This window comes from Ranitomeya imitator, chromosome 2 (assembly GCF_032444005.1).
Source record: "Ranitomeya imitator isolate aRanImi1 chromosome 2, aRanImi1.pri, whole genome shotgun sequence".
NCBI classification, from domain to species: Eukaryota; Metazoa; Chordata; class Amphibia; order Anura; family Dendrobatidae; genus Ranitomeya; species Ranitomeya imitator.
The window spans coordinates 529,672,438-529,744,526 of record NC_091283.1 but is presented as its reverse complement, the minus strand read 5'-3'; positions in this window follow the sequence as shown (position 1 = coordinate 529,744,526).

Genomic DNA, 72,089 nt, shown 5'->3' with positions numbered 1-72,089 from the left:
ATGTGGTGGATTCAGGGTCCACAGGGGACAGCAAGTTTGGGACAGTTCTGCCTAGCCCACGGTCTAGTAAACAGTTGTCTGTAGCCGTTCGCACCCCCTCCTCCTCCTCCTCCTCCTCGTCCTCCTGCAGAAGCAAGAGCTCGTCCACAGACCGCAGTCGCACAAACACTCCATCCGCACCTGCCACTGTTGCACACCAGGTCTCCCATTATGGGGCAGCTACTGGCATACGTCAGCAGGCTGTATTGGCTATGAAGTGTTTGGGCGACAATAGACACACCGCGGAAGTTCTGTCCGAGTTCTTGCAGCAAGAAACGCAGTCGTGGCTGGGCACTGTAGATCTTGAGGCAGGCAAGGTAGTGAGTGATAACGGAAGGAATTTCATGGCTGCCATCTCCCTTTCCCAACTGAAACACATTCCTTGCCTGGCTCACACCTTAAACCTGGTGGTGCAGTGCTTCCTGAAAAGTTATCCGGGGTTATCCGACCTGCTCCTCAAAGTGCGTGGACTTTGCGCACATATCCGCCGTTCGCCTGTACACTCCAGCCGTATGCAGACCTATCAGCGTTCTTTGAACCTTCCCCAGCATCGCCTAATCATAGACGTTGCAACAAGGTGGAACTCAACACTGCACATGCTTCAGAGACTGTGCGAACAGAGGCGGGCTGTTATGTTTTTGTGGGAGGATACACATACACGGGCAGGCAGTAGGATGGCAGACATGGAGTTGTCAGGTGTGCAGTGGTCGAAGATTCAAGACATGTGTCAAGTCCTTCAGTGTTTTGAGGAATGCACACGGCTGGTTAGTGCAGACAACGCCATAATAAGCATGAGCATCCCCCTAATGCGTCTGCTGATGCAAAGTTTGACGCACATAAAGGATCAGGCGTCTGCACCAGAGGAAGAGGAAAGCCTTGATGACAGTCAGGGATTGTATGGTCAGGGCAGTGTACATGACGAGGTACCGGGCGAAGAGGAGGTGGAGGATGAGGAGGATGATGGGGATGAGTATATTTTTAATGAGGAAGCTTTCCCGGGGGCACGGGAAATTGGTGGCGTGGCAAGGCCGGGTTCTGGTTTTTTGAGGGACACAAGTGACGTAGATTTGCCTGCAACTGCCCCTCAACCAAGCACAACCGCAGATTTGACAACGGGAACTTTGGCCCACATGGCGGATTATGCCTTGCGTATCCTCAAAAGGGACACACGCATTACAAAAATGATGAACGATGACGATTACTGGTTGGCCTGCCTCCTTGATCCTCGCTATAAAGGCAAATTGCAAAATATTATGCCACATGAGAACTTGGAACTAATATTAGCAACAAAACAATCAACTAATTAAAGCTGCCAAAAAGGAAACAGAGAAGCACATTGCTAAGGAGAGTAAAACTAATCCCAAACTGTTCTTCAACTATATCAATAGTAAAAGAATAAAAACTGAAAATGTAGGCCCCTTAAAAAATAGTGAGGAAAGAATGGTTGTAGATGACGAGGAAAAAGCTAACATATTAAACACCTTCTTCTCCACGGTATTCACGGTGGAAAATGAAATGCTAGGTGAAATCCCAAGAAACAATGAAAACCCTATATTAAGGGTCACCAATCTAACCCAAGAAGAGGTGCGAAACCGGCTAAATAAGATTAAAATAGATAAATCTCCGGGTCCGGATGGCATACACCCACGAGTACTAAGAGAACTAAGTAATGTAATAGATAAACCATTATTTCTTATTTTTAGTGACTCTATAGCGACAGGGTCTGTTCCGCAGGACTGGCGCATAGCAAATGTGGTGCCAATATTCAAAAAGGGCTCTAAAAGTGAACCTGGAAATTATAGGCCAGTAAGTCTAACCTCTATTGTTGGTAAAATATTTGAAGGGTTTCTGAGGGATGTTATTCTGGATTATCTCAATGAGAATAACTGTTTAACTCCATATCAGCATGGGTTTATGAGAAATCGCTCCTGTCAAACCAATCTAATCAGTTTTTATGAAGAGGTAAGCTATAGGCTGGACCACGGTGAGTCATTGGACGTGGTATATCTCGATTTTTCCAAAGCGTTTGATACCGTGCCGCACAAGAGGTTGGTACACAAAATGAGAATGCTTGGTCTGGGGGAAAATGTGTGTAAATGGGTTAGTAACTGGCTTAGTGATAGAAAGCAGAGGGTGGTTATAAATGGTATAGTCTCTAACTGGGTCGCTGTGACCAGTGGGGTACCACAGGGGTCAGTATTGGGACCTGTTCTCTTCAACATATTCATTAATGATCTGGTAGAAGGTTTACACAGTAAAATATCGATATTTGCAGATGATACAAAACTATGTAAAGCAGTTAATACAAGAGAAGATAGTATTCTGCTACAGATGGATCTGGATAAGTTGGAAACTTGGGCTGAAAGGTGGCAGATGAGGTTTAACAATGATAAATGTAAGGTTATACACATGGGAAGAGGGAATCAATATCACCATTACACACTGAACGGGAAACCACTGGGTAAATCTGACAGGGAGAAGGACTTGGGGATCCTAGTTAATGATAAACTTACCTGGAGCAGCCAGTGCCAGGCAGCAGCTGCCAAGGCAAACAGGATCATGGGGTGCATTAAAAGAGGTCTGGATACACATGATGAGAGCATTATACTGCCTCTGTACAAATCCCTAGTTAGACCGCACATGGAGTACTGTGTCCAGTTTTGGGCACCGGTGCTCAGGAAGGATATAATGGAACTAGAGAGAGTACAAAGGAGGGCAACAAAATTAATAAAGGGGATGGGAGAACTACAATACCCAGATAGATTAGCGAAATTAGGATTATTTAGTCTAGAAAAAAGACGACTGAGGGGCGATCTAATAACCATGTATAAGTATATAAGGGGACAATACAAATATCTCGCTGAGGATCTGTTTATACCAAGGAAGGTGACGGGCACAAGAGGGCATTCTTTGCGTCTGGAGGAGAGAAGGTTTTTCCACCAACATAGAAGAGGATTCTTTACTGTTAGGGCAGTGAGAATCTGGAATTGCTTGCCTGAGGAGGTGGTGATGGCGAACTCAGTCGAGGGGTTCAAGAGAGGCCTGGATGTCTTCCTGGAGCAGAACAATATTGTATCATACAATTATTAGGTTCTGTAGAAGGACGTAGATCTGGGTATTTATTATAATGGAATATAGGCTGAACTGGATGGACAAATGTCTTTTTTCGGCCTTACTAACTATGTTACTATGTAACTCTTGTTGACCGTTTGCTTCTGGCATTCCCTGCACACAGCGCCCGTGATCGTTCTCACACGAGCTCCAGGGGCCAGCAGACCAGAGGTGTTAGAGGGGCAGAAATCAGAAGTGGCGTTGGCCAGAGGGGTTTTCTGACCAGGTTGTGGAGTGATTTTTCTATGACCGCAGACAGGACAGGTACTGCAGCATCAATTCAAAGTGACAGGAGACAACATTTGTCCAGTATGGTTACAAACTATTTTTCATCCCTTATCGACGTTCTCCCTCAACCGTCATTCCCATTTGATTACTGGGCATCCAAATTAGACACCTGGCCAGAATTGGCAGAATATGCATTGCAGGAGCTTGCTTGCCCGGCAGCTAGTGTCCTATCAGAAAGAGTATTCAGTGCTGCAGGTTCAATACTAACAGAAAAAAGGACTCGTCTGGCTACCCAAAATGTAGATGATCTAACCTTCATTAAAATGAACCACAACTGGATTTCAAAATCTTTTGCCCCACCCTGCCCGGCTGACACCTAGCTTTCCTATGAAAAGGTCTTGCCTGTGGACTATTCTGAATGACTTTTCCAATCTCGTAATTTTCTTCACCTGATTGTCCAGCATACGACATGTTTCCACCTCACGAAATGGCCAAACTCCCCACACGGGGCCGTGCTATCGCCACTTTGCGCTTGGACCCTTGAGAGTGCTGTTTGTCTGAAGAGGTGGGTGTGGCCGCTTTTGGTCGACGGCACTGCCACTGGGTCCCTCATAGTACAATAAAGTGTCTCTGGCGGTGGTGGTGCGCACCCAACGTCAGACACACCGTTGTAATATGAGGGGCCCTGTGCCTGTAACGCCGGCCACAAGACAGTTCCCCCCCCCAGCTCAAACAGTGCTCTACCACTAGCAAAATTATCTCTCACAGCTTCACCAATGTGTAGTCTAGGCGCTGACATCCTTCAATGCCTGGCACTGACAATACCATTGTTTTGACATTTTTGTTATGTTAGGCCTTCGAAGCCTGTCTGCGGTCCCTTCTTTCTACAACTACTACACTGACCAGGCCACTGCTGGCCGTGTTACCCTGGAACCAATTTAAAAGTGCCTACAGTCAGCCCAATTTTGTTATGTTAGGCCTTCGAAGACTGTCTGCCGTCACTCCTTCCACTAGACTTCCACTGACCATACACTGCTGCCCATGTACCCCTGGAACCAATTTAAAGTGCCTACAGCCAGCCCAATTTTGTTATGTTAGGCCTTGGAAGCCTGTCTGCGGTCACTCCTTCCACTAGACTTCCACTGACCAGACCACTGCTGCCCGTGTACCCCTGGAACCAATTTAAAAGTGCCTACAGCCAGCCCAAGTTTGTTATGTTAGGCCTTGGAAGCCTGTCTGCGGTCACTCCTTCCACTAGGCCTCCACTGACCACACCACTGCTGTCCGTGTACCCCTGGAACCAATTTAAAATTGCCTACAGCCATGTGTTATTATTTTAGGCCTTCGATGCCTGTCTGCGGTCACTCCTTCCACTAGGCCTCCACTGACCACACCACTGCTGTCCGTGTACCCCTGGAACCAATTTAAAATTGCCTACAGCCAGCCCAATTTTTTTATTTTAGGCCTTCGATGCCTGTCTGCGGTCCATTCTTTCAACTACTACTACACTGACCAGGTCACTGCTGCCCGTCTACCCCTGGAACCAATTTAAAATTGCCTACAGCCATGTGTTATTATTTTAGGCCTTCGATGCCTGTCTGCGGTCACTCCTTCCACTAGGCCTCCACTGACCACACCACTGCTGTCCGTGTACCCCTGGAACCAATTTAAAATTGCCTACAGCCATGTGTTATTATTTTAGGCCTTCGATGCCTGTCTGCGGTCACTCCTTCCACTAGGCCTCCACTGACCACACCACTGCTGTCCGTGTACCCCTGGAACCAATTTAAAATTGCCTACAGCCAGCCCAATTTTTTTATTTTAGGCCTTCGATGCCTGTCTGCGGTCCATTCTTTCAACTACTACTACACTGACCAGGTCACTGCTGCCCGTGTACCCCTGGAACCAATTTAAAATTGCCTACAGCCAGCCCAATTTTTTTATTTTAGGCCTTCGATGCCTGTCTGCGGTCCATTCTTTCAACTACTACTACACTGACCAGGTCACTGCTGCCCGTGTACCCCTGGAACCAATTTAAAATTGCCTACAGCCATGTGTTATTATTTTAGGCCTTCGATGCCTGTCTGCGGTCACTCCTTCCACTAGGCCTCCACTGACCACACCACTGCTGTCCGTGTACCCCTGGAACCAATTTAAAATTGCCTACAGCCATGTGTTATTATTTTAGGCCTTCGATGCCTGTCTGCGGTCACTCCTTCCACTAGGCCTCCACTGACCACACCACTGCTGCCCGTGTACCCCTGGAACCAATTTAAAATTGCCTACAGCCAGCCCAATTTTTTTATTTTAGGCCTTCGATGCCTGTCTGCGGTCCATTCTTTCAACTACTACTACACTGACCAGGTCACTGCTGCCCGTGTACCCCTGGAACCAATTTAAAATTGCCTACAGCCATGTGTTATTATTTTAGGCCTTCGATGCCTGTCTGCGGTCACTCCTTCCACTAGGCCTCCACTGACCACACCACTGCTGTCCGTGTACCCCTGGAACCAATTTAAAATTGCCTACAGCCATGTGTTTTTATTTTAGGCCTTCGATGCCTGTCTGCGGTCCATTCTTTCAACTACTACTACACTGACCAGGGCACTGCTGGCCGTGTACCCCTGGAACCAACATCAGAAAATATAAAAATAAGTATTTTGCTTATAAAAAAGAAAATACTGGTGAGATATCAAATGCAGACATTTTAACATTAAAAACAAACACACAACTAAAATCTGGTACAGTACTAAAAATGGCCACCAGCTACAATTACTTTCTCCTGCAAGTAGTTAACTGAAAGGTTTTTTAAATTGAAAACACACATATGGCATCCACCGAGTGTTGTCCTGTCGCGTCTTCTTTATATTATTGCCGAGAAGATGCAAAATAATGAAAATAATAAAATCATTAATTACCAAAATAATAGAGAAAGTCAACACCACATTGCAAATAAACATTCATTCCAAATAAAGAAGCAGGGCGCGTCCGAGGGTGAGTATATACCTAATAAGAATCTAATCACCCTCGGACGCGCAATGCTTATTTCCAACAGCCTTCCTTCCTAAGAATCAGCCCTTCCGTCGTGTAGAGAGACGTTGTGTTACACTCCAAGGTGTTCCCCAGGTTGCCTTTCCTGAGCTTCGATCTTCCGGCTCTCGTTTAGTAGTTCTTGGAAACTACACTGCATTAGGCCTTCAAATTGGGTATGGGGTGTAGAGAGAGGGTGTGTTACACTCCAAGGTGTTCCCCAGGTTGCCTTTCCTGAGCTTCGATATTCCGGCTCTCGTTTAGTAGTTGTTGGAAACTACACTGCATTAGGCCTTCAAATTGGGTATGGGGTGTAGAGAGAGGGTGTGTTACACTCCAAGGTGTTCCCCAGGTTGCCTTTCCTGAGCTTCGAAATTCCGGCTCTCGTTTAGTAGTTGTTGGAAACTACACTGCATTAGGCCTACAAATTTGGTATGGGGGAAACATTGGCGCATCTGCGGTCCCTCCTTCCTCTAGGCCTCCACTGACCTGTCTACTGCTCCCCGTGTTCCCCTGGAACCAATTTTAAATTGCCTACAGGCAGCCCAATTTATTATGTTAGGGCTTCGAAGCCTGTCTGCGGTCCCTCCTTCCACTAGGCCTCCACTGACCTGTCTACTGCTGCCCGTGTACCCCTTGAACCAACATCATAAAATAAAAAAAAAAGGATTTTGCTTATAAAAAAGAAAATACTGGTGAGATATCAAATGCAGACATTTTGACATTAAAAACAAACAAACAGCTAAAATCTGGTACAGTACTAAAAATGGCCACCAGCTACAATTACTTTCTCCTGCAAGTAGTTAACTGAAAGGTTTTTTAAATTGAAAACACACATATGGCATCCACCGAGTGTTGTCCTGTCGCGTCTTCTTTATATTATTGCCGAGAAGATGCAAAATAATGAAAATAATAAAATCATTAATTACCAAAATAATAGAGAAAGTCAACACCACATTGCAAATAAACATTCATTCCAAATAAAGAAGCAGGGCGCGTCCGAGGGTGAGTATATACCTAATAAGAATCTAATCACCCTCGGACGCGCAATGCTTATTTCCAACAGCCTTCCTTCCTAAGAATCATCCCTTCCGTGGTGTAGAGAGACGTTGTGTTACACTCCAAGGTGTTCCCCAGGTTGCCTTTCCTGAGCTTCGATCTACCGGCTCTCGTTTAGTAGTTGTTGGAAACTACGCTGCATTAGGCCTTCAAATTGGGTATGGGGTGTAGAGAGATGGTGTGTTCCACTCCAAGGTGTTCCCCAGGTTGCCTTTCCTGAGCTTCGATCTTCCGGCTCTCGTTTAGTAGTTCTTGGAAACTACACTGCATTAGGCCTTCAAATTGGGTATGGGGTGTAGAGAGAGGGTGTGTTACACTCCAAGGTGTTCCCCAGGTTGCCTTTCCTGAGCTTCGATATTCCGGCTCTCGTTTAGTAGTTGTCGGAAACTACGCTGCATTAGGCCTACAAATTGGGTATGGGGTGTAGAGAGAGGGTGTGTTACACTCCAAGGTGTTCCCCAGGTTGCCTTTCCTGAGCTTCGATATTCCGGCTCTCGTTTAGTAGTTGTCGGAAACTACGCTGCATTAGGCCTACAAATTGGGTATGGGGTGTAGAGAGAGGGTTTGTTACACTCCAAGGTGTTCCCCAGGTTGCCTTTCCTGAGCTTCGATCTTCCGGCTCTCGTTTAGTAGTTGTTGGAAACTACGCTGCATTAGGCCTTCAAATTGGGTATGGGGTGTAGCGAGAGGGTGTGTTACACTCCAAGGTGTTCCCCAGGTTGCCTTTCCTGAGCTTCGATCTTCCGGCTCTCGTTTAGTAGTTCTTGGAAACTACACTGCATTAGACCTTCAAATTGGGTATGGGGTGTAGAGAGAGGGTGTGTTACACTCTAAGGTGTTCCCCAGGTTTCCTTGCCATTGCTTCGGTCTTCCGACTCTCGTTTAGTAGTTGTAGAAAAGTACACTGCATTAGGCCATACAAAATGGGTATGGGGTGGAGAGAGATGGTGTGTTACACTCCAAGGTGTTCCCCAGGTTGCCTTTCCTGAGCTTCTATCTTCAGGCTCTCATTAAATTGTGGTTAAATGGAACAACTGCATTTGGCGTACTAGTTGGTTTGGGGCCTACTATCGGTGTCTGCCACTCCTTGCTGTTCTCCTCCACTGAACAAAGCTGTGCCGCCTGTTTACTACAGTTGCCAATTTTGAACTGCATTTCGACTACTTACTGATTTGGCCCTACTCTCTGTGTCAGCCTCTCATTCCAGTTGTCCTCCACTGCAATGCCCCCTGGTTATTCCTGTGTTACCAATTTTGAACTGCATTTAGCCCACTTTCTTCTTTGGGCCTATATCTGTGTTTCCACTTCATCGTGCCCATTGCCCAGCCAGTGATAGATGAGTCTGCTGGTACATTGACCCATAACGCAACATTCCCCGTGCACGCTACACAACAACATTGTGACCCTGCTGAAAGTCAGGTTGCTCTTCCCGCATACCATACCACCTTACACGGGGACAAAGAGGAAGGTGCAGATGAAAGTGCAGGTTCCTTCATCAGGTGGGGGGAGGAATACTAGTTGGCGACGTCACTGGCACAGGGCCTCTCATAGTACGCAAAAGTGTTGCTGCCGGTGGGAGGCGCCCCCGCCGTGCAAACACACCGCTGTACTTTGAGGGGCCCTGTGCCAGTGCCAATGCCAACGAGTGGGCCCCCCCTGCTTGCTCAGGTTCACAGCACTTGCAAAGTTGAAATACTTACCTCTCCCTGCTCCACTGCCGTGACGTGGTCCAGATTTCCTGGGCCCACTAATTACTTGAACCAGCCCTACCCCCCACAACTTTAGCCAAATGACCCCCAATTTCAAATGCCTTCCAATTATTATAAGGTAAATTACGCTTGACAAGCTTCATTAAGAAGAATGGATGGTTTTGACATTAAAATGGGCACTCTAGGTGTTTTCCTGGCCCCCACTCACTGCCGACTATGCTGCCCCATTGACTTGCATTGGGTTTCGTGTTTCGGTCGATCCCGACTTTACGTCATAATCGGCCGATTTCACTCGACCCGACTTTGGACATAGTCGGGTTTCGCAAAACCCGGCTCGACTCTAAAAAGGTCAAGGTCGCTCAACTCTAGTGAACACTACTGTTTGGGTATCTATCTGCTGGGTTGGCTCTATTGGAAGAGATGTTGCTCCCCATTATGCTATTTCAACTCTAGTGAAATTAATGCTACTTCAGTGGTGTCAGGCCCTAATTTTAAATTTGAAGACTCTTGATTGGGTCTGCATTTGCTGGGTTGGCTGTAGTGGAAGACACGTTGGTCCCTATTATACTATTTCTACATTCATGAAATTGATGACACTTCTGTGGTTTCTGCCACTAATTTTTGGAAATGTGTACACTCTTGGTAGGGTCTCCATCTGCTGGGTTGGCTGTAGTGGAAAAGGTGTCGGTCCCTATTATACTATTTCTACTCTGGCGAAATTTATGCCACTTTGTTGTTGTCTGCCACTAATTTAAAAAAATGTGTAGACTCCTGGTTGGGTCTCCGTCATGTGTGTTACCTTTAGCAGTATAAATATAAACTTGGCACGCAAGTTGTAGATGTGAAAAGCAGGCTTTAATGCAAGTATTATAGTACAAGTATTACAGACGTTTCGGTCAACAAGGACCTTCATCAGAGTCCTAAAATGTTTTTTTAACCCCTTAGCGACCGCTGATACGCCTTTTAACGGCGGCCGCTAAGGGTACTTAAACCACAGCGCCGTTAATTAACGGCGCTGTGGAAAAAGTCCATAGCGCCCCCCAGAGGCCGATTTTCTCCGGGGTCTCGGCTGCCGAGGGTAGCCGAGACCCCAGAGAACATGATTCGGGGGGTTTTTAACCCACCCCGCATTTGCGATCGCCGGTAATTAACCATTTACCGGCGATTGCAAAAAAAAAAAAAAAAAAAGCGATCTCTTTTTAATTTCTCTGTCCTCCGATGTGATCGCACATCGGAGGACAGAGAAAAGGGGTCCCAGGTGGCCCCCCAATACTCACCTAGCTCCCCCGATGCTCCTCATGTCTCCTGGTGGGCGCCACCATCTTCAAAATGGCGGGCGCATGCGCAGTGCGCCCGCCGGCCGGCACCAGGAGAATCTTTGGGGTCTCGGCTGCCGGGGGTAGCCGAGACCCCAAAGAGCATGATCGGGGTCGGTATTACCGACCCCTGTTTTGCGATCGCCGGTAATTAACTGTTTACCGGCGACCGCAAAAAAAAAAAGTAAAGTGTAATTCTCTGTCCTCTGATGTGATCGCACATCAGAGGACAGAGAAATAGGGGGATTCGGGGACCCTAGCATACTCACCTGTGTCCCTGGATCCTCTTGCTGCTCCTCCTGGCCGCCGGCAGAAGAACATGGCGGACGCATGCCCAGTGCGCCCGCCATCTGTCTCCATCTGCCGGCCGGCAGGAGAACAGCAGTTGGGGCTAAAATTAGGGTTAGGGGTAGGGTTAGGGGTATGGGTAGGGTTAGGGGTAGGGTTAGGGTTAGGGGTAAGGTTAGGGTTAGGGGTAGGGGTAGGGTTAGGGGTAGGGTTAGGGGTAGGGGTAGGGGTAGGGGTAGGGTTAGGGGTAGGGCTAGGGTTAGGGGTAGGGCTAGGTTAGGGGTAGGGTTAGGTTAGGGGTAGGGTTAGGTTAGGGGTAGGGTTAGGGCTAGGGTTGGGGCTAAATTTAGGGTTAGGGTTGGGGCTAAATTTAGGGTTAGGGTTGGGGCTAAATTTAGGGTTAGGCTTCTTTCACACTTACGTCGGTACGGGGCCGTCGCAATGCGTCGGCCCGACATACCGACGCACGTTGTGAAAATTGTGCACAACGTGGGCAGCAGCTGTAGTTTTTCAACGCATCTGCTGCCCAATCTATGTCCTGGGGAGGAGGGGGCGGAGTTACGGCCACGCATGCGCGGTCAGAAATGGCGGATGCGACGTACAAAAAAACGTTTCATTGAACGTTTTTTTTGTGCCGACGCTCCGCCAAAACACAACTGATCCAGTGCACGACGGACGCGACGTGTGGCCATCCGTCACGATCCGTCGGCAATACAAGTCTATGGGCAAAAAACGCATCCTGCGGGCACATTTGCAGGATCCGTTTCTTGTCCAAAACGACGGATTGCGACGGAATGCCAAACGACGCAAGTGTGAAAGTAGCCTTAGGGCTAGGGTTAGGGTTGGGGCTAAAGTTAGGGCTAGGGTTGGGGCTAAAGTTAGGGTTAGAGCTGGGATTAGGGTTAGGGTTTGGATTAGGGTTGGTATTAGGGTTACGGTTGGCATTAGGGTTACGCTTGGGATTAGGGTTAGGTTTGGGATTAGGGTTAAGGTTAGGGTTGTGATTAGGGGTGTATTGGGATTAGGGTTAGGTTTGAGGTTAGGGTTGAGATTAGGATTAGGGGTGTGTTGGATTTAGGGTTTTGATTAGGGTTATGGTTAGGGTTGACATTAGGGTTGTTTTGGGGTAAGGGTTGAGATTATGGTTAGGGTTAGTGATTAGGATTATGGATCAGGTTGGGATTAGGGTTAGGGGTGTGTTGGGGTTAGGGTTGGAGCTAGAATTGGGGGGTTTCCACTGTTTAGGTACATCAGGGGGTCTCCAAACACGACAGCAAATTTTGCGCTCAAAAAGTCAAATGGTGCTCCCTCCCTTCTGAGCTCTGCCGTGCGCCCAAACAGTGGGTTACCCCCACATATGGGGCATCAGCGTACTCGGGATAAATTGGACAACAACTTCTGGGGTCCAATTTCTCTTGTTACCCTTGTGAAAATAAAAACTTGGGGGCTACAAAATCTTTTTTGTGAAAAAAAAAATATTTTTTATTTTCACGACTCTGCATTCTAAACTTCTGTGAAGCACTTGGGCATTCAAAGTTCTCAACACACATCTATATAAGTTCCTTGGGGGGTCTAGTTTCCAAAATGGGGTCACTTGTGGGGGGTTACTATAGTTTAGGTACATTAGGGGCTCTGCAATCGCAACATAATGCCCACAGACCATTCTATCAAAGTCTGCATTCCAAAAAGGCGCTCCTTCCCTTCCGAGCTCTGCCGTGCGCCCAAACAGTGGTTTACCCCCACATATGGCGTATCAGCGTACTCGGGATAAATTGGACAACAACTATTGCAGTCCAATTTCTCCTGTTACCCTTGTGAAAATAAAAACTTGGGGGCTACAATATCTTTTTTGTGGAAAAAAAAAATATTTTTTATTTTCACGACTCTGCATTCTAAACTTCTGTGAAGCACTTGGGCATTCAAAGTTCTCACCACACATCTAGATAAGTTCCTTGGGGGGTCTAGTTTCCAAAATGAGGTCACTTGTGGAGGGTTTCTACTGGTTAGGTACATCAGGGGCTCTGCAAACGCAACATAATACCCGCAGACCATTCTATCAAAGTCTGCATTCCAAAACGGCGCTCCTATCTTCCGAGCTCTGCCGTGCGCCCAAACAGTGGTTTACCCCAACATATGGGGTACCAGCATACTCAGGACAAATTGGAGAACAACTTTTGGGGTCCAATTTGTCTTGTTACCCTTGTGAAAATTAAAACTTGGGGGCTAAAAAATCTTTTTTGTGGAAAAAAAAAAATATTTTTTATTTTCACGGCTCTGCATTATAAACTTCTGTGAAGCACTTGGGCATTCAAGGTTCTCACCACACATCTAGATAAGTTCCATGGGGGGTCTAGTTTCCAAAATGGTGTCACTTGTGGGGGGTTTCCACTGTTTAGGCACATCAGGGGCTCTCCAAACGCGACATGGCGTCCAATCTCAATTCCAGCCAATTCTACATTGAAAAAGTAAAACGGCGCTCCTTCACTTCCAAGCTCTGCGGTGCGCCCAAACAGTGGTTTACCCTCACATATAGGGTATCGACGTATTCAGGAGAAATCGCACAACAACTTTTGTGGTCTAATTTCTCCTGTTACCCTTGTGAAAATAAGAATTTATGGGCGAAAAGATCATTTTTGTGTAAACAAAAGCGATTTTTTATTTTCACGGCTCTACGTTATAAACTTCTGTGAAGCACTTGGGGGTTCAAAGTGCTCACCACACATCTAGATAAGTTCCTTAAGGGGTCTAGTTTCCAAAATGGTGTCACTTGTGGGGAGTTTCCACTGTTTAGGCACATCAGGGGCTCTCCAAACGCGACATGGCGTCCGATCTCAATTCCAGCCAATTCTGCATTGAAAAAGTCAAACGGCGCTCCTTCACTTCCAAGTTCTGCGGTGCGCCCTAACAGTGGTTTACCCCCACATATGGGGTATTGGCGTATTCAGGAGAAATTGCATAACAAAATTTATGGTTACATTTCTGTTTTTACACTTGTGAAAATAAAAAAAATGGTTCTGACTTAAGATGTTTGCAAAAAAAAGTTAAATGTTCATTTTTTCCTTCCACATTGTTTCAGTTCCTGTGAAGCACGTAAAGGGTTAATAAACTTCTTGAATGTGGTTTTGAGAACCTTGAGGGGTGTAGTTTTTAGAATGGTGTCACACTTCATTATTTTCTATCATATAGACCCCTCAAGATGACTTCAAATGTGATGTGGTCCCTAAAAAAAATGGTGTTGTAAAAATGAGAAATTGCTGGTCAACTTTTAACCCTTATAACTCCCTAACAAAAAAAAATTTTGTTTCCAAAATTGTGCTGATGTAAAGTAGACATGTGGGAAATGTTATTTATTAACTATTTTTCGTGACATATCTCTCTGATTTAAGGGCATAAAAATACAAAGTTTGAAAATTGCAAAATTTTAAAAATTTTCGCCATATTTCCGTTTTTTTCATAAATAATCGCAAGTAATATAAAAGAAATGTTACCACTAACATGAAGTACAATATGTCACGAAAAAACAATCTCAGAATCAGCGGGATCCGTTGAAGCGTTCCAGAGTTATAACCTCATAAAGTGACAGTGGTCAGAATTGCAAAAATTGGCCTGGTCATTAAGTACCAAATTGGCTCTGTCACTAAGGGGTTAAAGACAGAAAATAATAACAAAACAAAAGCAATAAGCATCAACATGCTGGAATAGGACGAAGAGTCAGAGTGACATTATGTATAGGTTGATCAAACACAAGGAAACATGAAAAGGTTGGGGGTAGATTGATAGAAGTTAGATAGTATATAATATCATACCACATTTCAGTAATTTTGGATGAGGTGGACACAGTGTCCAAAGAAGCGAAAGCTATGGAAAGAAGTCAATATGAATAAGGAGACATGTTTCTATGTAATAGTGGTGAGCCACATGAAGGTTATTACCCTTGAGATTGGTGATCCTGGAGAGCACAGTGTAGTGCTAGCAGGTAGCAGTAGGCCTACGAGATCGACAGGCCTCCACTCCCTTTGAGTCAACTAATCGTGTAACCATCCTTACTTTTTTCTAATAATAGTAGTCTACGAACCTGATATTTCTGCCACCTGAGTGTGGCTGAGCATCAAAACAGGTTGAGCTGTTGCATGTGGTAACAGGGTACCTAGCACAGCAGACCTACACCGATTACTCACCCACCTTCTCTTAATTTGAAGTAGAATTCAAAGCTGTAAATGTTGGCCCAGACCCTGATACCTCATGCATGGCTTTTTGATGATATGCCATTCTAAAATTTGTACTGTGGGTGAATTGAGGCCACTTTCCTGGTGTCTGCCACTAATTTCATGTGTTTTGACAGCTTTTGGGAATGTTTGAAGTTGTGTATGTGTTTATTTTTGCCTCCCATTGACTCCCAATGGCGTTTGGCTATGTTCGGTGAATATTCAAAGAATATATCAGCGAATATTGCAAAATCACCAATCATAATTCAAATTGAACAATGAACTACCGTATATACTCGAGTATAAGCCGAGATTTTCAGCCCAAATTTTAGGGCTGAAAGTGCCCCCCTCGGCTTATACTCGAGTCACGGTAGCGGTGGGGTCGGCAGGTGAGGGGCTGAGGGCGCTGGGGTATACTTACCTAGTCCCAGCGATCCTCGCGCTGTCCCTGCCGTCCCACGGGCTTCGGCGCTGCAGCTTCTTCCTCTCTTCAGCGGTCACGTGGGACCGCTCATTACAGAAATGAATAAGCGGCTCCACCTCCCATAGGGGCGGAGCCGCTTATTCATTTCTCTAATCAGCGGTGCCGGTGACCGCTGATAGAGAAAGAAGCTGCAGCGCCGAAGACAGGAGGGGACAGCGCGAGGATCGCCAGGACTAGGTAAGTATGTTATATTCACCTGTCCTCGTTCCAGCCGCCGGGCGCCGCTCCATCTTCCCGGCCGGCGCCTCCATCTTCCCGGCGTCTGCGCTCTCTGACTGATCAGGCAGAGGGCGCGATGACGCATATAGTGTGCGCGGCGCCCTCTGCCTGATCAGTCAGAGCAGAGACGCCGGGAAGATGGAGGCGCCGGAACGAGACGCCGGGAGCTGCAATCAAGGGAGGTGAGTATGTGTTTTTTTTTTTTTATTGCAGCAGTAGCAGCGGCAGCACAGATTAATGTGGAGCATCTATGGGGCACAGTGAACGGTGCAGAGCACCGTATAAGGCACAGCTAGGGGGCACAATGAACGGTGCAGAGCACCGTATAAGGCACAGCTAGGGGGCACAATGAACGGTGCAGAGCACCGTATAAGGCACAGCTAGGGGGCACAGTGAACGGTGCAGAGCACCGTATAAGGCACAGCTAGGGGGCACAGTGAACGGTGCAGAGCACCGTATAAGGCACAGCTAGGGGGCACAGTGAACGGTGCAGAGCACCGTATAAGGCACAGCTAGGGGGCACAGTGAACGGTGCAGAGCACCGTATATGGCACAGCTAGGGGGCACAGTGAACGGTGCAGAGCACCGTATATGGCACAGCTAGGGGGCACAGTGAACGGTGCAGAGCACTATATGGGGCACAGCTATGGGGAAATATGAATGGTGTAGAGCACTATATGGCACAGCTATGGGGAAATAATGATCTATTTTTATTTTTGAAATTCACCGGTAGTTGCTGCATTTCCACCCTAGGCTTATACTCGAGTCAATAAGTTTTCCCAGTTTTTTGTGGCAAAATTAGGGGGGTCGGCTTATACTCGGGTCGGCTTATACTCGAGTATATACGGTATTCGCTCATCTCTAGTTGTCATCAACTTCTCTATCCACTAGAGATCAACTGTCATGAGCACACAGAAGGGCTAGGTAGCTGCACATTTTCACTGTAGCAACTTCTGCAGTAGATATAAATTATGACACTTTGCTATGGTCCCATCTGAGGGTATATGCGGATTTACAGCGTTTTTTTTTTGAATTTTTGTATGCCTGGACATTTTGCTCTTTCTTCAGGTATCAGTATTTTTAGCAGGGATGATAATAACGTACATTCTAACAAACACTCGTTCACTGACTGTCAACTCGTATAAATGGATCTTTTTCTTACTGTAGACAGATAAGAGTCTGTTAACAGTAAACTCCAAGTGCTAAGCCGATGAAGGTACATCATAGTATGAAATTATCTGGGCAAGATAGAGAAACATATGTCACCGCCTGAGGAAACTGTAAAAGAAGCTTTTAATTAATAACCCATAAAAAATGCCCTGTCTAATTCCTATCAGGCTAAAACAGTAGGAAAGGCAGTAAGACAGAGTAATTAGATTGAAAGGAAAATTGATTTATTCTTCCATCTATACTCATACTCTAGCACTTAACAGTCAGTTAATCAGTGTCCTAACCCATGACACAATTATTTTTCATAATAGTCAATGCATTTCGGTGCCAGTATGATGAGTATAATATTCACTGTGTCTTCAGTGGTGCTTATATTCAAATAAATATGTGCTTTCAACATCAGATACCGTATCTCATGAGGTACTAGTGTATGTCATTACTAAACTATAGTGATTAGTGAACTTGTGGATGTTCGGGTCCAATGGGTTCTACCGAACAGCTAAAACAAATTTTGGCTCGAGTACCAGAACGGTACCCGAACTCGAATCCAGAACCCATTCAGGAATTGGGGGCCCAAACATCCGCTGTTTGACACGCTGTTATCTGCATGGCAGCATGGCAAAAATGGGTTCTAAAATCATTACCATTGGTCAGAGAGCACCAGTTCCCAAGCTATTAGATGGGGTCCCCCCATAAAATAACCAGTGAAGGCTTAAAAAACAGCTGTGATCTGATATTAATAGCCTGGAAACCTTTAGAGATACTGCCCTCCTTCCCAGAATATTAATATCAGCCCTCAGCTGTCAGATTTCCCTATGCTGCTTATAAAAAGTATGGGAGACTCCCCCACGTGTATTTTTTTTTCAATTTTCATTCAACAGTTCAGCACTGGAGCTATCGTGAGACCTGGTGGCTTAAACTCAGGTAACTTTTGAAGTCCACAGCCACTGGGTCTCTTGGCAGCTGTGAGGCCCGTAAACCTCATGGGAAAAATTGAGGGACATTTTAAGTTTACTAGAGTTTCCAGCTGCTGGAACACTTGGACGCTGTGAACTATGGTTACCGTGGGTATGTATTTTACTGTACTGTACTTGTTAATAAATAAAAAAATAGATGAAAAAAATAGTATGGGTGTCCCACGTAATTTTCCTAAGCAGCAGAGGGAAATCTGAAGGCTGAGGGAGGATGTTACTGTAATATTCTGGGAAGGAGCCAATAGCCATAAAAATTACCAGGATATTAGCTCACAGCTATTTGCTTAGCCGTTACTGGTGATTATAGGGGAGACCTCCACAAAAAATGACTTGGGGTCCCCCTATACTCAATTACCAGCAAAGGCTAAGCTGCGAGCTGATATTAATAGCCTAGGAAAGGACCATGGTTATTGGATACCTCCCAAACTGAAAACATCAGCTCTCAACTACTAATAGTTGGGGGTTGATGTCAGCTTTGTATTGGCATCTGACATCAAGCCCAGGGGTTAGTAATTAGTGATGAGCGAATTTGTTCGGAAAACAATCGCCAAACATAAATTCGGCATGACTATGGCACATTCGGATTCATGATCGGAAACACGATCAAAATTGTATAAAATCAGAAAAATCGATAACCTTTGGTAAAAAGCGCCACAAAATATTTGCATTGCCACAAAAGTATTTTCAGCACTTTAACGATGATAATGGTGGTGTATTATGAACATTTGGCGTGTGTTTGATGAGGGGAGGGGGTTTGCAGAGCTCAGAGTTGTGGCAATCTTGTAAATAATATTTTTTCTTCCCTAACTTTATGTGTCCACATTGTGGCTAGCCAATTAGGGCACAGGAAACATCCACAATGTCCTGACACGACAGCTTGTGTCATTGGCTGCTGAAATCACATGGCTCTCTCCATATAAACAGCAGACATTGCCATTTTGACACTGTAACAGTGCAGAGAGGCTGCTTCTGAGGCTGGAACTGTTAGCAGCAAGATTTTAGCTAGTTAGCTAAGCGGTTGCATATCAGTCAAATAGTGTAGCTAGGTTAGTGTCCAGTGTGGCTGTTAAATTCACCTTCCAGGTTTTTTTGTTTGTTGTTTTTGGCCACAGACAAAGCCAGCAGGGCACATGACGTGTCCTGTTGTGAATTCTGTGGCAGAGCTCCCTCCTGTGGTCACAAGTGGTACTTCGGCTGGTTCTCTCTGTGAGCTTCCGTTGGTGGAAGAAAGTGGTACTGCGGCTTCTGAGTTTCCTTCCTCAGGTGTTGTGGGGAGGTCGTTAGGTGCTTCTCTATTTAACTCCACCTAGTGCTTTGATCCTGGCCTCCAGTCAATGTTCTAGTGTTGGACCTGTTTCCTCCTGGATCGTTCCTGTGGCTTGCTGCTCTGCATAGCTAAGTTCCTCTTTGCTATTTGTTTGCTATTTTTTTCTGTCCAGCTTGTCAATTTGTTTTTTCTGCTTGCTGGAAGCTCTGGGACGCAGAGGGTGTACCTCCGTGCCGTTAGTTCGGTACGGAGGGTCTTTTTGCCCCCTTTGCGTGGTTTTTGAAGGGTTTTGTGTTGACCGCAAAGTTACCTTTCCTATCCTCGCTCTGTTCAGAAAGTTGGGCCTCACTTTGCTAAATCTATTTCATCTCTACGTTTGTCTTTTCATCTTTACTCACAGTCATTATATGTGGGGGCTGCCTTTTCCTTTGGGGTATTTCTCTGAAGCAAGGTAGGCTTATTTTCCATCTTCAGGCTAGCTAGTTTCTCAGGCCGTGCCGAGTTGCATAGGCAGCGTTAGGCGCAATCCACGGCTGCCTCTAGTGTGGTTGGTTAGGATCAGGGATTGCGGTCAACAGAGTTCCCACGTCTCAGAGCTCGTTCTTGTTTTTTGGGTTATTGTCAGGTCACTGTATGTGCGCTGACCTCTATGTCCATTGTGGTTCTGAATTATCTTTCATAACAGTGTCCTACAAGTGTGTTGTGCACTGCTTCTATTGTGCTCCTTGCACGAGTATAACATTATAAATAATATTTATTCACTAGCTAAATGTGAAACAGCCTGCTGTATCTCATCTTGTCATTTAGTGCTGTGGTGATATGAAACTGTCTGCAGACCTAAGTTAACATTAAAAAAAAAATGTAATTTTTCACTTGCAAAAAGTTAGACAGCCTGCCGTATCACACTTTGTCGTTTTGTTGGGTTGAAATTAAGCTGTCTGCAGATCTCACAGATATCACCCCATTTTTTTTTCTGCTGCTAAACATCATACAGTAGGGGACCTGACTTTCAAATAGTACGCCACCAAAAATGTTTCTGTTACTAGTATCATACAGTAGGGGACATCTCACATTCAAGTATTTTGTAGCAAAAATGAGGTTGGCACCATGCCATTTTATTAATTTTTTTTAAATGGCATTGGTCCCCTCTATTCTTAATTGCCAACCATGATAAAGCTGACAGCTGAGGGTTGCATCCCACCGCTGTCACTTTTGCCTGGCTGATTATTTAAAATGTAAGGGACCCCATGTCATTTTTTAAAATGTATTTATTTATAGCACAGGCACCAGCAGATGATTGCTCCCATCAGCGGTGCCTGCTCTCTACTCACTGTTATAAGGCATAGGCTGATGGGCATAGTACTCTCTCATCAGCTAATGCCTGAGGCCGGCGATGACTTTGGGAACCTCCGCTCTCTGATCGGCAGTAATGATCTACCGCTGATAAGAGCCGCCAGTGTTTCTCACGTGGTCATGCAGATGACAGCGTGGCAGACATCCGGTGTTAGGGCTTCCAAATCCGAACAGTGACACGGGATTCCTGGAGATGTCCTTGTTCGGGGTCCATGTTCGAACACTATGTGCTCGCAATGGACCCTGAACTTTACTGTCCAAGTTTGTTCATCTCTAGTTATGACCAAAAATTTCAACCTTAGCTTTATCAGACTGAAATTATTTTCTTGGTATGATTTTTTTACATGAAAAAATACCTTGGCATTTAAACTGGGGTGTGTAGGCATCTTATATCCACTGTGGAGATAACAGGGCTTTTTATACAGGTACATGGTTCAGGATAATAAAAGCAGTGATTGGGAGAACTGCTATGGAAAATGCCGGTGCTGGGGTTTATGGGGCTAGCAATTTTTCAGGACAATTAATAGCAGCCAGCCAGGAGCTGACATGGAGATAGAGGTGAGCAGCTAACTGCTGTATAGGAATCAATGGGCTGGAAAGAGGTGATTGGGATCTCTGGAACTAACACCTCAGCCTGAAATATAACTACTGCACATATTGGCCAGACTTTGGTAATTGATTTCCATCCATTACATCAAGCTGTGCACTATGTGAGATGAAAGCTCTCGTGGCAGGAGAATGAAAGCAGGTTGAGAAGGCAAGTCAAATGCAAACTTGCTTCTTTTCATTTTGTCTAATTAACTATACCAATTACATAATATGAGAATACCCCTTTAATTAGAAGCAATATGTCACCAATATTGCCAAAGTTCCTATGAGATCAGTCAAGCAGCTTTAACATCTGTCTGAGTGAAAAATCCTACATTACAGGTAGAAAACAATGTTGATCCTAAGAATATACCGTATAATATAATTATGTGCTGTATAATCTGCAGTATCACTCTTTAAGTTAACTATTTCAGCATACTTTAGTGTGATATACAATATTACCTCTTAAACAGCAAGAGGAGGTAAAATACTCTTGAACTCAGAGGGAAGCAATGAGGGTTAAGGTACCGTCACATTAAGCGACGCTGCAGTGATATAGACAATGATGCCGATCGCTGCAGCGTCGCTGTTTAGTCGTTGTGTGGTCGCTGGAGAGCTGTCACACAGACAGCTCTCCAGTGACCAACGATGCAGAAGTCCCCGGGTAACCAGGGTAAACATCGGGTTACTAAGCGCAGGGCCGCGCTTAGTAACCCGATGTTTACCCTGGTTACCATTGTAAATGTAAAAAAAAAAAACACTACATTATTACATTCCGGTGTCTGCCGCGTCCCCCAGCGTCAGCTTCCCTGCACTGTGTAAGCGCCGGCCGTAAAGCAGAGCGGTGACGTCACCGCTGTGCTCTGCTTTACGGCCGGCCGGCGCGGCCCTGATATTTACCCTGGTTACCAGTGAACACATCGCTGGATCGGCGTCACACACGCCGATTCAGCGATGTCAGCGGGTGATCCAGCGACGAAATAAAGTTCTGGCCTTGTAGCTCCGACCAGCGATGTCACAGCAGGATCCTGATCGCTGCCGTGTGTCAAACACAACGATATCGCTATCCAGGACGTTGCAACGTCACGGATCGCTATCGTTATAGTTCTATAGTTGCTCAGTGTGAAGGTACCTTTAGGCTATGTGCACACGTTGCAGATTATTTGCGGTTTTTTAGCGTTTTTGCGCTATAAAAACGCTATAAAACCGCAAATAATCTGCATACATTAAGCATCCTATCATTTTTAATGAAATCTGCAATTTCTGTGCACATGCGGAAAAATAATGAACCTGCTCATTAATTTTGCGTTTTTTTCGCGGTTTTCCCACTGTCTAATGCATTGGGAAATGTCTGGAAAAAAACGCGCAAAAGACACACAAAAAACGCGTCAAAACCGCATCAAAACCGCGCAAAAAATGCGCAAAAAACGCATGCGGTTTTCTTGCGGAAATCTGGCAGAAATGTCCGGATTTTCACAGGAATTTTCTGCATGAATTCCTGAACGTGTGCACATAGCCTTAGGCTTGTTTGTGAAGAGTGCATATTCCTGTAAGGGGAAGGAGCTAACTGTCTGTGAGGGCCCTGAGATAGGGAAGTCTGGAAGCTGATGCTTGATGAGTGTGAAGTGGAATATCATACCTGAGACTGATAGGAGACTTGTGTTTGAGGAAATGTTACTGGAAACTGAGAAGAGGACGCCAGAAGTGTTCTCAAAGTGACAGACAAGAAACTGGTAGATATTGATGTAATAAAAGTGACGATGAGAGGGGTTGTGATCAGCATCGAGACAGTTTAAGCTGCGCTATGATCATAGTTACACAGACTCTTGTAAAGTGGAGATGCTGCAGAGGAACTATCAATAAGTGTCAGCAAGTGTTGCATATACAACCCATTTATCACAACGGACAGCTGTCTACCTCTGTTTACATCTACCTGTTGCCTCATGCAAGACTGAAGAAACCGTCAAGTTAGTTATTCATATAAGATTTTGTAACTATCAAGCTTGTTGCCTCTTTGTAGATAAAGCTCTTCTACTGACTTCCGCATATGTCTGTATTCCTCCACCCCATCACTCCATTACCAAGGACCACTACAGCTTATTACTAGGGTTGAGCGAAACGGGTCGAACATCTTCAAAAGTCGCCGACTTTTGGCTAAGTCGGGGTTTCATGAAACCCGATCCGACCCCTGTGCGGGGTCGGCCATGCGGTACGCGACTTTCGCGCCAAAGTCGCGTTTCAATGACGCGAAAAGCGCCATTTCTCAGCCAATGAAGGTAAACGCAGAGTGTGGGCAGCGTGATGACATAGGTCCTGGTCCCCACCATCTTAGAGAAGGGCATTGCAGTGATTGGCTTGCTGTCTGCGACGTCACAGGGGCTATAAAGAGGCGTTCCCGCCGACCGCCATCTTACTGCTGCTGATCTGAGCTTAGGGAGAGGTTGCTGCCGCTTTGTCAGAAGCAGGGATAGCGTTAGGCAGGGTCCATTAACCACAAAACCGCTTGTGCTGCAGCGATTTGCACTGTCCAACACCACCCTCGGTGTGCAGGGACAGTGGAAGTTTTTTTTTTTTTTTTTTTCCCCTCAGCGCTGTAGCTCATTGGGCTGCCCTGGAAGGCTCCCTGATAGCTGCATTGCTGTGTGTACGCCGCTGTGCAAACCAACTGCTTTTTTCAAAGCACAAATCCTCTTGTTCCTTCCTTTCTGCACAGCTATCTTTTTTGTTTGTCCACACTTTTTATTTCATTTGTGCATCAGTCCACTCCTTATTGCTGCCTGCCATACCTGGCTGAGATTACTGCAGGCAGGGAGATAGTAGCTGCCTGCCATACCTGGCTGAGATTACTGCAGGCAGGGAGATAGTAATTGTAGGACATTCCCTGTTTTTTTTTTTTTTTTTTTTTTGGTGGGAGATTAAGATTGGCAATTTGGCATTTCTGCTAGAGTGCCATCCCTGTGTGTGCCATCTCTCTCACATAGTGGGCCATAGAAAGCCTTTTCATTTTTCTGTATTTTTTTTTGTGGGGTGTATAAATTCTCCCTGATAAAAATACAGTGGGAGATTAATATTGGCCTTTGGGCTTGTGTGCCAGTCCTGAGTGTGCCATCTCTCTCACAAATAGTGGGCCATAGAAAGCCTATTTTATTTTTTTTGGGGTTTTATAAATTCTCCCTGAAAAAAAGGGAGATTAATATTGGCCTCTGGGCTTGTGTGCCAGTCCTGAGCGTGCCATCTGTGCCAGCCCTGAGCGTGCCATCTCTCTCACAAATAGTGGGCCATAGAAAGCCTATTTATTTTTTTTTTTGGTTTTATAAATTCTCCCTGAAAAAAAGGGAGATTAATATTGGCCTCTGGGCTTGTGTGCCAGTCCTGAGCGTGCCATCTGTGCCAGCCCTGAGCGTGCCATCTCTCTCACAAATAGTGGGCCATAGAAAGCCTATTTAATTTTTTTTTTTGTTTTATAAATTTTCCCTGAAAAAAGGGAGATTAATATTGGCCTCTGGGCTTGTGTGCCAGTTGTGAGCGTGCCATCTGTGCCAGTCCTGAGCGTGCCATCTCTCTCACAAATAGTGGGCCATAGAAAGCCTATTTAAATTTTTTTTTGGTTTTATAAATTCTCCCAGAAAAAAAGGGAGATTAATATTGGCCTCTGGGCTTCTGTGCCAGTCCTGAGCGTGCCATCTGTGCCAGTCCTGAGCGTCCCATCTCTCTCACAAATAGTGGGCCATAGAAAGCCTATTTTATTTTTTTGGGGGGTTTTATAAATTCTCCCTGAAAAAAAGGGAGATTAATATTGGCCTCTGGGCTTGTGTGCCAGTCCTGAGCGTGCCATCTGTGCCAGCCCTGAGCGTGCCATCTCTCTCACAAATAGTGGGCCATAGAAAGCCTATTTATTTTTTTTTTTTGTTTTATAAATTTTCCCTGAAAAAAGGGAGATTAATATTGGCCTCTGGGCTTGTGTGCCAGTTGTGAGCGTGCCATCTGTGCCAGTCCTGAGCGTGCCATCTCTCTCACAAATAGTGGGCCATAGAAAGCCTATTTAAATTTTTTTTTGGTTTTATAAATTCTCCCAGAAAAAAAGGGAGATTAATATTGGCCTCTGGGCTTCTGTGCCAGTCCTGAGCGTGCCATCTGTGCCAGTCCTGAGCGTCCCATCTCTCTCACAAATAGTGGGCCATAGAAAGCCTATTTTTTTTTTTTTTGGGGTTTTTTAAATTCTCCCTGGAAAAAAAAAGGGAGATTAATATTGCCCTTTGGGCTTGTGTGCCAGTACTAAGCGTTCCATCTCTCTCTCTCTCTCTCTCAGTCAGTGGGCCATAGAACGCCTATTTTTGGTTTTATTTGTTTTCTAAATTCTCCCTGAAAAAATCATTTTATTTTATTTGGTTTCTAAATTCTTCCTGATAAAATCACATTTTTTTTATTATTTTTTTTTCTAAAGTCTCCCTGAAAAAAAAAAAAAAAACAGTGGGAGATTAATATTGGCCTTTCTGCTTGTGTGCCAGTCTTGACTCCTGGGTGCGTCATCTCTCAGTCAGTGGGCCATAGAACGCCTATTTTTGGTTTTATTTGTTTTATAAATTCTCCCAGAAAAAATCATTTTATTTTATTTGGTTTCTAAATTCTTCCTGATAAAATCACATTTTTTTTATTATTTTTTTTTATAAAGTCTCCCTGAAAAAAAAAAAAAAAAACAGTGGGAGATTAATATTGGCCTTTCTGCTTGTGTGCCAGTCTTGACTCCTGGGTGCGTCATCTCTCAGTCAGTGGGCCATAGAACGCCTATTTTTGGTTTTATTTGTTTTCTAAATTCTCCCTGAAAAAATCATTTTATTTTATTTGGTTTCTAAATTCTTCCTGATAAAATCACATTTTTTTTATTATTTTTTTTTCTAAAGTCTCCCTGAAAAAAAAAAAAAAAAACAGTGGGAGATTAATATTGGCCTTTCTGCTTGTGTGCCAGTCTTGACTCCTGGGTGCGTCATCTCTCAGTCAGTGGGCCATAGAACGCCTATTTTTGGTTTTATTTGTTTTCTAAATTCTCCCTGAAAAAATCATTTTATTTTATTTGGTTTCTAAATTCTTCCTGATAAAATCACATTTTTTTTATTATTTTTTTTTCTAAAGTCTCCCTGAAAAAAAAAAAAAAAACAGTGGGAGATTAATATTGGCCTTTCTGCTTGTGTGCCAGTCTTGACTCCTGGGTGCGTCATCTCTCAGTCAGTGGGCCATAGAACGCCTATTTTTGGTTTTATTTGTTTTATAAATTCTCCCAGAAAAAATCATTTTATTTTATTTGGTTTCTAAATTCTTCCTGATAAAATCATATTTTTTTTATTATTTTTTTTTCTAAAGTCTCCCTGAAAAAAAAAAAAAAAAAACAACCAAAAAAAACAGTGGGAGATTAATATTGGCCTTTCTGCTTGTGTGCCAGTCTTGACTCCTGGGTGTGCCATCTCTCTCTCTCTCTCTCTCTCTCTCTCTCTCTCCAATTGTGGTCCATAGAAAGCCTATATTTTTTTTTCCTTGATTTGGGTTCTAAAATCTACCAGAGAAAATAACTACATCAATCATTGGTAGAAAAATATTGGCCTCTGGGTTTGTGTGCCACTCCTGACTCCTGTGTGCGTCATCTCTCAGTCAGTGGGCCATAGAACGCCTATTTTTGTTTTTATTTGTTTTATAAATTCTCCCTGAAAAAATCATTTTATTTTATTTGGTTTCTAAATTCTTCCTGATAAAATCATATTTTTTTTATTATTTTTTTTTCTAAAGTCTCCCTGAAAAAAAAAAAAAAAAAAAAAAAACAGTGGGAGATTAATATTGGCCTTTCTGCTTGTGTGCCAGTCTTGACTCCTGGGTGTGCCATCTCTCTCTCTCTCTCTCTCTCTCTCCAATTGTGGTCCATAGAAAGCCTACATTTTTTTTCCTTGATTTGGGTTCCAAAATCTACCAGAGAAAATAACTCCATCAATCATTGGTAGAAAAATATTGGCCTCTGGGCTTGTGTGCCACTCCTGATTCCTGTGTGCGTCATCTCTCACTCAGTGGCCCATAGAAAGCATATAGTTTGTTACATTTGTTTTCTAAATTCTCCCTGCAAAAATCTTTTTTTTTTTTTTGGGGGGGTTTCTAAAGTGTTCCTGAAAAAAATAAAAATAAAAAAAAAATAATAGTGTGACATTAATATTAACATTTGTGCTTCAGTGACAGTCCTGCGTGTGGGGCATCTCTCTAATTTGCAGCCACCAAAAAAAGAGTGTGTAACATTGGGCCTGATTTTCGCTGTGGTCTCACCAACCTGTAAAGGGGTAGCTAAATCATACTGAAGTTATAGCTCACCGTGTAAGTTGTGTGACTGCAACAAATAACGTTAGTTTGGTTACGTTTTTAAAACAATGAGGAAGTCTAGTGGAAGAGGTCGTGGCCGGGGGCGTTCATTGTCAGCTGGTAATGAGGGTAGTGGTAGTGGTGGAGCATCAGGTGGTCGTGGGGGAAAAAATATTGCACCTAAGTCTGGAGCTGTGGAGCCAGGTTCGTCGTCCGGCTACACAAGGCCTCGAACGCTCCCTTTTCTGGGATTAGGAAAACCGCTTTTAAAGCCGGAGCAGCAAGAGCAAGTTTTGGCTTATCTTGCTGACTCAGCCTCTAGCTCTTTTGCCTCATCTCGTGAAACTGGTAAAAGTAAAAGCAGCGCGTCGTTAGTGGATGTTCACGGTCAGGGACAAGTCACTTCCTTGTCCTCTTCAGCAAAAACAACAACAGAGAAGAATGCAGCAGGCGACACAACGGGTTACTCCATGGAGCTCTTTACACATACCGTCCCTGGCTTAGAAAGTGAAGCAGTTAACAGTCCATGCCCATTACAAATTGAATCTGACATGGAGTGCACTGACGCACAGCCACAGCCAGACTACTATGCTGGTCCTTTGACTCAGACCACAACATTGCCCTCGCAGGGTGCTGATCAAGAATCAGACCCTGATGAGACTATGTTGCCCCATCACGAACGCTATACCACCGAACGACACGGTGACACAGACGAAGTTGCGCAGGAGGTACAAGAAGAGTTATTAGATGACCCAGTTCTTGACCCCGATTGGCAGCCATTGGGGGAACAGGGTGCAGGCGGCAGCAGTTCTGAAGCAGAGGAGGAGGAGGGGCCGCAGCAGGCATCAACATCGCCACAGGTTCCATCTGCCGGGCCCGTATCTTGCCCAAAACGCGTGGCAAAGCCAAAACCTGGTGGAGGACAGCGTGGCCATCCGGTTAAAGCTCAGTCTGCAATGCCTGAAAAGGTATCCGATGCTAGAAAGAGTGCAGTCTGGCATTTTTTTAAACAACATCCAATTGATCAGCGCAAAGTCATCTGTCAAAAATGTTCTACTTCCTTAAGCAGAGGTCAGAATCTGAAAAGTCTCAATACTAGTTGCATGCATAGACATTTAACCACCATGCATTTGAAAGCTTGGACTAACTACCAAACGTCCCTTAAGGTTGTTGCACCCTCGGCCAATGAAGCTAGTCATCAACGCAACATCCCTTCCGGCAGTGTAGGACCACCATTTAGCGCACCACCTGCTGTATCTGTGCAGGTATCTTTGCCAGGCCAAAGCAGTCAGGGTCAGGGAATCACCAGTTTCGTAGTAGGAAACACTGCATCTAGGGCACCGGCGGCAACAATACCATCTCCCACCGTCTCTCAGTCTGCCATGTCCACCGGCACCCCCGCTAGTTCCACGATCTCCAGCTCTCCAGTCCAGCTCACCCTACATGAGACTATGGTTAGAAAAAGGAAATACTTAGCCTCGCATCCGCGTACACAGGGTTTGAACGCCCACATAGCTAGACTAATCTCGTTAGAGATGATGCCCTACCGGTTAGTTGAAAGCGAAGCTTTCAAAGACCTGATGGACTACGCTGTACCACGCTACGAGCTACCCAGTCGACACTTTTTTTCCAGAAAAGCCATCCCAGCCCTCCACCAGCATGTTAAAGAGCGCATCGTCCATGCACTCAGGCAATCTGTGAGCACAAAGGTGCACCTGACAACAGATGCATGGACCAGTAGGCATGGCCAGGGACGTTACGTGTCCATCACGGCACACTGGGTAAATGTGGTGGATTCAGGGTCCACAGGGGACAGCAAGTTTGGGACAGTTCTGCCTAGCCCACGGTCTAGTAAACAGTTGTCTGTAGCCGTTCGCACCCCCTCCTCCTCCTCCTCCTCGTCCTCCTGCAGAAGCAAGAGCTCGTCCACAGACCGCAGTCGCACAAACACTCCATCCGCACCTGCCACTGTTGCACACCAGGTCTCCCATTATGGGGCAGCTACTGGCATACGTCAGCAGGCTGTATTGGCTATGAAGTGTTTGGGCGACAATAGACACACCGCGGAAGTTCTGTCCGAGTTCTTGCAGCAAGAAACGCAGTCGTGGCTGGGCACTGTAGATCTTGAGGCAGGCAAGGTAGTGAGTGATAACGGAAGGAATTTCATGGCTGCCATCTCCCTTTCCCAACTGAAACACATTCCTTGCCTGGCTCACACCTTAAACCTGGTGGTGCAGTGCTTCCTGAAAAGTTATCCGGGGTTATCCGACCTGCTCCTCAAAGTGCGTGGACTTTGCGCACATATCCGCCGTTCGCCTGTACACTCCAGCCGTATGCAGACCTATCAGCGTTCTTTGAACCTTCCCCAGCATCGCCTAATCATAGACGTTGCAACAAGGTGGAACTCAACACTGCACATGCTTCAGAGACTGTGCGAACAGAGGCGGGCTGTTATGTTTTTGTGGGAGGATACACATACACGGGCAGGCAGTAGGATGGCAGACATGGAGTTGTCAGGTGTGCAGTGGTCGAAGATTCAAGACATGTGTCAAGTCCTTCAGTGTTTTGAGGAATGCACACGGCTGGTTAGTGCAGACAACGCCATAATAAGCATGAGCATCCCCCTAATGCGTCTGCTGATGCAAAGTTTGACGCACATAAAGGATCAGGCGTCTGCACCAGAGGAAGAGGAAAGCCTTGATGACAGTCAGCGATTGTCTGGTCAGGGCAGTGTACATGACGAGGTACCGGGCGAAGAGGAGGTGGAGGATGAGGAGGATGATGGGGATGAGTATATTTTTAATGAGGAAGCTTTCCCGGGGGCACGGGAAATTGGTGGCGTGGCAAGGCCGGGTTCTGGTTTTTTGAGGGACACAAGTGACGTAGATTTGCCTGCAACTGCCCCTCAACCAAGCACAACCGCAGATTTGACAACGGGAACTTTGGCCCACATGGCGGATTATGCCTTGCGTATCCTCAAAAGGGACACACGCATTACAAAAATGATGAACGATGACGATTACTGGTTGGCCTGCCTCCTTGATCCTCGCTATAAAGGCAAATTGCAAAATATTATGCCACATGAGAACTTGGAACTAATATTAGCAACAAAACAATCAACTCTTGTTGACCGTTTGCTTCTGGCATTCCCTGCACACAGCGCCCGTGATCGTTCTCACACGAGCTCCAGGGGCCAGCAGACCAGAGGTGTTAGAGGGGCAGAAATCAGAAGTGGCGTTGGCCAGAGGGGTTTTCTGACCAGGTTGTGGAGTGATTTTTCTATGACCGCAGACAGGACAGGTACTGCAGCATCAATTCAAAGTGACAGGAGACAACATTTGTCCAGTATGGTTACAAACTATTTTTCATCCCTTATCGACGTTCTCCCTCAACCGTCATTCCCATTTGATTACTGGGCATCCAAATTAGACACCTGGCCAGAATTGGCAGAATATGCATTGCAGGAGCTTGCTTGCCCGGCAGCTAGTGTCCTATCAGAAAGAGTATTCAGTGCTGCAGGTTCAATACTAACAGAAAAAAGGACTCGTCTGGCTACCCAAAATGTAGATGATCTAACCTTCATTAAAATGAACCACAACTGGATTTCAAAATCTTTTGCCCCACCCTGCCCGGCTGACACCTAGCTTTCCTATGAAAAGGTCTTGCCTGTGGACTATTCTGAATGACTTTTCCAATCTCGTAATTTTCTTCACCTGATTGTCCAGCATACGACATGTTTCCACCTCACGAAATGGCCAAACTCCCCACACGGGGCCGTGCTATCGCCACTTTGCGCTTGGACCCTTGAGAGTGCTGTTTGTCTGAAGAGGTGGGTGTGGCCGCTTTTGGTCGACGGCACTGCCACTGGGTCCCTCATAGTACAATAAAGTGTCTCTGGCGGTGGTGGTGCGCACCCAACGTCAGACACACCGTTGTAATATGAGGGGCCCTGTGCCTGTAACGCCGGCCACAAGACAGTTCCCCCCCCCAGCTCAAACAGTGCTCTACCACTAGCAAAATTATCTCTCACAGCTTCACCAATGTGTAGTCTAGGCGCTGACATCCTTCAATGCCTGGCACTGACAATACCATTGTTTTGACATTTTTGTTATGTTAGGCCTTCGAAGCCTGTCTGCGGTCCCTTCTTTCTACAACTACTACACTGACCAGGCCACTGCTGGCCGTGTTACCCTGGAACCAATTTAAAAGTGCCTACAGTCAGCCCAATTTTGTTATGTTAGGCCTTCGAAGACTGTCTGCCGTCACTCCTTCCACTAGACTTCCACTGACCATACACTGCTGCCCATGTACCCCTGGAACCAATTTAAAGTGCCTACAGCCAGCCCAATTTTGTTATGTTAGGCCTTGGAAGCCTGTCTGCGGTCACTCCTTCCACTAGACTTCCACTGACCAGACCACTGCTGCCCGTGTACCCCTGGAACCAATTTAAAAGTGCCTACAGCCAGCCCAAGTTTGTTATGTTAGGCCTTGGAAGCCTGTCTGCGGTCACTCCTTCCACTAGGCCTCCACTGACCACACCACTGCTGTCCGTGTACCCCTGGAACCAATTTAAAATTGCCTACAGCCATGTGTTATTATTTTAGGCCTTCGATGCCTGTCTGCGGTCACTCCTTCCACTAGGCCTCCACTGACCACACCACTGCTGCCCGTGTACCCCTGGAACCAATTTAAAATTGCCTACAGCCATGTGTTATTATTTTAGGCCTTCGATGCCTGTCTGCGGTCCATTCTTTCAACTACTACTACACTGACCAGGTCACTGCTGCCCGTGTACCCCTGGAACCAATTTAAAATTGCCTACAGCCAGCCCAATTTTTTTATTTTAGGCCTTCGATGCCTGTCTGCGGTCCATTCTTTCAACTACTACTACACTGACCAGGTCACTGCTGCCCGTCTACCCCTGGAACCAATTTAAAATTGCCTACAGCCATGTGTTATTATTTTAGGCCTTCGATGCCTGTCTGCGGTCACTCCTTCCACTAGGCCTCCACTGACCACACCACTGCTGTCCGTGTACCCCTGGAACCAATTTAAAATTGCCTACAGCCATGTGTTATTATTTTAGGCCTTCGATGCCTGTCTGCGGTCACTCCTTCCACTAGGCCTCCACTGACCACACCACTGCTGCCCGTGTACCCCTGGAACCAATTTAAAATTGCCTACAGCCAGCCCAATTTTTTTATTTTAGGCCTTCGATGCCTGTCTGCGGTCCATTCTTTCAACTACTACTACACTGACCAGGTCACTGCTGCCCGTCTACCCCTGGAACCAATTTAAAATTGCCTACAGCCATGTGTTATTATTTTAGGCCTTCGATGCCTGTCTGCGGTCACTCCTTCCACTAGGCCTCCACTGACCACACCACTGCTGCCCGTGTACCCCTGGAACCAATTTAAAATTGCCTACAGCCAGCCCAATTTTTTTATTTTAGGCCTTCGATGCCTGTCTGCGGTCCATTCTTTCAACTACTACTACACTGACCAGGTCACTGCTGCCCGTGTACCCCTGGAACCAATTTAAAATTGCCTACAGCCATGTGTTATTATTTTAGGCCTTCGATGCCTGTCTGCGGTCACTCCTTCCACTAGGCCTCCACTGACCACACCACTGCTGTCCGTGTACCCCTGGAACCAATTTAAAATTGCCTACAGCCATGTGTTATTATTTTAGGCCTTCGATGCCTGTCTGCGGTCACTCCTTCCACTAGGCCTCCACTGACCACACCACTGCTGCCCGTGTACCCCTGGAACCAATTTAAAATTGCCTACAGCCAGCCCAATTTTTTTATTTTAGGCCTTCGATGCCTGTCTGCGGTCCATTCTTTCAACTACTACTACACTGACCAGGTCACTGCTGCCCGTGTACCCCTGGAACCAATTTAAAATTGCCTACAGCCATGTGTTATTATTTTAGGCCTTCGATGCCTGTCTGCGGTCACTCCTTCCACTAGGCCTCCACTGACCACACCACTGCTGCCCGTGTACCCCTGGAACCAATTTAAAATTGCCTACAGCCAGCCCAATTTTTTTATTTTAGGCCTTCGATGCCTGTCTGCGGTCCATTCTTTCAACTACTACTACACTGACCAGGTCACTGCTGCCCGTGTACCCCTGGAACCAATTTAAAATTGCCTACAGCCATGTGTTATTATTTTAGGCCTTCGATGCCTGTCTGCGGTCACTCCTTCCACTAGGCCTCCACTGACCACACCACTGCTGTCCGTGTACCCCTGGAACCAATTTAAAATTGCCTACAGCCATGTGTTATTATTTTAGGCCTTCGATGCCTGTCTGCGGTCACTCCTTCCACTAGGCCTCCACTGACCACACCACTGCTGCCCGTGTACCCCTGGAACCAATTTAAAATTGCCTACAGCCAGCCCAATTTTTTTATTTTAGGCCTTCGATGCCTGTCTGCGGTCCATTCTTTCAACTACTACTACACTGACCAGGTCACTGCTGCCCGTGTACCCCTGGAACCAATTTAAAATTGCCTACAGCCATGTGTTATTATTTTAGGCCTTCGATGCCTGTCTGCGGTCACTCCTTCCACTAGGCCTCCACTGACCACACCACTGCTGCCCGTGTACCCCTGGAACCAATTTAAAATTGCCTACAGCCAGCCCAATTTTTTTATTTTAGGCCTTCGATGCCTGTCTGCGGTCCATTCTTTCAACTACTACTACACTGACCAGGTCACTGCTGCCCGTGTACCCCTGGAACCAATTTAAAATTGCCTACAGCCATGTGTTATTATTTTAGGCCTTCGATGCCTGTCTGCGGTCACTCCTTCCACTAGGCCTCCACTGACCACACCACTGCTGTCCGTGTACCCCTGGAACCAATTTAAAATTGCCTACAGCCATGTGTTTTTATTTTAGGCCTTCGATGCCTGTCTGCGGTCCATTCTTTCAACTACTACTACACTGACCAGGGCACTGCTGGCCGTGTTACCCTGGAACCAATTTAAAAGTGCCTACAGTCAGCCCAATTTTGTTATGTTAGGCCTTCGAAGACTGTCTGCCGTCACTCCTTCCACTAGACTTCCACTGACCATACACTGCTGCCCATGTACCCCTGGAACCAATTTAAAGTGCCTACAGCCAGCCCAATTTTGTTATGTTAGGCCTTCGAAGCCTGTCTGCGGTCACTCCTTCCACTAGACTTCCACTGACCAGACCACTGCTGCCCGTGTACCCCTGGAACCAATTTAAAAGTGCCTACAGCCAGCCCAAGTTTGTTATGTTAGGCCTTGGAAGCCTGTCTGCGGTCACTCCTTCCACTAGGCCTCCACTGACCACACCACTGCTGTCCGTGTACCCCTGGAACCAATTTAAAATTGCCTACAGCCATGTGTTATTATTTTAGGCCTTCGATGCCTGTCTGCGGTCACTCCTTCCACTAGGCCTCCACTGACCACACCACTGCTGCCCGTGTACCCCTGGAACCAATTTAAAATTGCCTACAGCCAGCCCAATTTTTTTATTTTAGGCCTTCGATGCCTGTCTGCGGTCCATTCTTTCAACTACTACTACACTGACCAGGTCACTGCTGCCCGTGTACCCCTGGAACCAATTTAAAATTGCCTACAGCCATGTGTTATTATTTTAGGCCTTCGATGCCTGTCTGCGGTCACTCCTTCCACTAGGCCTCCACTGACCACACCACTGCTGTCCGTGTACCCCTGGAACCAATTTAAAATTGCCTACAGCCATGTGTTTTTATTTTAGGCCTTCGATGCCTGTCTGCGGTCACTCCTTCCACTAGGCCTCCACTGACCACACCACTGCTGCCCTTGTACCCCTGGAACCAATTTAAAATTGCCTACAGCCAGCCCAATTTTTTTATTTTAGGCCTTCGATGCCTGTCTGCGGTCCATTCTTTCAACTACTACTACACTGACCAGGTCACTGCTGCCCGTGTATCCCTGGAACCAATTTAAAATTGCCTACAGCCATGTGTTATTATTTTAGGCCTTCGATGCCTGTCTGCGGTCACTCCTTCCACTAGGCCTCCACTGACCACACCACTGCTGCCCGTGTACCCCTGGAACCAATTTACAATTGCCTACAGCCAGCCCAATTTTTTTATTTTAGGCCTTCGATGCCTGTCTGCGGTCCATTCTTTCAACTACTACTACACTGACCAGGTCACTGCTGCCCGTGTACCCCTGGAACCAATTTAAAATTGCCTACAGCCATGTGTTATTATTTTAGGCCTTCGATGCCTGTCTGCGGTCACTCCTTCCACTAGGCCTCCACTGACCACACCACTGCTGTCCGTGTACCCCTGGAACCAATTTAAAATTGCCTACAGCCATGTGTTTTTATTTTAGGCCTTCGATGCCTGTCTGCGGTCCATTCTTTCAACTACTACTACACTGACCAGGGCACTGCTGGCCGTGTACCCCTGGAACCAACATCAGAAAATATAAAAATAAGTATTTTGCTTATAAAAAAGAAAATACTGGTGAGATATCAAATGCAGACATTTTAACATTAAAAACAAACACACAACTAAAATCTGGTACAGTACTAAAAATGGCCACCAGCTACAATTACTTTCTCCTGCAAGTAGTTAACTGAAAGTTTTTTTAAATTGAAAACACACATATGGCATCCACCGAGTGTTGTCCTGTCGCGTCTTCTTTATATTATTGCCGAGAAGATGCAAAATAATGAAAATAATAAAATCATTAATTACCAAAATAATAGAGAAAGTCAACACCACATTGCAAATAAACATTCATTCCAAATAAAGAAGCAGGGCGCGTCCGAGGGTGAGTATATACCTAATAAGAATCTAATCACCCTCGGACGCGCAATGCTTATTTCCAACAGCCTTCCTTCCTAAGAATCAGCCCTTCCGTCGTGTAGAGAGACGTTGTGTTACACTCCAAGGTGTTCCCCAGGTTGCCTTTCCTGAGCTTCGATCTTCCGGCTCTCGTTTAGTAGTTCTTGGAAACTACACTGCATTAGGCCTTCAAATTGGGTATGGGGTGTAGAGAGAGGGTGTGTTACACTCCAAGGTGTTCCCCAGGTTGCCTTTCCTGAGCTTCGATATTCCGGCTCTCGTTTAGTAGTTGTTGGAAACTACACTGCATTAGGCCTTCAAATTGGGTATGGGGTGTAGAGAGAGGGTGTGTTACACTCCAAGGTGTTCCCCAGGTTGCCTTTCCTGAGCTTCGAAATTCCGGCTCTCGTTTAGTAGTTGTTGGAAACTACACTGCATTAGGCCTACAAATTTGGTATGGGGGAAACATTGGCGCATCTGCGGTCCCTCCTTCCTCTAGGCCTCCACTGACCTGTCTACTGCTGCCCGTGTTCCCCTGGAACCAATTTTAAATTGCCTACAGGCAGCCCAATTTATTATGTTAGGGCTTCGAAGCCTGTCTGCGGTCCCTCCTTCCACTAGGCCTCCACTGACCTGTCTACTGCTGCCCGTGTACCCCTTGAACCAACATCATAAAATAAAAAAAAAAGGATTTTGCTTATAAAAAAGAAAATACTGGTGAGATATCAAATGCAGACATTTTGACATTAAAAACAAACAAACAGCTAAAATCTGGTACAGTACTAAAAATGGCCACCAGCTACAATTACTTTCTCCTGCAAGTAGTTAACTGAAAGGTTTTTTAAATTGAAAACACACATATGGCATCCACCGAGTGTTGTCCTGTCGCGTCTTCTTTATATTATTGCCGAGAAGATGCAAAATAATGAAAATAATAAAATCATTAATTACCAAAATAATAGAGAAAGTCAACACCACATTGCAAATAAACATTCATTCCAAATAAAGAAGCAGGGCGCGTCCGAGGGTGAGTATATACCTAATAAGAATCTAATCACCCTCGGACGCGCAATGCTTATTTCCAACAGCCTTCCTTCCTAAGAATCATCCCTTCCGTGGTGTAGAGAGACGTTGTGTTACACTCCAAGGTGTTCCCCAGGTTGCCTTTCCTGAGCTTCGATCTACCGGCTCTCGTTTAGTAGTTGTTGGAAACTACGCTGCATTAGGCCTTCAAATTGGGTATGGGGTGTAGAGAGATGGTGTGTTCCACTCCAAGGTGTTCCCCAGGTTGCCTTTCCTGAGCTTCGATCTTCCGGCTCTCGTTTAGTAGTTCTTGGAAACTACACTGCATTAGGCCTTCAAATTGGGTATGGGGTGTAGAGAGAGGGTGTGTTACACTCCAAGGTGTTCCCCAGGTTGCCTTTCCTGAGCTTCGATATTCCGGCTCTCGTTTAGTAGTTGTCGGAAACTACGCTGCATTAGGCCTACAAATTGGGTATGGGGTGTAGAGAGAGGGTGTGTTACACTCCAAGGTGTTCCCCAGGTTGCCTTTCCTGAGCTTCGATATTCCGGCTCTCGTTTAGTAGTTGTCGGAAACTACGCTGCATTAGGCCTACAAATTGGGTATGGGGTGTAGAGAGAGGGTTTGTTACACTCCAAGGTGTTCCCCAGGTTGCCTTTCCTGAGCTTCGATCTTCCGGCTCTCGTTTAGTAGTTGTTGGAAACTACGCTGCATTAGGCCTTCAAATTGGGTATGGGGTGTAGCGAGAGGGTGTGTTACACTCCAAGGTGTTCCCCAGGTTGCCTTTCCTGAGCTTCGATCTTCCGGCTCTCGTTTAGTAGTTCTTGGAAACTACACTGCATTAGACCTTCAAATTGGGTATGGGGTGTAGAGAGAGGGTGTGTTACACTCTAAGGTGTTCCCCAGGTTTCCTTGCCATTGCTTCGGTCTTCCGACTCTCGTTTAGTAGTTGTAGAAAAGTACACTGCATTAGGCCATACAAAATGGGTATGGGGTGGAGAGAGATGGTGTGTTACACTCCAAGGTGTTCCCCAGGTTGCCTTTCCTGAGCTTCTATCTTCAGGCTCTCATTAAATTGTGGTTAAATGGAACAACTGCATTTGGCGTACTAGTTGGTTTGGGGCCTACTATCGGTGTCTGCCACTCCTTGCTGTTCTCCTCCACTGAACAAAGCTGTGCCGCCTGTTTACTACGGTTGCCAATTTTGAACTGCATTTCGACTACTTACTGATTTGGCCCTACTCTCTGTGTCAGCCTCTCATTCCAGTTGTCCTCCACTGCAATGCCCCCTGGTTATTCCTGTGTTACCAATTTTGAACTGCATTTAGCCCACTTTCTTCTTTGGGCCTATATCTGTGTTTCCACTTCATCGTGCCCATTGCCCAGCCAGTGATAGATGAGTCTGCTGGTACATTGACCCATAACGCAACATTCCCCGTGCACGCTACACAACAACATTGTGACCCTGCTGAAAGTCAGGTTGCTCTTCCCGCATACCATACCACCTTACACGGGGACAAAGAGGAAGGTGCAGATGAAAGTGCAGGTTCCTTCATCAGGTGGGGGGAGGAATACTAGTTGGCGACGTCACTGGCACAGGGCCTCTCATAGTACGCAAAAGTGTTGCGGCCGGTGGGAGGCGCCCCCGCCGTGCAAACACACCGCTGTACTTTGAGGGGCCCTGTGCCAGTGCCAATGCCAACGAGTGGGCCCCCCCTGCTTGCTCAGGTTCACAGCACTTGCAAAGTTGAAATACTTACCTCTCCCTGCTCCACTGCCGTGACGTGGTCCAGATTTCCTGGGCCCACTAATTACTTGAACCAGCCCTACCCCCCACAACTTTAGCCAAATGACCCCCAATTTCAAATGCCTTCCAATTATTATAAGGTAAATTACGCTTGACAAGCTTCATTAAGAAGAATGGATGGTTTTGACATTAAAATGGGCACTCTAGGTGTTTTCCTGGCCCCCACTCACTGCCGACTATGCTGCCCCATTGACTTGCATTGGGTTTCGTGTTTCGGTCGATCCCGACTTTACGTCATAATCGGCCGATTTCACTCGACCCGACTTTGGACATAGTCGGGTTTCGCAAAACCCGGCTCGACTCTAAAAAGGTCAAGGTCGCTCAACTCTACTTATTACATTTAAAGGGGCACACCATCTCTCTCTTTTTATAAAAGGGTTAGCCGTCACATGAACATTCAAACAAACCAATCAAGCCATATACATACACTTATAAAAAAAAAACACAAATACAGTGAGGGAAAAATGAGGGTTAACCACATTACAGGTTAGTGCCACTCACTGCCTATTTATACTGAGCATATTACATTTTGTAGAGTGTTTTTGTGTGAGGAAATAACAATTCCTTCAAAAGTCACAAGAAGTGAGTTCCTTTTTCCATAGCTTTCTATGCAAACAGCATGGTGGCTCAGTGGTTTTCAAGGTTCTTTTGCAGCGCTAGGGTTCTGGGTTCAAATCCCACCAAGAACAACATCTGCAGGGAGTTTGCATATTATCCCAGTGTTTTCGTGGGGGGTTCCATGGTTTCCTCCCACACTCCAAAGACATACTGATAGAGGACCTAGATTGTGAACCCCAATGGGGACAGTGATGATCACAAAATGATGATGTTACAAAATATAATGGTGCTATATAAGCAATGCATAATAGAATTAAAAAACAACTCTACAGTATTTCTTGAATCAGCCTTATAAAAGGCTGAGGATTCCGTTGAAGACTTTGTATGAACGCAGACTTTAGATGTGATACAAAACACTTCAGAGTACACTCTAATGTATTGGAGATGACAGATTAGAAGCAGAAATTAGATTTCATCCGGGGCAAGCGAGGATGAATTACTTAAGTCCCCATACATCCTGACATACAGACACTGTTGTGACTAGGAAAACTTAAAAGAACTCTTTACTATGTAGTAATGTTTGGGCTGATTTCTTGACCTCCACAGGATAAATAGAGTTAACCTTTGATTTTTTTCTACATTCTGAGTAATATTTATTGGCGGTCTTACACGGTAAGATACAATGCTGTATGGGGACATCTACTGGCTATTTTTGTAAATGCAACAACACAGATTATGCAGCATACCACTCAAATCATAGGAAGCTCCTTGAAAAAGTGGGTATCTCCTAAACAAGCTGTCATGTCTCCAAGGTTTTATATTCTGTTCACCTCTCTTCCATTCTGCAGTACTATTATCTCCCGAGAAGATAACTGCCTCAGAAGATAACATTCTGACAAAGGAGCCAACATCAGAATGTTGTCTGCAGGAATTAGGAGAGGTGAATATCTGAGGATAGCATTAGTTTAGTGGGCTTATGGTACCGTCACACAGTGGCATTTTGATCGCTACAACGGCACGATCCGTGACGCTCCAGCATCGTAACAATATCGCTCCAGCGTCGTAGACTGCTGTCACACTTTGCAATGTACGACACTGGAGCGATAATTTCATGACGTATGTGCGATGTAGAAGCCGTTGGTTACTATGCGCACATCGTATACAATATCGTGCACACCTTTGTTACACCATGCGATCATGCCGCCACAACGGGACACTAGACGACGAAAGAAAGTTTCAAACGATCTGCTACGACGTACGATTCTCAGCGGGGTCCCTGATCGCAGGAGCGTGTCAGACACTGCGAGATCGTAACTATATTGCTGGAGCGTCATGAATCGTGCCGTCGTAGCGATCAAAATGCCACTGTGTGACGGTACCCTTAGTCTGGGGTATATATTTGTTTATGGCATGTCATGTCTGTTTATTTGGTGTTTTCTTCCAGGGTCTAGTATTTCCAAGTGTTAGTGAAGTTGGATCAATGGCGTACCTCCAATGAAGGCAGCTGTTACAGCTCTTTTAGACCATACAAGTTGGGGGTCTTTAAGCCAACTAGCACAGCACCCTGCCTGGTGGCTGTCACCTTGTAAGCCTCATCCCAAACTATGTCTCCTGGCCGTCCTAATCCAGATGAATTTCTGCATATTGGCCACGTAAGTCTTCAAATATTTCTGTGCAACCTCAATGTACCATGACCACAAACTAATACCATTCACATGCTCTAAATTTTCCAGTGGTTCCACGGCTCCTAAGAATTGTAGTGTGCTGCTGTGTTATGATAAGGTAATTCAGTACCACAATGGACATAGAAGTCAGAGCACATACAGTGACCTGACAATAACCCAAAAACATAGAACGAGCTCTGAGACGTGGGAACTCTGCTGACCGCAATCCCTAATCCTCTCCAACCACACTAGAGGCAGCCGTGGATTGCGCCTAACGCCCCCTATGCAACTCGGCACAGCCTGAGAAACTAGCTAGCCTGAAGATAGAAAATAAGCCTACCTTGCCTCAGAGAAATACCCCAAAGGAAAAGGCAGCCCCCACATATAATGTCTGTGAGTTAAGATGAAAAGACAAACATAGAGATGAAATAGATTTAGCAAAGTGAGGCCCGACTTTCTGAACAGAGCGAGGATAGGAAAGGTAATTTTGCGGTCAACACAAAACCCTACAAAAAACCACGCAAAGGGGGCAAAAAGACCCTCCGTACCGAACTAACGGCACGGAGGTACACCCTCTGCGTCCCAGAGCTTCCAGCAAGCAAGAAAAAACAAATAGCAAGCTGGACAGAAAAAAACAGCAATCAAAATAGCAAAAGCGGAACTTAGCTATGCAGAGCAGCAGGCCACAGGAACGATCCAGGAGGAAACAGGTCCAATACTAGAACATTGACTGGAGGCCAGGATCAGAGCACTAGGTGGAGTTAAATAGAGCAGCACCTAACGACATCACCACTTCACCTGAGGAAGGAAACTCAGAAGCCGCAGTACCACTCTCCTCCACCAACGGAAGCTCACAGAGAGAATCAGCCGAAGTACCACTTGTGACCACAGGAGGGAGCTCTGCCACAGAATTCACAACACTGCTGCAGCCGTAGAAGACACACAGTCTCAGTTCAGCTTGTCCTACCCTCATAAGGTTTGCAGAAATATAGTGTGTGGCTGACAGTACCCACAAAGGTTTTTGGGGAGTATTAAAGAGTTGTCCCAGCAAATAATATTGATTACCTACTTCAGGATAGGTCATCAATAGATCAATGGTGGTGCAACACCCTGTACGCCCATCGATCAGCTGTTTTTAGTTCCGACAGATCAGCTGCTGCTATTTAAGATGTAGTGACAAATTTACCAGAGCTGTGCATTTCAGCTCTGTCAATGTTTGCATATACAGTAGTTCTGTGGAAAAGTTTTAAAATGGTGTGGGAAATATGTAACAAAGGAAGAATGCTTAAAAAAATAGAGGTGTTAATAGCTTAGTTTAATCAACTAACAAAATGTAAAGTGAATGGACAAAAGATAAATCTAAATTGAATCAATATTTGGTGGGATCGCCCTTTGTCTACAAAACAGCATCTATTATTCTATGTACACTTCCACAAAGTCAGAGATTTTGTAGCACTATAGTCACTGATGATTATGATTTTCATATATAGATTGAAACAAACGTCATTAACTGAAATAGAAACCGCAGTGCGGGAGATTTAAAACTGGGTGAGGAACATCTACAAAGATGAGGTTCAAGAAGACCGTTTCATGTCACTGGCAATAACCCATGGCAAGACTGAGCAAAGCAACAAGTCCCAAGATAGTTATACTGCATAAGAAAGATTTCTCACAGGCAAAGATTTCAAAGCAGACTGGGTTTTGCCTGTGCACAAAAAATAAGATCTGAGGGGCAGAAAAATGTCAGGCAGCTGCTCTGAACTGATTAGCCAAATATGAGATATTTAGCTATAACAGAGGTCAGTTTGTTGGCCAAAAGACTGGAGACAGGTACAATAATGATTGTCTGCAGACACAGTTGAAGCACGGTGGAGGTTCCTTGCAATTTTGAGGCTGAATTCCATCAAATGGAGCGTCGATTGGGTCTGGATTAATGGTGTCCTCAATCCTGATATATGAAGGCATCATACCAGCAGGGAGCTGTCATATTGGGTCCAAATTCATTCTGCAGCAAGACAATGACCCCGAACATATAGCCAATGTCATTAAAAATTATCTTCATTGTTGATAAGAACAAGGATTCCTAAAAGTAATGATATGTCTCCTACAGATCGCAACATCATCGACTCTGTCTGGGATTTCATGAATAAACAGAAGGATTTGTGCAAGCCTACATTCACAGAATATCTGTGGTTAATTCTCCAAGATATTTGGAACAACCTTTCTGCCAAATTACTTCAAAAATTGTGTGCACTTCCATTTTTTTAAAGTATCCTTACTTTGCAGCATTTATTTCACACCTGCCTAAAACGTTTTCACAGTACCTAATGTCCAGTATGTTGTTTTTATTTTTGCTATGGGATCCCATTATTTCTATGTACACCCCTGGGTATGATTTGGGGTCTTCATTTGTTTAGGTTTTCTGATGTGGACATATATTTTGTGAGTTTGATGTTTGTATTCATTTAGGGGTGTGGATTAAACATCTTAGATTGGGGGTGTGCCATATATAAACAGGTGGGTCACATGTAAAAAAGAATTTACAGAAAGTTAAATCCCTTTTATGGAATATCTCTAATTTTACAATTCATCACTTTTGAGGATATGCTAAAGCCTTCCTCTAGTGTTAGGGTCGTGACCGACCCGTTTTAGGTTTTAAATGCATACAAATTATACATACATTTGTTTATTGCATCAAGACTTTTTGACTTTTTCAGGAACTTATTGTTAAACAAAATACAATAAAATAAAACTATTTTTACTAAATTGTAAAATGCTCTTATTAAAATTATAACATTTGTGTTGTTGGGGTCAATTTCGACCCAGGTCTAATATAAGAGTAAAAAAACAATAATAAGTCCCAAAACTGAACTCATAAACACAATATAAACCAACAGCCCACAGCCAGCTCTACCTCCAACAACTTGAGTTAGGGACATGTCCAGTCATGTATGGCCAAATCAGCTTAGAGTTGGTACTTTACAGAGTATAGTTTATATTATTCTCTTGAGGTTCATTTGACAATATTTTTATATTGAAAATGAAGGATATGCTCTCAAATAAAAGGCCCAGGGGGCCACAACAAAAATATTAAAATCAATCCTTCCGTGGATGAGAAACCCTAACAAGGTAACTAAGGGTACCGTCACACTATACGATTTACCTACGATCACGACCAGCGATATGACCTGGCCGTGATCGTAGGTAAATCGTAGTGTGGTCGCTGGGGAGCTGTCACACAGACCGCTCTCCAGCGACCAACGATGCCGAGGTCCCTGGGTAACCAGGGTAAACATCGGGTAACTAAGCGCAGGACCGCGCTTAGTAACCCGATGTTTATCCTGGTTACAAGCGTTAAACTAAAAAAAAACAAACAGCACATACTTACATTCTGGTGTCCGTCAGGTCCCTTGCAGTCTGGTTCCCGCACTCAGTGACTGCCGGCCGTAAAGTGAAAGTGAAAGCACAGCCGCTGTGCTCTGCTTTCACTTTACGGCCGGCAGTCACAGTGCGGGAAGCAGACGGCAAGGGACCTGACGGACACCAGAATGTAAGTATGTGCTGTTTTTTTTTTTTTAGTTTAACGCTTGTAACCAGGGTAAACATCGGGTAACTAAGCGTGGTCCTGCGCTTAGTTACCCGATGTTTACCCTGGTTACAAGCGAACGCATCGCTGGATCGCATCGCTAGATCGCTAGATCGGTGTCACACACACCGATCTAGCGATGACAGCGGGAGATCCAGCGATGAAAGAAAGTTCTAAACGATCTGCTACGACGTACGATTCTCAGCAGTATCCCTGATCGCTGCTGCGTGTCAGACACAGCGATATCGTAACGATATCGCTGGAACGTCACGAATCGTACCGTCGTAGCAATCGAAATGGTATAGTGTGACGGTACCCTAAGAGGTAAGAAACAAATTGGATCATAAATAACTGTTTTTAGGGTATCCTAGGGGTGATTTAAGACATGGGTCAAAACCGACCCGTTAACATAGGAAAGAGTAACAGAAAGCTAACATTAGAGGAAGGTAAAGGAAGATATAAGTAAAACCCATACACTGTCATGCATAATATCCGTAGGGAAAATTAAATCCAAGCGAATGTGGCGCTAATCACCTTAGGATTTTTTAAATACATCAACTTCCAGTGAAAAACATGTTAATAAAAGTTCATTTATTTTCTAAAAACCAAAAAAGGAAAAAAATATTTTAAAAATATTTTTAAAATACAGTACAACGCATTTCGGCTGCTATTTTTACAGTGCATCCTTCTGTCACGCCACCTTCGCTGCCGCCTTCCGCACCCGGTTATACTTACATGTCCCCGGCGTCCCGGTGCGGATCTCCTGCGGCATCCTCTCTCCAGCGCTCGCTCCCGGCCTCTGCTGCTCGTCGGGTGCACTCGCATGCCAGGTTCTGTTCTGCGCGTGCGCACCTATAAACCCTGTTGGTACTTTCTGTCCTGTCCTCTCTATCTTCGTGGAGGACCCTCTTCCCCCGGAAGTAAGGCGTAGCGCTAATATATCTTCCTGTCTGCACCTCACCCCTGTGCCTGATGATCACTTGTATTTCTCAAGTGCTCCTGGCCGCACGTGTATTCTGTGCATCTACTGGTTCTCTGATTTTGTGCTCTGTTGTCTCTCCGCAGAACCTACGTCAGTCCCTGTGGTTCCTACGGTCCCTGTGTCTCTGCAGCCTCTGTGTCCCTGCAGTCCCTGTCGCCCTGCAGTTCCTGTGTTCCTGCAGTCCCTGTGTCTCATCAGCCTCTGTGTTCCTGCAGTCCCTGTCACCCTGCAGTTCCTGTGTTCCTTCGGTCCCTGTGTCTCTGCAGCCTCTGTGTTCCTGCAGTCCCTGTCTCCCTGTGGTCCCTGTATCTCTGCAGTGCCCATCTGTCCTGAGTCCCTGCGGTTCTCCGTCTGTCTCTTCCGTTCCCACCAGTCTTAGTTTCTCACCTTGGTCCCCCAGCTTCCGTGGCGATAGTCCCTCACGGTCCTGCCCCTAACTCTCCCTATATAGAGGGAGGTCTATCTGGTCAGCTCGTCCGTGGAGGGATCGTCGTCACGGTCTAGTGGGTCCACCTTTTCTACCCGAGAATCCTCACAGTATCAACAGGCCATAGACCCCACTGGTGTCTCTGCTACTCAGAAGTAGTTACTCTTCTTGCAAGAAAACCAGACTAGGATCATGTCTTTCCTAAAGAACATGGAATCTCACCTTGCAGCCTTACAGTCCTCTGATCCTGGTAATGCTTCTCAACTGACTGCTCTTCAGCAGGAGCTTGGTCAACAATGAGACACTCAGTCTCATATTTTGAATTTTATGGCCTCTGTAGATGATCGGCTTCTCTCTCTCCAAAATGTCGTCTCAGTTCCTGTCCAGGCCTCCGCTCCTCAACCTTTGCCCCATTTAGCCAGGCCTCCTCGGTATGGTGGGGATCCAAAATTATGCCGTGGGTTTCTTAATCAATGCCAACTGCTTTTTGAATTATCTCTGCTACTCTATCCCACGACCGAGCTAAGGTAGCTTTTGTTGTTTCCCATTTGGAGGGTGAGGCTCTGGCGTGGGTTAATCCCCTCTGGGAACGAGACGATCCGCAAGTTACTCAACTCGCTCCTTTTTTAGATACCTTTTGCAAGGTATTTGATGAACCTGGTCATCTGGTCTCTACCACAGAGTCTCTCTTCAACCTTCACCAGGGTACTCTTTCCATAGCCCAGTACGCCATCCGTTTTTGGACACTGTCCTCAGATTTAGGTTGGAACAATGAGGCTTTGGTTGGTGCGTTCTGGCGTGGTTTGTCCTCTCGGATAAAGGATGAGTTGGCGGGCCGAGATACTCCCACCTCCCTGGATGATCTAATCTCTCTGGCTATGCGCAAAGATTTGCGCTTTCAGGAGAGCTCTCACGAGATTGTCAGAGAGAGGAGACCCCTTCGTCTGTCTACTCCTACTCGAGGGTCTTCCTTCCCTCCTGTCACTCCAGTTGCTTCCACATCTTCGCCTTATCCAATGCAGGTTGATCGCCTCAAGTCTGTCGAGCATCGCCGCAAGGAGAGACTCGCACAGGGTCTTTGTTTTTATTGCGGCAGTGTCTCTCATCTTCTACGTTCCAGTCCTCTGAAGCTGGGAAGCGCCTCTGCCTAGGACAGGTAAGAGAGGTCTTCCTAGGTAGCTATGATTCCTCTCCTCCCCTGATTCTGTCCGTTATTTTACATTTGGGATCCCGTCGCTTTTCTCTTGACGCTTATATTGATTCGGGAGCTGCTGGAAACTTTGTTCAACTTGAGGAAGTAAACAGACTTGGGAGACCCTTGGCGACTCCTAGACATATAGCTTCAGTCAATGGTCAGCATTTGCGGGAGACCGTCAACTTGGTTAGGGAGGAGGTTGAACTTCAGATTGGAGCCCTACACCGTGAGAAATTGTTTTTTTTTGTCTTGCCCTCTTTGTCTCTTTCCTTCCTTTTGGGGCTTCCCTGGCTAAGAAATCATGAGCCCACCCTGGACTGGCGTACGGGTGACATTTTATGCTGGGGACAGTCTTGTCAGAATAGGTGCCTGCTCTCCATCATGCCTACTGGTACCTCTCGACCCGCTCCGGAATCTGTGAATCTTCCTTCGGCCTATTGCTCTATATCGGACGTGTTTAATAAGAAGGAGGCAGAGATTCTACCACTGCATCGCCCTTATGACTGTCCGATTGATCTGGTCCCTGGTTCTACTCCCCCTAGAGGTTGTATTTATCCTCTGTCTCCTACTGAGACTCAAGCCATGATCGAGTACGTCCAAGAAAATTTGACCAGAGGCTTTATTCGGAAGTCTTCTTCACCTGCAGGAGCTGGGTTTTTTGTGTTAAGAAGAAAGATGGTTCCCTTCGTCCATGCATTGACTACCGGGGTCTCAATTCTATTATGATCAAATACAAGTACCCACTTCCTCTTTCTCCCGAACTTTTTGATCATCTGTGAGGAGCACGAATTTTCACCAAATTGGATCCTCGAAGGGCCTATAATTTGATCCGTATTCGTTCTGGAGACGAGTGGAAGACTGCGTTTAACACCAGGGATGGCCATTACGAATATTTGGTTATGCCCTTAAGGTTATGCAATGCACCCACAATCTTCCAGCAGTTGGTGAATTATGTTTTTGAGGATCTTCTTTACACCTGTGTAGTGGTGTACCTGGACGATATTCTTGTGTTTTTATTAGATCTGTCTTCTTACAGGAGAGATGTTCGGCAAGTACTTCTGCGTTTGAGAGAGTATCGGCTATACGCAAAACTTGAGAAGTTCGTCTTTGAACAGTCATCTGTACCTTTCTTGGGTTTCATAATTTCCGATGCTGGTCTGTGTATGGATCCGGAAAAGGTCTCCGCTGTGCTCATCTGGCCATGTCCACATGGAGTTAAAGAAATTCAGCTATTTCTTAGATTCGCCAACCATTATCGACAGTTTATCCCTCACTTTTCCTTTCCGATCTCTCAAGCAAGCCTTTGCCTCCGCACCAATACTTCAACATCCAGTATCCAGTAAACCCTTCATCCTTGAAGTTGATGCTTCTGAAGTCGGAGCCGGAGCTGTGCTCTCTCAAAGATCTTCTTCTAGTCATCTTGTGCCCTGTGGCTTTTTCTCCAAGATTTTTTCTTCTTCTGAAAAGAATTATTCCATTGGAGATAAGGAACTATTGGCTATCAAATTGGCACTAGAGGAGTGGCGGTATCTCTTAGAGGGAGCCTTACATCGTTTTGTGATCTACACGGATCACAAGAATCTGGCTTACATTCGTTCTGTGCAAAGACTGAATCCGTGACAGGCCAGGTGGGTCTTGTTCTTCCTCAGGTTCGATTTTTAACTTAGTTTCCTGCCTAGCAATAAAAACTCCAAAGCTGATGCTCTGTCTAGGTCGTTTCACTTGGTGGATATTGAGAAGAAGCCTGCGCACATCATCGATCCTGCCAGAGTCATCACAGTTGCCCCAGTCTCTCTCTCATCTTTGTCTCCAGGTAAAACCTTCGTCACTGAGGGGAACAGGAGACGCGTCTTACTTTGGGGTCATGCTTCCAAACTAGCTGGACATGTCGGTTTCAAGAAGACCTTCCGTTTGATCTCTCGCTACTACTGGTGGTCTACTCTGTCTAAAGATGTCCGAAGTTTTGTTGTCTCTTGTCCTTCCTGTGCAAGGAATAAGATTCCCCGACAATTACCTTCTGGACTTCTACACCCTCTGCCGGTGCCTTCTCCGTGGCAACATTTATCTATGGATTTCATTACAGACTTGCCTCGTTCCTCTGGTTGCTCCATTATCTTTGTGGTCATGGATCATTTTTCTAAAATGGCTCATTTCATCGCTCTCCCTGGTTTACCTTCTGCTCCTGAATTGGCAAAGATTTTTGTTCATCATGTTTTTCGTGTTCATGATCTTCCTCAACATATTGTCTCTGATTGTGGAGCCCAATTCATCGCCCGATTCTGGAGATCGCTCTGTAAGTCTATGAACATCTCGCTTGACTTTTCCTTGGCCTACCATCCACAATCTAACGGCCAAGTGGAACGTACTAATCAGACGTTAGTGACCTATCTCCGTCATTTCACTAATGCCCATCAGAATGACTGGTCTGATTAAGTACCATTGGCCGAATTTTCTTACACTAACCTTCCCAGCGAAGCTTCCAGCAAGTCTCCATTTTTCATCGTCTATGGTCAACATCCTGGTCTTCCTCTACCGGTTCCTCCTGTCTCTTCTGTACCTGCGGCTGATCTTCTATATAGAAAGTTCTCCAGGGTCTGGCAGGAGACCAAGTCCGCCCTCGAATTAGCTCAACTTAGGATGAAGAGACATGCCGATAAAAGGTGTCTGCATCCTCCCATATTCCATCCTGGGGATAAGGTCTGGGTTTCTTCTAAATTCATTTGTCTTAAAATCCCTTCCCATAAACTGGGTCCCCGTTATATCGGTCCTTTCGAGGTTTTGACTCGTATTAATGATGTTTCTTATAAGCTTAAATTACCTGCCTCTCTTCATATTTCTAATTATTTTCATGTGTCTCTCCTTAAGCCAGCGGTGTTTAATCAGTTTCATGCTTATTCTCTTTGTTCTCCTTCGCCTGTTTCTGCAGATGATGTCTCTGAGGTTAGGGACATTCTTGCTATGAAAAGACGCAGGGGAAAAACTGTGTTTTTGGTTGACTGGAAGGGTTTTGGTCCTGAGGAGAGGTCCAGGGAGCCCCGGGAGAATATTCTGCCTCCTCAAATTTTGTCCAGGTTTTTTTCTAGCCTTAGAAAGAGGGGGTAAAGATAGGGGTACTGTCACACCACCTTCGCTGCTGCCTTCCGCACCCGGCTATACTTACCTGTCCCCGGCATCCCGGCGCGGCTCTCCTGCGGCGTCCTCTCTCCAGTGCTCGCTCCCGACCTCTGCTGCTCGTCGGGTGCGCACGCACGCCAGGTTCTGTTCTGCGCATGCACACCTCTAAACCCTGCTGGTACTTTCTGTCCTGTCTATCGTCGTGTAGGACCCTCTTCCTCCAGAAGTAAGGCGCAGCGCTACTATATCTTCCTGTCTGCACCTCACCCCTATGCCTGATGATCACTTGTGCTTCTCAAGTGCTCCTGGCCGCACGTGTATTCTGTGCATCTACTGGTTCTCTGATTTTGTGCTCTGTTGTCTCTCCGCAGAACCTACGTCATTCCCTGCGGTTCCTACGGTCCCTGTGTCTCTGCAGCCTCTGTGTCCCTGCAGTCCCTGTCGCCCTGCAGTTCCTGTGTTCCTGTAGTCACTGTGTCTCTGCAGCTTCTGTGTCCCTGCAGTCCCTGTCACCCTGCAGTCCCTGTGTCTCATCAGCCTCTGTGTTCCTGCAGTCCCTGTCGCCCTGCAGTTCCTGTGTTCCTGCAGTCCCTGTGTTTCTGCAGCATCTGTGTTCCTGCAGTCCCTGTCTCCCTGTGGTCCCTGTATCTCTGCAGTGCCCATCTGTCCTGAGTCCCTGCGGTACTCCGTCTGTCCTGTGTCTCTTCTGTTCCCGCCAGTCTTAGTTTCTCACCTTGGTCCCAAAGCTTCTGTGGCGATAGTCCCTCACGGTCCTGCCCCTAACTCTCCCTGTATAGGGGGAAGTCTATCTGGTCAGCTCGTCCATGGGGGAATCATCGTCACGGTCTGGACCCATCCACCTTTCCTACCTGAGAATCCTCACACCTTCATCAGTTAACAAAAAAAACAAACATACAAAAGCACTATAAAGTGATGGTACAACCTCAAAGTTTTCTTATTCATGAGGGTTCCTAGAAGGGATTAGAAGGGATGGGACCCGAAATCGGGTTTTTCTAAAAAATTCCAAAAAAGTAAAAATAAATAAAATTTCTGAAAAATTCGAAAAAAAAGGAAAATTAAACTTTTGTTATTATATACAGTACAGACCAAAAGTTTGGACACACCTTCTTATTTAAAGATTTTTCTGTATTTTCATGACTATGAAAATTGTACATTCACACTGAAGGCATTAAAACTATGAATTAACACATGTGGAATTATATACTTAACAAAAAAGTGTGAAACAACTGAAATTATGTCTTATATTCTAGGTTCTTCAAAGTAGCCACCTTTTGCTTTGATGACTGCTTGGCATTCTCTTGATGAGCTTCAAGAGGTTGTCACCGGGAATGGTTTTCACTTCACAGGTGTGCCCTGTCAGATTTAATAGGTGGGATTTCTAGCCTTATAAATGGGGTTGGGACCATCACTTGTGTTGTGCAGAAGTCTGATGGATACACAGCTGATAGTTGTACTGAATAGACTGTTAGAATTTGTATTATGGCAAGAAAAAAGCAGCCAAGTAAAGAAAAACGAGTGGTCATCATTACTTTAAGAAATAAAGGTCAGTCAGTCCGAAAAATTGGGAAAACTTTGAACGTGTCCCCAAGTGCAGTGACAAAAACCATCAAACGCTACAAAGAAACTGGCTTACATGAGGACCGCCCAAGGAAAGGAAGACCAAGAGTCACCTCCGCTTTTGAGGATAAGTTTATCCGAGCCACCAGCCTCAGAAATTGCAGGTTAACAGCAGCTCAGATTAGAGACCAGGTCAATGCCACACAGAGTTCTAGCAGCAAACACATCTCTGCAACAACTGTTAAGAGGCGACTTTGTGCAGCAGGCCTTCATGGTAAAATAGCTGCTAGGAAACCACTGCTAAGGACAGGCAACAAGTAGAAAAGACTTGTTTGGGCTAAAGAACACAAGGAATGGACATTAGACCAGTGGAAATCTATGCTTTGGTCTAATGAGTCCAAATTTGAGATCTTTGGTTCCAACCACTGTGTCTTTGTGCGACGCAGAAAAGGTGAACGGATGGACTCTACATGCCTGATTCCCACGGTAAAGCATGGAGGAGGAGGTGTGATGGTGTCAGGGTGCTTTCCTGGTGATACTGTTGGGGATTTATGCAAAATTGAAGGTATACTGAACCAGCATGGCTACCACAGCATCTTGCAGCGGCATGCTATTCCATCCGGTTTGCGTTTAGTTGGACCATCATTTATTTTTCAACAGGACAATGACCCCAAACACACCTCCAGGCTGTGTAAGGGCTATTTGACCAAGAAGGAGAGTGATGGGGTGCAACGCCAGATGACCTGGCCTCCACAGTCACCAGACCTGAACTCAATCGAGATGGTTTGGGGTTAGCTGGACCGCAGAGTGAAGGCAAAAGGGCCAACAAGTGCTAAGCATCTCTGGGAACTCCTTCAAGATTGTTGGAAGACCATTCCTGGTGACTACCTCTTGAAGCTCATCAAGAGAATGCCAAGAGTGTGCAAAGCAGTCATCAAAGCAAAAGGTGGCTACTTTGAAGAATCTAGAATATAAGACATATTTTCAGTTGTTTCACACTTTTTTGTTAAGTATATAATTCTCATATGTTAATGCATAGTTTTGATGCCTTCAGTGTGAATGTACAATTTTCATAGGCATGAAAATGCAGAAAAATCTTTAAATGAGGTGTGTCCAAACTTTTGGTCTATACTGTATATTAACCCATGTACAAATGACTGACTTATTCGTGACAAACCCTTACACGTTCTCTACAACACCATTTGGATATAGGCTTTGTAACCTATATATCCAATAGGACTCCTAACGGTTCAATAGTTTGTTCCTATCATTAGCCCCTTTATGTTCCAGCGGTGTGACCGTGATGCAGAAGCATTTTTTGTGCTTCAGCAGGAGATGACAGGACAGACTATGAGCTGCACATCTTATTGGATTATACAAGACACAGAGAAGAGTTGCCTAAAGAATTGATTCCTTGAGAATCTCAACGTGCATTTCTTACCAATTGAAGGTGAGCATAACCACAACTAAAAGATTTTTTTACTGTTGGTAAAAGCTAGTGATGGGTGAGCACTTAAATGCTCGGGTGCTCGTTGCTCGGGTCGAGCAAATTGGAATACTGGGGTACTCGGCCAGAACAACCCCCTAGCCAAAAAATCAGTGGCCTATAACAGTATAGAACATGTTAACCCTGGTGATTTAGTGGCAGTTAATGGACACATTGCAGGAGACTGAGTTAAGAAGTAGGCTCAAAGAAATGTCATGCCCAATTCCCCAATGTGTTGTCCTTTTTGGACTTAAAAATATAGTGTCAATCAAAAAAAGTAACAATCGGAAGCTTGAATGCCAATAAAAATATCAATATTTATTAAATCACAAAAATAGATAAAAACTATAACAAGTCTCATAGTAGCCAGTGGAAATACAGGTGCATATAGTGCATATAAGTGGCATGAGAATAAAAACGGGCATATTACCTAGATACGCAGCACAGTACAGGAACCCCGACGCGCGTTTCGCGGTATGCTTCGTCCAGGGGGATAGTCACAGCACATAGTGGCTATTACAGGGTTTATATAGAGGGGGTAATCAGTGGTGGCAGCGGTTTGTAATGGCGCTTGTTTCAACACCCCGGCTCGGACGTCACTGCCGGTCAGCATCACATGCGGCCTGTCCAATCCCCTCCCCGACGGGGAGGGGGCGGAGTCAGCCACACTACAGACACGTCTCCACAGTGACCAGAAAACCAGAAGTATCCACAAGCGCACACCGCAAGGTAGTGCGAGCAACTAGGATACTAGCGGGATAATTAGCGCCTGCATATAGAAAGTGTCTTAGCGATCAATAAAGTGCATATTAAGTGCCTCGGTGTATAATATATGTACAGATGGCGGAGTTAGCCACACTACAGATGCGTATCCATAGCAACCCGAAACCAGAAGTATTCATAAGTGCTCACCGCAAGATGGTAAATGTCACTGGGATACTAACGGGATATACAGCGCCTGCCCATACAAGATGTCTCAGAGATGGAATTAAAGTGCATAACTAGTACATCCGTGCAAGATGCATAAAAAGCAGCATATATGTATAATCAATATATTAAAATGTCAATATATGTAAATATAGTGATTGGCACTATATAGCTAAAACAGTGAAGGTGTCATTGATTACCTATATAGGATATAATGAAAAAATGTGGTATACCAGTCAGTAAATTAGTTCAACTACATAGAAAAACATGAAATCCAAAGAGTCTATATATACATTACTAATGGCACTTCCACTAACACTTGACAATCAATGGCGGACTAACATTAAATTACCCGCATGAAGAGATCCATCATGATAAAACACAATACTTTTATTAAACATCAATAAAAACAAACATATAACAAGGCTTTTGTGATACATATAACAAAGTGTCCAGTGGGAGGAGAAATATCTGGCACTATAGGTACATATATATAATGGTGAATATTAACAGGTAATCATCTGCTGTGGTAAGTCTTACTAACCATATAGCCAAGCAACTTAGGTATGAGATGGTGAATCGCTGACATATAAGAATCAACCAAGGAACGGGGAAATATGAGTATATACGAGGGGGCTATTCATACCACTCAATGCCTCTGTATTAACCTTATACCCGTACCATATACGCAGACAGCTGCACCCACACCATAAATGCTGCTAACGTAGCGACCAAAAGACAGAAGAATAGAAAAATGTAATATAATATTACCAGATTGTGCACAGATATCCGGCTCCCACGAGCGCCCCGACGCGCGTTTCGCCCTAGCTTCTTCCGGGGGCGTGATTAGTGTGAACTAAAACCATCCTTATATATCACCCATCACCAATAGCAATCCGGAAATTAATGAGAAGGCGTGACCAAAGATAGAATGCAAGCGTCCCCCTGGCATAGCGGCGCATGCGGCGCCTGGCTGCTCCGGAGATAGAAACAAGCACTTCCGGGATCGCGCTCACTGGAACGCAAGCTGAATCGCAAGCGTCTCCAGGATAGAGCGCTCCCGGAAGGCACGGAGTAACAGCCATAGGGCGCATGCGCACATTGAGGGGAAAGAAAATAGCAGCAGCCTAAGTATAGCGATCAGAGAATACACCCGTATGGCCCTAATATATGTTAGCAGGTTCCACCTCAATCGGTGGATTTTACAAATATAAGACATATATATAAAAATAGTATCGTAAGAAGTCTAAATAGACGTGACATAAAGTCACAACTAATCAATCAAACTTTTTAATAATCTGTATATGTGTACTAATATAGAGTGAACCAGAGAATAAAAGATGAAAAATAAATAAATTAATGAATGAATAGTAAAAGTGAATAAAAATTATTTTTATTATTAAAGTGCCATTAGCGGTGATGTCCCAAAAGGGAAATTAGTGTCACTTATATAATATCATAACTATATAGTAAGTTATAGGATTAGGGTATCAATAATACGTGAAATTAAAGATAATGTGATGAAAGGAAAAGGGGTGTGAGAGTGAAAAATGTGACAAAAAAAAGGAGGGGGGGTGATAAGAGAATAATTTATTAAATATACAGAAAACATATTGTGAATCTCATACAAGGTGCTAAAGTGCTGGGCCTGTAATTAATACAGTATAGTCCAAACGGGGACAATAATATACAAATATGGTCTTAAAAATTCAGAATATACACTAAAAGTGTTGAGAAAAATATTTTATACAGACGGGGATCCTATTTATTGCACCTATACCTATAAATATATACAGCCTATAAAGGCAAAAATCAACTACATATAATGTACATGCGAGAAGAACACCCTAAAAATATGATATAGACATATTCCTTATACAAGACATACGGGGAAATACATAATTCTCTATTCCTTGTTACAATTTCTTGTTCTTCTCCAGAGGTATATACATCTGCAAGTGGCTATCTTCAAAATTCTCTAAGGTAGAGATATACCTCCACAGGCTGTGGGGGACAAAAAAATGGTCATCGTATAACACATCCTCTCCGATTTATCTAATTAAAAAAATAAAATAGAAAAATTAGTGACATATCAACAATACAAATATAACAGCTTAAAAATCACACTAAAAAGGATGTCCCAAAAATCTATAAAAAGGAAACTAACATGTAGATACAGAGGGTATGCTTATAAAAATGCCGCAAATCCAAGACTTTCATTGAGACCCTGTGGGCTCATGGCTCCCAGATGAAAAATCCATCTGCTCTCTAATTGAGCCAGCGCTCTACCAAGGTCTCCACCTCTGGTTCCCATATGCACCTGGTCTATGGCTTTAACTGTCAAGTTACTACTCTGGCATCCATGATGTAGTTTAAAATGCCTCGGTAAGGATTTTAAAGTGCTGACGTCATCAGTAGTGTTGAGCATTCCGATACCGCAAGTATCGGGTATCGGCCGATATTTGCGGTATCGGAATTCCGATACTGAATTCCGATACTTCCCGCGTATCGGATACCGGAATCGGAAGTTCCCAGAATTCAAATTGAACGCAGCAGCCAATGAGGAATGAATGAAAGTGTGGGCACATCCTGTTTAGCATGGTGGGCATGTAAGTACTGGCAAGGCTTGGATTGGCTGCTGAAATGATGTCACTCTGCACTATAAAAAAGCGCTGCCGCCATTTTGCGCTCACTCTGCTGTGATTTCAGTTAGGGACAGGACGCTGTGTTCTAACTGAGGGCCAGTTGAGCTAGCTAATTGCTTTATTTTCCTTTCCAAAGGCTAATTTAGCAAAACGCTGTGTGTTCTTCACTGTTCACCTTGCTCTTGCCTTGCAGCGCTGTTTTAACAGCGTTCTGCAAGGTCTCTGTGTGTGTGTGTGTGCAGCTCACTCTGTAGTCTGTGTGCAGCCATATACCCGGTTGTATTCAGCTCAGGGGGGGTTCACACTGCCTCACACAGTTGTTCTTTTTTGCTCTTAGTGCAGCCTGCTGCACATTTTTTCTCAAATTTCCTATTAGTGTTTTTCCACCAGTCTCCAGCTCTATTGTGGAAAAACACTACATAGGATAACCTAGAGGGGGGTTTTTGGGCCTTGCAGCGCCGTTTACGGCTGTCTGCACGGTCTCCGTGTGAGCCCAGCTCGCCCTGTAGTCTGTGTGCAGCCATAGCCGGTTGGATTCAGCTCAGGGTTCGTTACTGGCTCATACCTTGAGAAAAATTTTCCTTTTTTTCAAATAGTGCAGCCTGTTTAAAATTTGAAAAAAAAAATTCCTATTAGTGTCTTTCCACTCGTATCCAGCTAAATAGTGGAAAAACACTATATAGGATAACCTAGAGGAGGGTTTTTTGGCCTTGCAGCGCCGTTTACGGCTGTCTGCACGGTCTCCGTGTGAGCCCAGCTCGCCCTGTAGTCTGTGTGCAGCCATAGCCGGTTGGATTCAGCTCAGGGTTCGTTACTGGCTCATACCTTGAGAAAAATTTTCCTTTTTTTCAAATAGTGCAGCCTGTTTAAAATTTGAAAAAAAAAATTCCTATTAGTGTCTTTCCACTCGTATCCAGCTAAATAGTGGAAAAACACTATATAGGATAACCTAGAGGAGGGTTTTTTGGCCTTGCAGCGCCGTTTACGGCTGTCTGCACGGTCTCCGTGTGAGCCCAGCTCGCCCTGTAGTCTGTGTGCAGCCATAGCCGGTTGGATTCAGCTCAGGGTTCGTTACTGGCTCATACCTTGAGAAAAATTTTCCTTTTTTTCAAATAGTGCAGCCTGTTTAAAATTTGAAAAAAAAAATTCCTATTAGTGTCTTTCCACTCGTATCCAGCTAAATAGTGGAAAAACACTATATAGGATAACCTAGAGGAGGGTTTTTTGGCCTTGCAGCGCCGTTTACGGCTGTCTGCACGGTCTCCGTGTGAGCCCAGCTCGCCCTGTAGTCTGTGTGCAGCCATAGCCGGTTGGATTCAGCTCAGGGTGCGTTACTGCCTCATACCTTGAAAAACAATTTCCTTTTTTTCAAATAGTGCAGCCAGTTTAAAATTTGAAAAAAAAAATTCCTATTAGTGTCTTTCCACTTGTATCCAGCTAAATAGTGGAAAAACACTATATAGGATAACCTAGAGGAGGGTTTCTTGGCCTTGCAGCGCCGTTTACGGCTGTCTGCACGGTCTCCGTGTGATTTAAACTAGCTCTGTAGCCCGATCTGCACCAAAAAAAAGGTTAAGTTCACCAAACACAACTTACACTTGTGTAGGCCACATTTGAAAAATAATAAAGTTTAGTCCACAATTTACAACATTAGTGTTTCTTACACCTGTTAGGAGGAGCATTACAGGAATAAGCACACTAAGGCCTTAGTACTTTTCTGCTTATCTTTATCTGTCAACCAAGATGAAGAGGGCAGGGAGTAAGGCACGTGGGCGTGGGCGCGGAGCAGGGAGAGGAGCAGGGAGAGGACGTGGTGATTCTGTGCCTGCTGCGGGCGCCGGTGACTCGTCGTCACTCAGTTTCAGCAGGGAACAGTCCTTCATGCGCAGCTTTGTCGGAGAGCGCCGTGCACCGCTGCTGCGTGAAGACCAAATTGAAGCCGTTGTCGGGTGGATGGCAGCTAACGCCTCGGCATCGACTTCAGTTAGTGCCACATCCTCTCAGGCACAGAGCACTGGAGAGCAGCCATCTGTCTCTTCACCACCTGCCAAATTGGCCAGGCAGTCAGAGAGCCCAGGACAGGAGCCGTCTCTACTTCTGTTCTCTGAATCTCTTGGCTTGGAAACAGGGGGCCAGCCAAGCAGCATTGGAGAAATGGAAGAAGAGGCAGTGTGCAGTGATGCCCAAAAGCTTTATCTCTCTGACTCTGAAGAGGCAGGTGGGCCAGTGCCTCCGGTGACCACAGCGCAGTACGCATCTGATGATGAAACTCAGGTGCCGCTTTCTCGTGCGTACTGTGCTGCTGAGACTACCCAGGAGGAGCAGTTGGTGGCAGAGGGTAGTGGAGATGATGAGGTCCTTGACCCATCGTGGCGTGAGGAACAGGAAGGTGGTGGGAGCAGCTCAGAGGAAGAGCTTCCTCTTACGGGCCAAAGAGGGAGAGGGAGGGGGAAGACTGCGGAGCCTGTAGCCTCCACTTTGGCACCCGTTAGGAGCCTGTCTCTTTCCAAAGCCAAAAAGGGCGCTCCCAAGACTTGCAGTGCCTGGTCCTTTTTTGACACAGTTGCAGATGACATTTGTTTTGTCAAATGCAAGCTGTGTCATCATAAAGTAAAAAGAGGGAAAAATGTCAGCAACCTCAATACCACAAATATGTGGAAACATGTGCGGACCAGGCACGCGGTGGAGTTACAGAAACACACTGAAGATGTAGGCCAACCAACAGCGGCAGCTACCACCTCTTCAGCTCGTGTTGCCTCTTCCTCCAGCTCACGCACAGCTGGTTTGGCTTCCTCCCAGAGACCTTGTGTAATTCCACCCACAGCACCACCTTCCCAGTCATCCTCACACTCCCAGTCTACTCTACAGCCATCGGTAGTACAGGCATGGGAGAAAAGGCGGGCATTCTCGGCCAACCACCCCCGAGCACAGGCTCTGAATGCAGGCATTGCCAAACTGTTGTCCCTGGAAATGCTCTCGTTCAGGCTGGTGGAGACTGACAGCTTCCGTGACTTGATGGCATTGGCAGTCCCACAGTACAAGGTGCCCAGCCGCTTTTACTTCAGCAGGCAGGCTGTCCCTGCCCTGCACAGGCATGTTGAGGCAAACATAAAACATGCGCTACTGAACGCCGTCAGTAGCAAGGTCCACCTCACCACCGATGCGTGGACCAGTCAGCATGGACAGGGGCGATATGTTTCCCTCACTGCCCATTGGGTTAATGTTGTTGAGCCAGGTACAGATCGTGCGAGTGGCGCAGGACGTGTCCTGCCCACTCCAAGGATTGCAGGAATCCAGTCTGTACGCATCGACTCCTCCTCTTACACCAGTTCCTCTGATTCCTCTCTGCAGGATCCGTCACAGTCCACCCCCACATGGACCCGTGAACGTTTACCTATGACCGACATGAGCACAGCCGTGGCCAAACGTCAGCAGGCCGTCTTGAAACTAGTTTCATTGGGGCATCGAAGCCACACAGCGCAGGAGCTCTGGAATGCCATAAAGCAGGAGAGCGATGTGTGGTTACTGCCAGCGAATCTCCAGCCAGGCATGGTAGTGTGTGACAATGGCCGAAATCTGGTGGCAGCTTTGGCCCTTGGCAACCTCACTCACATCCCATGTCTGGCACATGTGCTCAATTTGGTTGTGCAGAGTTTTCTGAGGGACTATCCGGATCTTGATGCCCTGCTGCACAAGGTCCGCCTAGAGTGTGCTCACTTGCGGCGTTCCAGCTTGGCCAGATCCCGCATTGCTGCTCTGCAGCGCCGATTCCGCCTTCCGGAACACCGCATCATATGTGACCTACCTACCCGGTGGAATTCCACGTTACATATGTTGGAGCGGTTGTGTGAGCAGCAGCAAGCAGTTATGGAGTACCAGCTGCATCAGGCGCAAAGAAGTCGCAGTCAGCGCCGATCAGACTTCACAACCACAGAGTGGGCCACTATGAAGGACGTCTGCCAGGTTTTGCGTCCTTTTGATTATTCCACGCGGATGGCAAGTGCAGATGATGCACTAGTCAGCATGACTGTCCCCCTTATCTGCCTGCTTCAGCAAACTTTGCAAGGGTTAAGGGATGATGTGGTGGAAGAGGTGGAGGATGAGGAGTCACCTTTTCCATCAGCTTCTGGAGAGTCAGCGCCACGTGGTTCCTCACAAAGGGGTACGCAGGGGCCAATTTGTGAGGAGGATGAGGAGGAGTCAATGGAGGAGGAAGAGCTCCGTCCAGAGGAGGGAGCGACACAATTGTCCAGTGGTCAGTGTGTACAGCGAGGGTGGGGTGATGACGAGCGGGCAGAGATCATGTCTCAAGCAGGGGACAGCGTTTCTGGGCCGGTTGGCACTCTGCAGCACATGGTGGATTTCATGCTGCAGTGCCTGAGAAACGACCGCCGCATCGACCACATTCTCAACATGCCTGATTATTGGGTGTTCACCCTCCTCGATCCTCGCTACCGGGACAACGTCCAAAACCTCATCCCTGCGTTGACCCGGGAGCGTAAATTGCGGGAGTACCACGACACACTGGTGAATTCCATCATCTTCTCCTGTCCAACTGAGAGGAGTGCTGCTAGTGCTTTACAAAGCAGCTCAGTGCGTCGAGGCAGTGGGGGAGGCTCTGCCCAAAGAGGGAGCAGAAGCAGTGCCTCTGCCCAAGGCAAGCCCAGTATGGCACAACTCTGGCACACTTTTGTGTGCCCGCCCCAAATGTCTACACCATCACCGGCGGCTCCAGTCAGCAGGAGGCAACGGTTCCGTCAGATGGTGACAGACTACATGGCTTGCCCTCTTACTGTACTCCCAGACGGCTCTTCCCCGTTCAAGTTTTGGGTCTCTAAGCTGGATACATGGCCAGAGCTAAGCCAGTATGCATTGGAGGTGCTGGCTTGCCCTGCGGCTAGTGTCTTATCGGAACGTGTCTTTAGTGCCGCAGGTGGTGTACTAACAGACCGTCGCATGCGACTATCCTCCGATAACGTTGACCGGCTTACTTTCCTGAAAATGAACCAGGCCTGGATCTCGCAGGAATTTGCCACTCCTCTGCCTGATTAAGTAATTGGGTGTCATCCAGGTCTCCTGCTGTGTTCATCTTTCTACCACCTGAACTGCTATTCCTGGGCTCCAACACCGCCAGTTGCGGCTCAGAAGTGCAGGCTGCACAGTAAAAACATACGACCCAGTGTTATTGGGTTTCAGTAACGTCAGCTGATCCCCAGCTGTGTAGCCGGCAATGTGTCCTGCGACCGCCACGCTGGCACAACAACCTAAATGTAAGGGAACCTGTCCCCCCCCCCCCCGTCGTTTGTTACTGAAAGAGCCATCTTGTGCAGCAGTAATGCTGCACAAGGAAAAGGTAGCTCTTTTTTTTTAGCTCTTTGCACACGCAGAACTTAACACTTATAAAATGTGTTCACTGATACCGTTATACCGTCCCGGAGCTGGGACTTTCCTTCGTAATGTGACGCAGCACAGCCGTCATTCCTACCCCCTTGGTGCCATGCGCTGCCTCCTCAGCGTTGTTTTAAGCTGTCACGGAGCCTGCGCTGTTCTGTTATCCCTTGGGCATGCCCTATTTGCGCTGCCTGTCTTCTGACATAATTTGGTGTCAGGCTGGCTGCGCCTGTGCGGCCGCGCTGCCCGAGATCCCGCCTCGCAGTGTCTTCTGATTGAGTCACACTGCGGGCCTGGGATCCATGGGCATGCGCAGTGCATATCTTCCCCTCGGGCTCTCGCTCATTTCCCTCCGCCTTCTTTAGACTGTGCGCCGTCAGCTGATCCCTAGCATGCCATGGCCGTGACACCGCACAGTCTGAAGAAGAGGGAAGGAGGGGAGTGAGAGTCGAGGTTATGCACTGTGCATGCCCATGGTTCCAAGGCCCGCAGTGGGATTACGTTAGATGAGACTGCGAGGTGGGATCTGGAGCAGCGTGGACGCACAGGCACTGACAGCCTGACACCAAATTATGTCAGAAGACAGGCAGCGCTAATTGGGCATGGCCAAGGGCTAACAGAACAGCGCAGGCTCCGTGGCAGCTTAAAACAACGCTGAGGAGGCAGCGCACGGCATCAAGGGGATAGGAATGACAGCTGTGCTGTGTCCCATTACGAAGGAAATTCGCACCTCCGGAACGGTTTAACGGTATAAAGGGACACATTTTTAGTGTTTACTTCGGTGTTTGCAAGGAGCATAATTAAAAGAGCAACCTTTTCCTTTTGCATCCTTAGTGCTGCACAACATGGCTCTTTCAGCTACAAACGTCTTGGGGGGGGGGGTTAAAGGTTTCCTTTCAACTTGCTCCAATCAGGCTTCGGCCTACACTCTGTTCCTCTGCTCCTCCTGCTGTCCCTGGGCTCTAACACCGCCAGTTGGTGCCTGGAAGTGCTGTGTGCACAGTCAACAGTCGCTCCTCTGTTATTGGGGTTCAGTAACGTCAGCTGATCCCCAGCTGTGTGTGCGGCAATACCTCCAATCTGCTCCTCCTGCTGTCCCTGGGCTCTAACACCGCCAGTTGGTGCCTGGAAGTGCTGTGTGCACAGTCAACAGTCGCTCCTCTGTTATTGGGGTTCAGTAACGTCAGCTGATCCCCAGCTGTGTATCCGGCAACGTGTCATGCGACCGCCACGCTGGCACAACTAAAATGTAAGGGGACCTGTCCCCCCCCCCCCCCTAGGCGTTTGTTACTGAAAGAGCCACCATGTGCAGCACTAATACTGCACAAGGGAAAGGTCGCTCTTGAAATTATGCTCCTTGCAAACGCTGAACTACACACTCATGTAATGTGTCCCCTCACACCGTCCAACCGTCCCGGAGGTGGGACTTTCCTTTGTAATGTGACACAGCACAGCCGTCATTGCTACCCCCTTGGCACCGTGCGCTGCCTCCTTAGCGTTGTTTGATTCCGTCATGGACCCTGCGCTGTTATGTTATCCCTTGGCCATGCACAGTTTGCGCTGCCCGTCCTCTGACATCATTTGTTGTCGTCCTGGCTGCGCCTGTGCGTCCACGCTGCCCGAAATCACACCTCGCAGTGTCGTCTAATGTGATCCCACAGTGGGCCTGGTATCCATGGCCATGCGCAGTGCATATACTAGCCTCTCACTCCCCTTCTTCACGCTTCTTCAGACTAGGCGGCGTCAGCTGATCCCTAATAGCATGCCACGGCCGTGACGCCGCACAGTCTGAAGAAGCAGGAAGGAGGTGAGTGAGAGGCGATGATATGCACTGCGCATGCCCATGGATCCCTGGCCCGCAGTGGGACTACATTAGATGACACTGCAAGGTTGGATCTCGGGCAGCTTGGACGCACAGGCACTGCCAGCCTGACACCTACATGATGTCAGAAGACGGGCACCGCTAACTGTGCATGGCCAAGGGATAACATTACAGTGCGGGCTCCGTGACAGAACCAAACAACGTTGAGGAGGTGGTGCCCGGCACCAAGGGGGTTGGAATGACGGCTGTGCTGTGTCACATTACAAAGGAAAGTCCCACTTCCGGGATGGTTTGACGGTGTGAGGGGACACATTATATGAGTGTGTACTTCAGCGTTTGCAAGGAGCATAATTTTCGGAGCCACCATTTTCCATGTGCAGTATTACTGCTGTACAAGATGGCTCTTTCAGCAACAAATGCCTGGGGGGGGGGGTTAAAGGTTCCCTTTCAACTTGCTCCACTGCAGGCTTCGGCCTACACTCTGCTCCTCTTTGATTCCCTGGGTTTCAACACTGTCAGTTGCCACCTGGAAGTGTTGTCTACACAGAAAAAAACACTAGGTGATGTGTCAGTGGGGTTCAGCACCGCCAGCTGTTCCCCTGCTGTGTAGTCGGCAACGTGTCCAGCACAAGCCACGCTGGCACAACAGAACAAAAGCTGCCACCAGTGCAGGCTTCGGCCTACACTCTGCTCCTCTCCTCCTCCTGCTGACCCTGGGCTCAAACACCGCTAGTTTTTGCCCGGAAGTGCTAGCTGCACAGAGAAAAACACCAGCCAATGTGTTAGTGGGGTTCAGCAACGCCAGCTGTTCCCCTGCTGTGTAGCCGGCAACGTGACCTGCAAACGCCATGCAGGCACAGGAACTGAAATTAAAAGGGAACCTGGCCCCACCCCCCCAGGTGTTTCTATGTATAACAGCCACCTAGTACAGCAGTACTGCTGCATTTGTACAAGGTGGCTGACTTTTTCTCCTTGCCCACGTGGAACTCAACACGTACAAAATGTGTCTCATTGAGACCATTCCACTGTCCCTGAGGTGTGACTTTCCTTTGTAATGATACGCAGCACCCCCCTTGGTAGCGTTTCCCGTCTTTTGTCATCATGGTTAGCTGGCTGCGCCTGTGCATCCGCCCTGCTAGAAACAACGCCCCTCGTTGTCATATTTATTTTGTCAGCGAGGGTGTGGTTTATGGGCACGAGCAGTGCATATGTTCGCCTGTCTTAACTCATCTCCTTCCGCCTTCTTCAGACTGTGCGGCCTCCTGGCCGTGGTAGGCGATAAGGGATCAGCTGAGGCCGCCCAGTCTGGAGCAGGTGTAAGGACATGTGTAAGCGGCCAACCTATTTACTGCACAAGGCCACGAATCCCAGCCACGCAGTGTGATTTTTTGAAAACACACTGTGGGTCTGGGATTCATGTCCATCGCTAACCGCAACGGCCGACATGAAATGAGGTCAGAAGACAGGAAGCGCTCACAGCGCATGGCCAAGGGATCACAATAGCGCAGACTCCTGTACAGCAAATAAGAACGCTCAGGAATCTGCGCCCAGTACCTAGGTGCAAATTTTGACACCTGTGCTGCGTCTCGTTAAAAAGACAAGTCACGCCTCCACAACTGTTTGACAGTATAATGGGCTAAATAGTGTACGTGTTTTAGTCAGCGTGTGCAAGGAGCAAAACAAATAGAGCAACCTTTTACTTGTGCAGCATTAATGCTGCACAAGGTGTGGCTCTTGTACCTTGCAACACCTGAGGGGGGGGTTAAAGGTAACCTTTGAAATTGGTTCAACTAGGCTTCGGCCTACACTCTGCTCCTCTACTCCTCCTGCTGACCCTGGGCTCAAACACCGCTAGTTTTTGCCCGGAAATGCTAGCTGCACAGAGAAAAACACCAGCCAATGTGTTAGTGGGGTTCAGCACCGCCAGCTGTTCCCCTGCTGTGTAGTCGGCAACGTGTCCAGCACAAGCCACGCTGGCACAACCGACCAAAAGCTGCCACCAGTGCAGGCTTCGGCCTACACTTTGCTCCTCTCCTCCTCCTGCTGACCCTGGGCTCAAACAACGCCAGTTTCTGCCCGGACATGCTAGCTGCACAGAGAAAAACACCAGCCAATGTGTTAGTGGGGTTCAGCAACGCCAGCTGTTCCCCTGCTGTGTAGCTTGCAACGTGACCTGCAAACGCCACGCAGGCACATGAACTGAAATTGAAGGGAGCCTGCCCCCCACCCACAGGTGTTTCTATGTATATCAGCCACCTTGTACAGCAGTACTGCTGCATTTGTACGAGGTGGCTGACTTTTTCTCCTTGCCCACGTGGAACTCAACACGTACAAAATGTGTCTCATTAGAGACCATTACAATGTCCCTGAGGTGTGACTTTCCTTTGTAATGACACGCAGCACCCCCATTGTTAGCGCTGCCCGTCTCCTGACATCATTGGTTGGCTGGCTGTGCCTGTGCGTCCCCCCTGCCCGACACAACGCCCCCCGTTGTCTCATATATTTTGACTGCGAGGGTGTGATTGATGGGCACGAGCAGTGCATATGTTCCCCTGTTTTCACTCCCCTCCTTCCGCCTTCTTCTGACTGTGCGGCCTCATGGCCGCGGCATGCGATAAGGGATCAGCTGAGGCCGCCCAGTCTGAAGCAGGTGTAAGGACATGTGTGAGCGGCGATCATATTTACTGCACAAGGCCACGAATCCCAGCACCGCAGTGTGACTTTAGGAAAAGCCACTGTGGGTCTGGGATTTATGGCCATCGTTAACCGCACCGGCCAACATGAAATGAGGTCATGAGACGGCCTGCACTAACAGGGTATTGCCAAGGGATAACACAAGAGCGCAGACTCCTGTACAGCAAATAACAACGCTCAGGAATCTGCGCCCAGTACCTAGGTGCAAATTTTGACACCTGTGCTGCGTCTCGTTAAAAAGACAAGTCACGCCTCCACAACTGTTTGACAGTATAATGGGCTAAATAGTGTACGTGTTTAATTCAGCGTGTGCAAGGAGCAAAATTAAATAGAGCAACCTTTGACTTGTGCATCATTAATGCTGTTCAAGGTGTGGCTCTTGTACCTTGCAACACCTGAGGGGGGGGTTAAAGGTAACCTTTGAAATTGGTTCAACTAGGCTTCGGCCTACACTCTGCTCCTCTACTCCTCCTGCTGACCCTGGGCTCAAACAACGCCAGTTTCTGCCCGGAAATGCTAGCTGCACAGAGAAAAACACCAGCCAATGTGTTAGTGGGGTTCAGCACCGCCAGCTGTTCCCCTGCTGTGTAGTCGGCAACGTGTCCAGCACAAGCCACGCTGGCACAACAGAACAAAAGCTGCCACCAGTGCAGGCTGCGGCCTACACTTTGCTCCTCTCCTCCTCCTCCTGCTGACCCTGGGCTCTAACACCGCTAGTTTTTGCCCGGACATGCAATGTGCACAGAGAAAAACACCAGTCAATGTGTCAGTGGGGTTCAGCAACGCCAGCTGTTCCCCTGCTGTGTAGCTTGCAACGTGACCTGCAAACGCCACGCAGGCACATGAACTGAAATTGAAGGGAGCCTGCCCCCCACCCACAGGTGTTTCTATGTATATCAGCCACCTTGTACAGCAGTACTGCTGCATTTGTACGAGGTGGCTGACTGTTTCTCCTTGCCCACGTGGAACTCAACACGTACAAAATGTGTCTCATTAGAGACCATTACAATGTCCCTGAGGTGTGACTTTCCTTTGTAATGACACGCAGCACCACCCTTGTTAGCGCTGCCCGTCTTTTGACATCATTGGTTAGCTGGCTGCGCCTGTGCATCTCCCCTGCTCGAAACAACGGCCCTCGGTGTCTTATTTTTTTGGACAGCGAGGGTGTGATTGATGGGCATGTGCAGTGCATATGTTTGCCTGTGTTCACTCATCTCCTTCCGCCTTCTTCAGACTGGGTGTCCTCATGGCCGCGGCAGGCGATAAGGGATCAGATGAGGCCGCCCAGTCTGAAGCAGGTGTAAGGACATGTGTGAGCGGCAAACATATTTAGTGCACCAGGGCACGAATCCCAGCACCGCAGTGTGATTTTTTAAAAACACACTGTGGGTCTGGGATTCATGTCCATCGCTAACCGCAACGGCCGACATGAAATGAGGTCAGAAGACAGGAAGCGCTCACAGCGCATGGCCAAGGGATCACAATAGCGCAGACTCCTGTACAGCAAATAACAACGCTCAGGAATCTGCGCCCAGTACCTAGGTGCAAATTTTTACACCTGTGCTGCGTCTCGTTAAAAAGACAAGTCACGCCTCCACAACTGTTTGACAGTATAATGGGCTAAATAGTGTACGTGTTTTAGTCAGCGTGTGCAAGGAGCAAAACAAATAGAGCAACCTTTTACTTGTGCAGCATTAATGCTGCACAAGGTGTGGCTCTTGTACCTTGCAACACCTGAGGGGGGGGTTAAAGGTAACCTTTGAAATTGGTTCAACTAGGCTTCGGCCTACACTCTGCTCCTCTACTCCTCCTGCTGACCCTGGGCTCAAACACCGCTAGTTTTTGCCCGGAAATGCTAGCTGCACAGAGAAAAACACCAGCCAATGTGTTAGTGGGGTTCAGCACCGCCAGCTGTTCCCCTGCTGTGTAGTCGGCAACGTGTCCAGCACAAGCCACGCTGGCACAACCGACCAAAAGCTGCCACCAGTGCAGGCTTCGGCCTACACTTTGCTCCTCTCCTCCTCCTGCTGACCCTGGGCTCAAACAACGCCAGTTTCTGCCCGGACATGCTAGCTGCACAGAGAAAAACACCAGCCAATGTGTTAGTGGGGTTCAGCAACGCCAGCTGTTCCCCTGCTGTGTAGCTTGCAACGTGACCTGCAAACGCCACGCAGGCACATGAACTGAAATTGAAGGGAGCCTGCCCCCCACCCACAGGTGTTTCTATGTATATCAGCCACCTTGTACAGCAGTACTGCTGCATTTGTACGAGGTGGCTGACTTTTTCTCCTTGCCCACGTGGAACTCAACACGTACAAAATGTGTCTCATTAGAGACCATTACAATGTCCCTGAGGTGTGACTTTCCTTTGTAATGACACGCAGCACCCCCATTGTTAGCGCTGCCCGTCTCCTGACATCATTGGTTGGCTGGCTGTGCCTGTGCGTCCCCCCTGCCCGACACAACGCCCCCCGTTGTCTCATATATTTTGACTGCGAGGGTGTGATTGATGGGCACGAGCAGTGCATATGTTCCCCTGTTTTCACTCCCCTCCTTCCGCCTTCTTCTGACTGTGCGGCCTCATGGCCGCGGCATGCGATAAGGGATCAGCTGAGGCCGCCCAGTCTGAAGCAGGTGTAAGGACATGTGTGAGCGGCGATCATATTTACTGCACAAGGCCACGAATCCCAGCACCGCAGTGTGACTTTAGGAAAAGCCACTGTGGGTCTGGGATTTATGGCCATCGTTAACCGCACCGGCCAACATGAAATGAGGTCATGAGACGGCCTGCACTAACAGGGTATTGCCAAGGGATAACACAAGAGCGCAGACTCCTGTACAGCAAATAACAACGCTCAGGAATCTGCGCCCAGTACCTAGGTGCAAATTTTGACACCTGTGCTGCGTCTCGTTAAAAAGACAAGTCACGCCTCCACAACTGTTTGACAGTATAATGGGCTAAATAGTGTACGTGTTTAATTCAGCGTGTGCAAGGAGCAAAATTAAATAGAGCAACCTTTGACTTGTGCATCATTAATGCTGTTCAAGGTGTGGCTCTTGTACCTTGCAACACCTGAGGGGGGGGTTAAAGGTAACCTTTGAAATTGGTTCAACTAGGCTTCGGCCTACACTCTGCTCCTCTACTCCTCCTGCTGACCCTGGGCTCAAACAACGCCAGTTTCTGCCCGGAAATGCTAGCTGCACAGAGAAAAACACCAGCCAATGTGTTAGTGGGGTTCAGCACCGCCAGCTGTTCCCCTGCTGTGTAGTCGGCAACGTGTCCAGCACAAGCCACGCTGGCACAACAGAACAAAAGCTGCCACCAGTGCAGGCTGCGGCCTACACTTTGCTCCTCTCCTCCTCCTCCTGCTGACCCTGGGCTCTAACACCGCTAGTTTTTGCCCGGACATGCAATGTGCACAGAGAAAAACACCAGTCAATGTGTCAGTGGGGTTCAGCAACGCCAGCTGTTCCCCTGCTGTGTAGCTTGCAACGTGACCTGCAAACGCCACGCAGGCACATGAACTGAAATTGAAGGGAGCCTGCCCCCCACCCACAGGTGTTTCTATGTATAACAGCCACCTTGTACAGCAGTACTGCTGCATTTGTACAAGGTGGCTGACTTTTTCTCCTTGCACACGTGGAACTCAACAAGTACAAAATGTGTCTCATTACAGACCATTACAATGTCCCTGAGGTGTGACTTTCCTTTTTAATGACACGCAGCACCCCCATTGTTAGCGCTGCCCGTCTCCTGACATCATTGGTTGGCTGGCTGTGCCTGTGCGTCCCCCCTGTCCGACACAACGCCCCCCGTTGTCTCATATATTTTGACTGCGAGGGTGTGATTGATGGGCACGAGCAGTGCATATGTTCCCCTGTTTTCACTCCCCTCCTTCCGCCTTCTTCTGACTGTGCGGCCTCATGGCCGCGGCATGCGATAAGGGATCAGCTGAGGCCGCCCAGTCTGAAGCAGGTGTAAGGACATGTGTGAGCGGCGAACATATTTACTGCACAAGGCCACGAATCCCAGCACCGCAGTGTGACTTTAGGAAAAGCCACTATGGGTCTGGGATTTATGGCCATCGTTAACCGCACCGGCCAACATGAAATGAGGTCATGAGACGGCCTGCACTAACAGGGTATTGCCAAGGGATAACACAATAGCGCAGACTCCTGTACAGCAAATAACAACGCTCAGGAATCTGCGCCCAGTACCTAGGTGCAAATTTTGACACCTGTGCTGCGTCTCGTTAAAAAGACAAGTCACGCCTCCACAACTGTTTGACAGTATAATGGGCTAAATAGTGTACGTGTTTAATTCAGCGTGTGCAAGGAGCAAAATTAAATAGAGCAACCTTTGACTTGTGCATCATTAATGCTGTTCAAGGTGTGGCTCTTGTACCTTGCAACACCTGAGGGGGGGGGTTAAAGGTAACCTTTGAAATTGGTTCAACTAGGCTTCGGCCTACACTCTGCTCCTCTACTCCTCCTGCTGACCCTGGGCTCAAACACCGCTAGTTTTTGCCCGGAAATGCTAGCTGCACAGAGAAAAACACCAGCCAATGTGTTAGTGGGGTTCAGCACCGCCAGCTGTTCCCCCGCTGTGTAGCCGGCATCGTGTCCAGCACAAGCCACGCTGGCACAACCGACCAAAAGCTGCCACCAGTGCAGGCTTCGGCCTACACTTTGCTCCTCTCCTCCTCCTCCTGCTGACCCTGGGCTCTAACACCGCTAGTTTTTGCCCGGACATGCAATCTGCACAGAGAAAAACACCAGTCAATGTGTCAGTGGGGTTCAGCAACGCCAGCTGTTCCCCTGCTGTGTAGCTTGCAACGTGACCTGCAAACGCCACGCAGGCACATGAACTGAAATTGAAGGGAGCCTGCCCCCCACCCACAGGTGTTTCTATGTATAACAGCCACCTTGTACAGCAGTACTGCTGCATTTGTACGAGGTGGCTGACTTTTTCTCCTTGCCCACGTGGAACTCAACACGTACAAAAT